General features: G+C 35.6%; 4 protein-coding genes across 4 annotated transcripts; 2 read left to right on the top strand and 2 right to left on the bottom strand.

Annotated features, from left to right (window-relative positions):
• Positions 1 to 2,250: 2,250 nt before the first annotated feature.
• On the top strand, positions 2,251 to 14,536 carry LOC123668154 (brain-specific homeobox protein homolog). The gene is made up of 5 exons (XM_045601946.1): positions 2,251 to 2,539; positions 8,492 to 8,599; positions 10,224 to 10,382; positions 14,086 to 14,147; positions 14,423 to 14,536. The coding sequence occupies exons 1-5, from the start codon at positions 2,251 to 2,253 to the stop codon at positions 14,534 to 14,536; spliced, it is 732 nt and encodes a 243-aa protein (XP_045457902.1).
• A 22,080-nt stretch (positions 14,537 to 36,616) lies between these two features.
• On the top strand, positions 36,617 to 45,324 carry LOC123668153 (leucine-rich repeat neuronal protein 1-like). Its single transcript, XM_045601945.1, has 9 exons — positions 36,617 to 36,680; positions 38,260 to 38,433; positions 39,483 to 39,700; positions 40,306 to 40,503; positions 40,964 to 41,163; positions 41,702 to 41,909; positions 42,309 to 42,490; positions 43,887 to 44,020; positions 45,117 to 45,324. Exons 1-9 carry the CDS (start codon positions 36,617 to 36,619, stop codon positions 45,257 to 45,259), a joined length of 1,521 nt encoding a protein of 506 aa, XP_045457901.1. The 3' UTR covers positions 45,260 to 45,324.
• Positions 45,325 to 47,517: 2,193 nt separating this feature from the next.
• LOC123668152 lies at positions 47,518 to 63,023 on the bottom strand. Its single transcript, XM_045601944.1, has 19 exons — positions 63,019 to 63,023; positions 62,334 to 62,428; positions 59,399 to 59,518; positions 59,175 to 59,298; positions 55,961 to 56,027; positions 55,697 to 55,730; positions 55,287 to 55,362; positions 55,045 to 55,100; positions 54,817 to 54,871; positions 54,040 to 54,092; positions 53,310 to 53,370; positions 52,052 to 52,107; positions 51,148 to 51,211; positions 50,325 to 50,360; positions 50,191 to 50,222; positions 48,761 to 48,981; positions 48,257 to 48,345; positions 47,922 to 47,992; positions 47,518 to 47,598 (listed from the first exon to the last, which is right to left on the bottom strand). The coding sequence occupies exons 1-19, from the start codon at positions 63,021 to 63,023 to the stop codon at positions 47,555 to 47,557; spliced, it is 1,359 nt and encodes a 452-aa protein (XP_045457900.1). The 3' UTR covers positions 47,518 to 47,554.
• Positions 63,024 to 66,966: 3,943 nt separating this feature from the next.
• Positions 66,967 to 70,498, bottom strand: LOC123668151 (Krueppel-like factor 5). Its single transcript, XM_045601943.1, has 5 exons — positions 70,474 to 70,498; positions 69,072 to 69,141; positions 68,766 to 68,837; positions 67,655 to 68,001; positions 66,967 to 67,298 (listed from the first exon to the last, which is right to left on the bottom strand). Exons 1-5 carry the CDS (start codon positions 70,496 to 70,498, stop codon positions 67,126 to 67,128), a joined length of 687 nt encoding a protein of 228 aa, XP_045457899.1. The 3' UTR covers positions 66,967 to 67,125.
• Between the last annotated feature and the right edge of the window lie 1,591 nt (positions 70,499 to 72,089).

Below are 72,089 nucleotides of genomic sequence, written 5' to 3'. Positions count from 1 at the left end.
ATACATACACTTCGTTACTAACTATTCTAAACCAAAGAAGTAATAAATAATGGCCGAATTCTTCTTCATGTGGCAAACGCATGTGGTGGCAAAACGGCTACGCTACGAGTTTTGATTGAGGTGTAGATTTTGTGAAGTTAGGGCTTTTAGAGTTCGAAGGTTGTCTTTTCATGATATCTGATAAGTTGTTGACAGTGCATTACATGAAAAAAATATTACTAGGATGCATTTATCCTCGTATGGAACAACCTAAATAGCCTTTAGGCACTCATATATTACGACACAACATACTAAAATTAGTTTAGAGTAGTTCCGGCCCAATACTTCAATCTGTCTTTCACAGTCGCCTGTTACTGTGAACGCAACAAGCATATACTGCTTTCAAGCAGTGTTGTGTTCCTGTGGTGTGTAAGATGACCAGAATTCTTAGAAGGAATTGGGGGTAGGATCGGTAACGCACTTGAAATGGTTCTGGTTTGCAGACGTCTATAAGCTACGGTAATCGCTTACTATCAGGTATCGCTTGTTTGCCGACCTAGTTGTATAAAAAAAAAGCAATTTTAGTTGTTGTTGTTTTAATATTTACCTCCAATAGGGAAAGGCAAAGGACTATAACCCATACAGCCTAGTTTGAATTTGTAAGTTTCGTACTGATATATCAAAAGGCCGGAGCCAAGTCTGAAGTAACTTTATTTTTCTTCTGATTCGATGACTGGTAAAGTCAAGCAATTTTAGTTTGAAAATGACATGCTGACATTGTTAAAATTAAAGAAGTGTTCAAGATTGACAATATTTTGATAGAAATTATTATAAATAGTAGGGTTTCTTCAAATAAATAATTAAAAAATAGGTTTACATCTTGTATCATAATTTTAGGTCACTGAATATCATTTCAGGATTTTTGGAACTGTATTGGACTTCAATGTCTAAATGTTTCTGTCCTTAAATTAGGTCTTAGGTAATTCAGGATAAGTAAAAATGTTCACGTATCAAGCTATGCACACCTAGCTTTAAATCATCGGAAAATGAAACATTAAGTCGCGACTTATTTCATTTTCAATTCGTATGATATACATAAGTTTAAATTATTTATATGTATGTAGGTTTGTATATTTCAATTTAATTTTGAGTATTTTATATAGTGTGTAAAGATATTTATTTCAATATAAGTAGTTTATACTTTTAGCCGACTTCAAAAAGAAAGGATCTTAAATTCGATTGTATTTTGTTGTATGTTTGTCACGTGATTATTCCGCCAATTTTGAATGGATTTTGATAATTCTTTTTTTGTAAAGTAGATCGTGTTACAGAGGTAATATGGGAATTGCTTCAGCGCTTTTCGAAAGAATCAACAAAAACATTAAACCGTATATTACCTACGTTGTTGATGAAAATTGAAGTCGGTTTTTTTTTTCGTTTGCCAGCAAACATAATTATATATAAATTGTTTTTATTTATCTATGTATATATTTATTTATTATCTTTATTTTGTTCTATTTATATAGTAATATTATAAACCGTTCAGATTTGATTTTTTGTTTGTTTGTAATGGAAAAACTCAAAAACAACTGCATGGACAGCATGGACCGCTTTTAAAAATTGTTCAATCACGTATTCTACTGGTATTAAATTTTATTTTTGTGTACATTGATTGATTGTTGATTTTAAGGTACCGAAACATACCGTAAGTATAAAAGTAAATTTAGATAATTAATTATACAAAATTTATGAACTTTTTTCTTTTATTAAAATAAAAATATTTTTTATCTTTTTCTCTTAAAAGCTAAATAAAATTAAAGTCAAATTATGATTTAAAATAAAAGTTAAATATATAGTAAATAATTTATTTTTCGATTGTTAAAAAAACATCAAAATAAAAAACCACTTAAACACCGCACAAAAAGTGCCGTACGGTCTAACGCCACCCCCTGTGGGCGTCCACGTACCACCCCGTCCCCATTCAACCCCTGTTACGACAGTTTATCTCAGTCCGCGGGCAAATCGTCTCGTTTCCACCAAACAACGAGAAAAACGACTATTACCGACTATTACCGCTGATAATCATCGATTATTAAAATTCATATTTTTACCAAAATTAAATAAATATTTTTGTAATTAAAATTTGTGCGTCAAAAAAGTTTTCATAACTGTCAGTGAAGTTAAAAAAATTAAAAAAAAGTAGAGTTCTTTTTTTTTGTTTAAATTATGTGATTTTTTTTTAATAATTTCGATTTTTAAATATCAATAATAATGGAAGAAACACGCAGTGACTCCCCCGGTGATACGAATCGTCAAGAACAGAATTCTAAAACTTCTTTTTTGATTGAGGACATTTTGTACCGAGGACAGAGACAGTTTAAACAGCCAGATCCCAGGAGATTCGATTATGAGAGAGAACCAAAATATTTTCCTGTGTCAAACGAAATAAGGCCTGTGCCGAGGGAGGGCTCTTATTTGCAAGTTATGGGGGCCCTAGGAGCTTATTTACACACTCCAAACACGTATAAGGCTGTTGAGACGCCGTACTTTCTTTCTCAAGGTAGGTTAATTTTTAACCGACTTCCAAAAAAGGAGGAGGTTCTCAATTCGACTGTATTTTTTTTAATATATGTTACATCAGAACTTTTGACCGGGTGGACTGATTTCGACCATTTTTCTTTTAATCGAAAGGTGGTGTGTGCCAATTGGTCCCATTTAAATTTATTTGAGATCTAACAACTACTTTTCGAGTTATATCTAATAATGCGTTTTTACTTGACGCTTTTTTCGTCGACCTACGTTGTATTATACCGCATAACTTTCTACTGGATGTACCGATTTTGATAATTCTTTTTTTGTTAGAAAGGAGATATCCCTAGCAGGCAGATTTTGAGAAGGCAGTTTTTAACTAAAAACTACGTTTAGTTTTATTATTTTAATTAATATTCTTATTGTTATCTTAATATATACAAATTACGTGTCACGTTGTTCGTCCGCGATGGACTCCTAGACTAAACACCGTGTGCAGTTTGATCCAACTTGAAAGATAGGCTATATTTTATTTTGATATATGTAATTATTATATTGAAAAATATATAGAATATGAATATTTATGTAAGAACTGTTTAGTTAATTATTAAATGTAGCTTATTTAAAATCTTTCGATTAAATAATTTATACATTGCGTCACTATATTTTTGATGAATAATAATTATACATTTTTTTAAATTATAATGGTTAAAAAATTAAATTTACGTTAAAAAAGTTACGTACGAAGTAAATATTCGAAAAACTCGTAAATACATAGAGTTATTAACAGAGTTGACAAAAAAAAAAAACAGAAGGAAAAATTTTACTACGAAAATTATTACTAAGCTAGATTTGTCAAATGCGATTTTTGATATCCACGTACAAATGTTATTACGTTAAAATACAAAAATTTTAGTCCATCTTAAAAAAAATGTTAAAAAATTAAATAGTTCAAAAGTAGTTTTTTCCATCCACATAAGGTTATTTTAGGTGAATAGTGAAAATATATTAGGAATATTTGTTTAAAGTGTAAACTTTACACGCTTCATTTTTCGATAATTAATTGTTTAGTACCCGGGTGACCGAGCTTAGCTCGGTATTTTTGGTAAATCGTGTTTTTTGGAAATCTTATTTAAATACAAATTACATATTTATAAAATATGGATAGTATTTTTTTACCGACAATGATAAAAAATATAAAAATACAAATATAAAAGAAAAATTAAAAAATAATGATAAAATATAAATAATATTTTTCGATCTTACATACATTAAAAACATTACACAAGAAAAATAACGAGTGCAATTAGAAAAAAAAAGAAAAAATAATAATAGTTGATCTATTATTATTTGAACCATGGTCTTTTCGGTCGTTTGCGACCGGCCGATTTCCCACCCGAGCTATTACAACTTTACAAAATGTTGCGAAAATTACCTTCGTATTCTAACGATATTTTTTCTTTGTTTAAAAACTGGGATAAAACGACATTTTCTAAAAATGAATCCTTGCTAGATTTTTTTAACTCCCCCAAAATTCCCTGCATACTAAATTTCATGGAAATCGTTGGTGCCGTTTCCGAGATTCAGATTATATACAAGAATTGCACATTTAATAGTATAAGATTATCCAACTGTATGGTATTATATGTACTTATTATATTTATATTTAATTACATAACGAACCTGATATCTATCAGAGACAATAACTTATTTCAAAAAAAGTATATTTGATAGTTTATTTGCAGTATATTGTTTATAATACAGGAAAGTCAGATATAATTTTTGGTAATTTATCACTTTTTTATGTAAATACGTATATAAATACGTACGGCTCACCTGGTGGTAAACGATTCATCATTACAGCCTAAACAGTCCACTGCTGGACATAGGCCTCCACAAGTTTACGCCAAAAATAACGTGAACTCATGTGTTTTGCTCATAGTCACCACGCTGGGCAGGCGGGTTGGTGACCGCAGTACTGGCTTTGTCGCACCAAAGACGCTGCTGCCCGTCTTCGGCCTGTGTATTTCAAAGCCAGCAGTTGGATGGTTATCCCGCCATCGGTCGGTTTTTTAAGTTCCAAGGTGGTTGTGGAACATTGTTATCCCTTAGTCGCCTCTTACGACACCAAACGATTACCGTAGCTTATAGACGTCTGCAACACCAGAAGCATCGCAAACGCGTTACCAACCCCATCCTCAATTGATCGGGACTTTATTGAACTACTTTGGAATTGCTTTTTAACGTGTTTTAATTATTATTGTTTGTTATAATAATCTTTATGTATACATACCTACGTGCTTAAATTAATAGAATGAGTGTAACACCTATAATTAAGATAACGCTTAGCTTTTAAGATATTTTGTTTATGATTATAACTGTATTGTCAGTGTCTATGTTGTTGGTGTAAAATAAATAAATAAATATTATTATAAATTAGCGATCCACCCTGTCTTTGAATCGGTGCAATGCTGATAATAAATATAAAATATTAAATGAATATTTGCAATGTAATCGCAAAAAAAGGTTTTTTTACGACATCACATTAGAAACCTCTAAAAGTATCAGTGTTCCTCTACTATATTATGCATTATACACATAAACCTTCCTCTAGAATCACTCTATTTACTAAAGGAAACCGCATCAAAATCTGTTGCGTAGTTCTAAAGATCTAAGTATACAGACAGCGGGAAGCGACTTTGTTTTATACTATGTAATAATAATGTACTCGCATTCAGCCTGTAACTTCCCACTACTGGGCATAGGCCACTTTCTCCATATAGGAGAAGGATTGGAGCTTAATCTACCACACCGCTTCACTCGGGTTGGCGGATATGTTGCCTACTATGAGTAACGATCGCTATCAGATATTTATGACAACAACCGGGACCGACGGCTCCGTCTAGGTCTAGGTCGGCAAACAAGCATATGGCTTACCTGGTGGTAAGCGATTACCGTAGCTTATAGACGCCTGCAACACCAGAAGCATCGCAAGCGCGTTGCCGACCCAATCCCCAATCCCCCCCAGGAGCTCTGGTCACATTAATCACCAACCGGAACACAAAACTGCTTGAAAACAGTATTAGCTGTGATCTTCTGTAAGATCGAGGTACTACCCCGGTCGGGCTGCTCCGTATTTTGAGCAGGAAATTCCTGCTGTGCCCTACCTCAGTCAAACTCAATTGTTAGTAATAACAATGTACAGTTAATTTAAAGTTATTCTACGTGACATTGGCGAAATCATCTGTGCTCAATTGGCACTATTGAAAGCCATTTTAAGAAGTAGAAGAAGAAGAAGTAATTTAATGTTACTGTCAATTCAGAATGTATATTCTGCTAAGAAGAATCGGCGAGAAACTAGTTTCGAAAACAATTGTCTACGGTTTAAAAAACTGTTGATACATTACTTAACAATATTCATTTGCTTGAGATAAAGACACACATCCATCTTTACACATCTTTGTCCTGCATATACTTAATATTACCGTAATCAAGTATAAAATAACCAGAAAATAAATTAACTAAAACTGTTGTTATGATTTATTTGTCGATTTTGCTGACGTATATAAGTATGTAACTTAAAAAATAATGAAAGTATATCTATGATATTTCTTTGGCTCCATCTAACTTATATCTCCCACTCAACTTCCGTTCGCTTCACCCGATCATACTTTTCGTAACGCTCTCGTCACGCGTTCACCAGCTCACTTCGCAAGTCAAGCGTGCGTTAAGAAGTATTACTTCAAAAATATGGCAGTATGAAAGCCGGGTCTATAGTACTAATTTTTACTTATCTATACAAATAAATAAAATTGGAGTGTCTGTTTGTAATATTAAAATAACCGCTTCTTACTAAATTCATATGTATGTATACACGGTATATATACCAAAATAACATTTTTTATAATTTTTGTGTCTGTCTGTCGGTTTGTTCCAGCTAATCTTTGAAACGGCCGATCCGATTGGCCGGACCGATTTTGACAAGACTTTCACTGGCAAATAGCTGATGTAATAAGGAGTAACTTATTTATTTTAAAATAAATTTATTTATTTTATAACTCTGCGAACTAAACAATAACTAAAATTCTACGCGGAAGGAGTCGCGGGCACAGCTAGTTTTTATACATATAATACCTTAACTCGCGACTTCGTTCACGATTACATATTTTTCAATATCACCCGTTTTTTTCTAGGGTACTCTCTCTCGTACTGAATTTAGGGATAAAAGGTATACACGTATACAGCATCATAGCTTATAGCAAAAATACAAATTATGTACATAGGTAATATTATTATTTTTTTTAAATCGTGATGTACGGCCAAGATACAGACAGATAAATAGACAAAAGGGCACAGTTTTGGCTTTAGTATCTCTTACAAAACATTATTTAAAAAAATGTCTGAAATATTGAACATGTTTAGTTTAATTGATCACTAATAGGTGGCGGTAGCTGTCTTTTTAATCGCTCTATCGTTTGGATTGTTTTAATCATTAAGTTAAATTGTTGCATTCATGTAAGTACCCCGATAGGAACGGTGACAAACCCGACATACTCGACATAGCGATCTTGAGGAGAGTAACTTTACAGTTACAAACCAAAGAGACACTATCCGAGTTGGACTCTAGACCACCGCCCTGTCTTAATCCAGCTAGGAACAGATACAGATCTTCCCCAAGCCACTAAAATCATAGTAGATTTTAAGAAACTCGACTTAAATAATATTGGTTCCAACGAGAATTTAACTAGGATACCTGACACAATTGACTCCGTAGATATCGCGAAAGTAGCCACGTTAAATCTCATTTTTTTTATTAAAGAAAAGATCGATTACTCTCAAGGGAAATTCAAAATCGCCCTGGAGAGCGATGGGATCTCCCGGGGGAGTTAAAAGATCTGATCAGGCGCAAGAACGCGCAGGCTAGAGCTCATGACACTTACCCGACTGATGACAACCGGAGGAGACTCCGTGCCCTACAGAGGGAGGTGAAAGCACGCTTCGCCGAACTCAGGGATGACCACTACAGTAGACGCCTCGGAGAGCTCACGCCCTCGCACACCGATCACTGGTTGCTAGCGCAAAATCTCCGAAGCGATACTGTTACCACTATGCCCCCGTTACTACGTCCGAATCTCCCTCCAGCCCTCGATGATCTGGATAAGGTCGAGTGTCTTGCTAGTATAGCCTGAAAAGCCAATGCTCGCCAAGCACTGAGCCGGTTGATCAAAGTCACCTTTTAAAGGTTAAATTTGAAGTAGAACGCAAGGCGGCTTCACCGCCTACGGACGAACCACTCCCTCCGACAACCATCGAGGAGGTTGAATCCTCCTCCTCCACCCCGCCTACATCCAACGTCTGCAAGCATTGCAGAATTGCTTCTTACTTACGGCCACAGCCTCACCGTGGTAAATAAGTAACATAGATCTCCACAAAGACTTCAGGATTGATTCAATCACCAAGCATCTCAAAAGACTTTTTAGAAAGTACTTCGAGAAATCAATTCGACACCCGACGTTGGCGCAGCGGTCACAGCCATGGATTATACCTGTTGCGCTGGCGGTTGCGGGTTCGATCCCTGCACATGGCAATATTTGTATTGGCCATACATGTGTTTGCCGTGGTCTGGGTATTTGTGCAGTCTTCATGGGTCTCCCCACCGTGCATCGGCGAGCACGTTAAGCCGTCGGTCCCGGTTTATATCATGTACACCTGATAGCGATCGTTACTCATAGTAGGGAATATATCCGCCAACCCGCATTGGAGCAGCGTGGTGGATTAAGCTCTGATCTTTCTCCTACATGGGGAAAGAGGCCTATGCCTAGTAGTGGGATATTACGGGCTAAAGCAAAAAAAAAGTTTTATTTCAAGTTTCAATTTCAAATCTCTACAAAACTAAACGAATGAATTATATCGCTACCTTTCGTTAATGTTAAGATAATAAAGTCACCAATTAAACGGTTATTAAGTGTTTTTTTCCTTTCAGGGGTCCCATACCACGCGCTGTTCACACCGTCGGAGCTTTCTCTTTCCGCGCTGAAACATTGCAGACGAAGAAAAGCAAGAACTGTCTTCTCAGATCCACAACTAACTGGTAAGAATGGTGTTCTTACTAACGTAGCCAATTATAACGAATCTATGAAGCTATGGTAGGGCACAGCAAAAATTTCCTGCTCAAAATATGGAGCAGCCCGACTGGGGTAGTACCTCGAACTAATAGAAAAGATCACAGCTAAATAATACTGCTTACAAGCAGTATTGTGTTCCTGTTGATGAATAAGGTGACCAGAGCTCCTGGGGGGGATTGGGGATTGGGTCGGCAACACGCTTGCGATGCTTCTGGTGTTGCAGGTGTCTATAAGCTACGGTAATCTCTTACCATCAGTTGAGCCGTACGCTTGTTTGCCGCTAGTGATATACAAAAAAAGCTACTTTATTTATCAGGTCAGGAACTTCCGTTCGCCACGCCCGATCACATTTTTCGAAACATTCTTTTCACGAATTCACCAGCTTACTCTCCAAGTCAAGCGTAGGTAAAGTTTTATTTCAAAAACTAGGTCGGCAAACACGCACACATCTCACCTGATGGTAAGCGGTTACCGTAGCTTATAGACCTGCAACGTTAAGCCTGTATCACAAGCACGTTGCCCCTACCCCTTGACCCTTACCAGTACCGATATGTAGCTATACCAGTCGGCTGTCACCTTTAACACAAGCATTAAGTTGCTTACTTTAGGAACAGACGACCGTGTGTGTATTGTGTAGATATTTATTTATTTAAGTCGGTGAAATGCGAGCGAGATGAAACTTTACCATTTATTTGCATTTACAAAAATAAATTCCTAACGAAGTGGGCACGGGTCGGCTAGTAGTTGATGTTTATACTGAAGATTTTGTATGTTTCTTTGTTTGAACGCGCTAATCGCAGGAACTAATTGGTTCGATTTGAAAAATTCTTTCAGTGTTAGATAGCCCATTTATCGATGAAGGCTATAGGCTATATATTATCACGTTGAGAGCAATAGGAGCGGAGCACCAATGAAGAATATTTCGAAATCGGGGAGTTTTTTCCTTTCGAGAGCTTCCGCTGCGTGCACTGCGTAAACAGTTAAAGTTTCGCATAATTCATGTATGGCAGAATTCTTCGCGGGCAGAAACTAGTCCGTGTAAATATTGTATTCTTTATTCAAGCAATGAGTTGTTTCTGTAGAATAAATCCTATACATCAAATTTAAAGACTTATAAAAACATTTTAGTTCTCAGAAAACATTGTCTTAACGCTGGCGGACGAGGGTTTGATTCTTGCTCGGATCAGATATTTGTTTTATAATATAAATATCCTTATTATACATTATGTAATTACAATATAAATATCCTTTTTTTGATCTTGGTGTATGGCCACAAGGTGTGGCTCTCCTCCTTTTCATCATGACTTGGAGAGCTTGTGAAACAGTCAATATCAGTTGTTATCTACACCCTGACTGACATTGCATATTTGTCCTGACAATAAGTGGTCGAAGTTTTTTTTCGTTCGGAAGCTACGCGCGTAGATATACATGCCATTCGGCTCAACTATTTATTAAATCATTATTTTCTTTACCTACCTACTTAACGAAAGTAAAATAAGATTCAAAATTCTGCCGTTAATTATGGTAAAAGTGTTACGTTTAACAAAATTCAATACCCATATTTTGTATTAATAATGATATTTTCTCCAGGTCTTGAAAAGCGGTTCGAAACCCAGCGTTACCTATCGACTCCTGAGAGAGTAGAACTGGCTGGTGCCCTCAACCTCTCAGAGACCCAGGTGAAGACCTGGTTCCAGAATAGAAGAATGAAGCACAAGAAACAGATGAGGAAACAGCAGCAGCAGAGAAGTAAGTTGGACTATTGTTCACTCCGACTATCAGTACTGTACTGTACTGCATCTGTCGTCCTACTGAGAGAAGTCGATCCCATGGCTGTACTGTGTGGCTAAGGTACTAAAGAATATAGCCAGCCTCCCTCTTCCCGTGGGTGTCGTAAGAGACGACTAAGGGATAACACAGTTCCGCTACCACCTTGGAACTTAAAAGGCCGACTGATGGCGGGATAACCGTCCAACTGCTGGCTTTGAAATACACAGGCCGAAGACGGGCAGCGTCTTCGGTGCGGCAAAGCCAGTACTGCGGTCACCAACCCGCCTGCCCAGCGTGGTGACTATGGGCAAAACACATGAGTTCACGTTACTTTTGGCGTAAACTTATGGAGGCCTATGTCCAGCAGTGGACTGTATAGGCTGTAATGATGATGATCCCATGGCACCTTCAACTCCGTGTCGATGTTGACACACGAGTAAAAAACCCATATTAACCGGTTCTACCCTAAGAGCTAGGCATCAAAAAAAGGTCATCCCTATGAACCCTAATCTGCGCTACTTTGAACATAGTGCAAATCCAAGGAGCTGTGGTTACCTTTTTTTTGAAGTTGATTGAAAATATATTAATCTCGCTGTAGCAAATCAGTCAGTTTATAAACTATGCTTATAACTATTATTAAAAGTCAAAGGAGCGAAACCACGGAGAACGTTTAGTATACAATAACAATATCTAAGATTTATTACTAATTAGTAAGGAACGCTCGCATAGTTCCCAACAAACAAGAAACTATGACTTTAAATTGCCTTAACAACTTCGATCGAAAGTTCTCGAACTAATAATTGTTTTAAGTTTTCAAATATTTAAAATAGATTTCTCAATAAAAGTTAATTTTTTAATTGGAAACCACGAAATATAGATATAGTGTTTAATAAATAATGGTATTTCAATATAATGCGAATACAATGACATAGGGTTACCTGCTAAAAGTCTGGTTTGAAAGGCGGTTACCTAATGTAATATAGCCTGGCCGAGAATTTTCCAGCCAACCCCTTTGCGATTTATCTTTATTATACTAAAGAAGATAATTAATTAGTTTTTATTAATTTAGCAGATGGGTAAAGATCACGTCTAGATCGGATCTTATACTGTGTATATCAAAAACCCAGTGTAGATAATAAATAATAATATTTTAATAAAAATAAAAATATTGTAAGTAAACAACTATAATTTATAAAATTTATCTTTTAAAACTTTCTTTAAAATTTATATTGTTACCTCTTAAGTGATTTTAAATCTTATTTTTTTAGTGATCTGTTAGATAAGTAATGCAATGCAATTTAAATTATCAATCAATTTTGGATTTTTTTTTTTTTTTTTTTTTTTTTTATTTATTTATTAAGAAAACCAACAGCGTTTCAGTTAATACATACTATAACTAAATTAAAAAAAAAATAAGGCCAATAACAGGTTTCCAATTATAAATAATAAAAGTAAATATGTTAATATCTCTTAAGTAATATTATTAACAGCAAAATATCATTTTGTAATGAATATTCAAACATAACCAATTTACAAAATTTAATATCACAAAATTGAGAAGACAGCAAATTAAATTAACAATCCAAATTAGTCGGTTAATACACTCATAATGAGACACAACAATTCCGTGTTGAACACAGTGATCATTTTAAGTTAATAATAAAGGACTTGACGAGCACAGAAACTCCAGTTGGAATACAACGATCCGAGAAGCCGACCTCAAAGATGGCTAAATTGAATTTCGAACTGTCGCTTTCGCGCCACAACTCAAGACGTTCTATAACTTAATTTAGAATACAAGATGGCGGACGTCTCAGTTGCCATAGCAACGGAGCGTCTTGAGCTTTTCGTACAAATGAAATTAAACCCTATTTCGTTTATTTATGGCTCGATATTGAATGGAGGTTGATTGCTTTAATGGCTAAATGGGAGTGTAGGGGGTTGTGTGGAGCGAAATAAACCTTATTTAAAAGCATTAGGGTTTATAATTTAATGATATGGTAGGTAATGTAGGTATTACGTTTTTTAAAATGGCTGTTAGGGTAGACGCGGGTATCATTCTATACAAAAATTGATAGATATTTTAGAGAGCTATATTTAATCTCCGAAGAGGACAAGGAACAACGTGATTAATTTTTTCACTAAAGTTTAATATTATTAGAAATTATTATTTCTTAATTTGTATTTTGAAATTAAATAATTGGTTTAGATATCACATTACTTTTTTACCGACTTCCAAAAAAGGAGGAGGTTCTCAATTCGACTGTATTTTTCTTTTTTATTTATTTTTTATTTTTTTTATGTATGTTACATCAGAACTTTTGACCGGGTGGACCGATTTCGCCAATTTTTTTTTAATCGAAAGGTGGTGTGTGTCAATTGGTCCCTTTTAAATTTATTTGAGATCTAACAACTATTTTTCGAGTTATATCTAATAATGCGTTTTTACTTGACGCTTTTTTCGTCGACCTACGTTGTATTTTACCACATAACTTTCTACTGGATGTACCGATTTTGATAATTCTTTTTTTTTTTGGAAAGAGGATATCCCTAGTTTGGTACCATGATAAGGAAACCATTATTTGATGATGGGATCTAACTTTTTATACTGGGTGTACCGAATTTGATAATATTTAATTTAATCGAAAGCTGATGTTTATCATGTGGTCACATATAAATTTTATCGAGATCTGATAATTACTTTTTGAGTAATTTTTGATAACGCGTAGCTACTTGACTATTTTTTCGTTGATCTACGTTGTATTACTCGTCGATGTAATTGAAGTCGGTTTTTTTTTTCGTTTACGAGCATCACAATTATTAAAAGTAGATTTTTTTAAAATAAATATATTGCTATGCCATAGCTGTTGGGCATAGTAGGAGTACCTTACAGAGGATCCCAACCAAATAACGCCGCTCTTAAGAAGTGGTCGGTTCCGCTTACGGTAGTGACTTAGGAACATGCGCTGTGTTGACAGACATTGGTGGTCCTGCTGTTACAGACGTATATTTATTATTGATAGACACAATCGGATTACAGACCATTGACTGTTTGCCATTTTTCTATCATTAAACTGAATCGAAACAACACAACAACAAGGTGATTTAACTGAGGTAGGGCTCAGCAGGATATTTCCTGCTCAAAATCTGGAGCAACTCGACTGGGGTAGTACCTCGGCCTTACAGAAGATCACAGCTAAATAATGCTTTCCAGCAGTGTTGTGTTCCTGTTGGTGGGTAAGGTGACCTAAGCTCCTGGGGGAATTGGGGATGGGTTCAGCAACAAGCTTGCGATGGTTCTAGCGTTACGTCTATAAGGTACGTTAATCGTTTACCACCAGTTGAGCTGTACGCTTGTTTGCCGACTTAGTTATATAAAAAAAATTGCATTGTAAGCATCCTAGCCCCGAACTTTCCGAGGAGCTTTCGCTGTCTTATTCAACACAGAAACACAACACTAGCTGTTATCTCCTGCGAGATTGAAGTACATCCCCAGTCAGGCTGCTCCCAATTTCGAGACAGTTTATATGGTTTTCCATGCCTCAGTAAAAGTTCTATAAAAAACATATTTCATAATTTAGATAACTTCGTCGGGTTTGCTCTGCGGACGTTCCCTTTACGGAATCTCTGTTAAATGTACTTTTAATTAGACAAAATTTTTAACCCAAACTTTTGTGCGCAGATTCCGTAGCTGTGGACTTCACGACAAAACATCCATCACAAGCAGCGGTAAGAAAGGTATTTGCTGTAATAAATGTATTTCTTTCAATCACTATTTATATTATTATTGATATTGTTAGGTTTTGAGACTATACTCTTTAAAAAACAATATCAACCCTACGGTATGAAAGACGTGGATTGAAATCGTGTGAAACAGTAGCGCTGATATATCTGAAAGAAATAAATATATTTTTCAAAATTACGGAAATCGTTCTTAAAAACTTCAGTCGCGTAATGGAGTTCACTCACACTTCTTAATAGATAGATATATCGGTAAAATTATAAGTTATTTTTTTCAGGAGGATTCACGTATATCGACAACACAGACATCGGAATCTGAAACGGAACATAGTGACAGCGACATCGATATAGTCGGCGAATCGAACTACGTACAACACTACACCGGCTCGTAAATATATTTGTAATAACATAAAAAAACTGGTCAAATTTGTAAAAAGTTCTAGATTTTAATGAAATGTATTAGAATAGATATGTTTTAACGTTAAACTTAAATCTAATTCATCTTTAAAAAAAAAGTTTTTATACGTTTCGGTATTTCGGCAGTCTTTATTTGTTTTTGAAGTTTACTCCGTTTTTTTTTTTTTTTTACATACCAAGCGTCTTGACGCTTGGTATAAAAAATATTTGAGGAGTGAAATGGTGAGAAACGGCGAAACATTTGTGATGTTGGGTTTCGCTGAGAGTAAACTCTCTAAGAGTGACTCTATGATGATTTAACTGTAGAAAGATTTATACTATGGGCAAAACACATGAGTTCATGCCCATTTTGGCGTGAATTTGTGGAGGTTTATGTCCAGTAGTGGACTACGAAAGGCTGCTATGATGATGATGATGATAGGTGTAATAATAAACCAGGATTTACTGTACCGATACAAATACCTAGTAAACGTCTATTTATGTTTTTTTAGAGTTTTATTATTTTAATTAATTATAATTTGATTAATTTAATAGAAAATTTTGATTTTTAAATATTATGGAAATTGCTAAGGAGTGAACTCCACTCGCATGTCGCAGCTGTCAAACTCACTTATATTTGAACATGTCTTTTTGGTTTAGGTCTTTTGGGACTAATAAATGGTTATTGTTATATTATTTCATATAAACAATAATAATATTAAATTAATAGTCAAATGTGGATAACTAATAAAATTAATAGTTTTTGAATACCTAATAGTGTTGTACGTTGCATTATCGATAGTTAAAATAATTTATTATAATAGTAATTGTACAGTACCTCGTCGATTAAATGTTTAAGTATTATTTTTCGTATAGACTGTTTCATCGATTGCTGATAACGCTGATTGATGGATGATAGTATCCAAGAGATAAAAGTTTTTGATATATTAGTGTTTTTTACCATCGAATTCGACTTTATTTATGAGCTATTTCTACTCGCAAATGTCAATCTGAAATTTGTAGTTTATTAACTGAGACGAAACAGATCTTAATGGCCTATTCTACCTCCAGTTAAAGTCTATTCGTATCTTATGTGCAAGATAAAATTAATTAATATCTACAACCGATGAAATAGGCCCTAAGTAAGTAAGTGTAGATTTGTATATGTATGATGTTTTTACTTGTTTTTACTTAAAATATTGATTAATATTTGTAAACTACCCTCTTATTTCCATCAAAACTTAAATGTGGAAATATATACATTTTTTATGTCACTAGGTCGGCTAACTAGCTTACGGCTCACCTGATGGTAAGCAATTACCGTAGCCTATAGACGTCTGCAACACCAGAAGCATCGCAAGCACTTTGCTGACCTTACTCCCAATCCTCCCAGGAACTCTGGCCACCTTACTCACCACAGGAACACAACAATACTTGTGACAAGTATTATTTAGCTGTGCTCTTCATCTGTCAAGGTATACCCTAGTTGGTGTTTTTTCTTTCTCTACCAATTCTAATCAAACCGGTATGATAATAACGGACTTTAAAAATAGGAAATCCTCAATATGACTGTACTTTTTTATGTGTTACCTCATAAATTTTTACTTCGTGTACCGATTTTGATGATCCTATTTTGTACTCGAAAGCGTATATGGTTTTATTTAAAATTGAGCCAGATCTCACGAGTAGATTTAGTGTTGTAAATAATACGTATTTAACTGACTTCGACTACGATGATTATGCTCTCATTTTATTACTTGTCGATGTAATTTGAAGTCGATTTTTTTGTTTTTTTTTTGCACAATTATTTAAACGATTGTCTTATCGATAAATTTTATAATCGCAAAAGTATTTTGAAATCAGAATGTCCTATTATTATGTTTAAACTAGCTGCCTGGACAGACTTCATTCTGTCAAAAGTTAATAGTTAAAATTAATTTTTTACATTTTTAAATTTGTTTTGTTATGGAACATACGAAGAAATAAATTTGTCGAGCCGTTCTCGAGTTATGCGTTTAGCAACATTCATTTTTATTTATTAGATATACAAAGTACAACGAGATATGATTTCGAAAACAATCTTTTAAATTAAACATTGCTGTAATCAAATTTAATTGGTTTTTTAAAAATGATCCGACGATGTAAAATTGACATAATATTTTATTTTGTATTCATAATTATTAATTAGTAATGATAAGATGTTGGTAGATATTTACTTCGCAATATAATCATCGGTTAGAGTTAAAAGGGATGTTCAATTATTACCTAGGCTGACTTAACATGACCTAAGGTTGTATTTCTGTCACCTTTAATTTTTATACTACAGATATTTCTCATCTGCTTTCGAAATCACAGGTTCAGGAGTTATCCGATTGATAAAGTTAAATGGTAAACAAAAGAAATATCATAACCGTCTATCTGTTAGATACCGTTATAGGTAAAATAGCTTTATCAGGAATCTGTGAAGCACGTCCTAAATATTACACATGCATCTTTTGTGTTAGAGCACTTTGAGGGTCGGTTGTTATGGAAGTATGATAGCCACCGTTACTCGTATTAGGGAATATATCAAACTCGCCGTGGAGAAGTGTAGTGGATTAAGTTCCGAGGCTCGGGCCTTTTCCTACAAAGGAAACGAGACCTATGCCCAGCAGTGGGTTGCTACGGATTGAATCAGTCAGACTGCCTGACACAGACACACACACAGACTCTTCTTAAAGTCAGCTTACGTAATTCTTGAAGATCTTTTAACTTAAAAGAGATGATCTAGTCATACACTAGTCGTTTAGAATTTCAGTAAGGAAATGATATTTAATTTTAAATACACATTTTATTGATTGTGTTTTGTATTATTTTGTTTTATTATTGCGTAGTTAATGTTAGTGTTGATATTAATAATAATAATGGTAGGATTTTGTAAATAATTTAATTTAATAATGCTCAATAAATAATATTATTATATTTGTGGTAATTATTTTTCCTTATTTATATCAGATGATATACAAAAATAATATTATAAAGAGGTATAGTAGCTTTGTTTGTATGTAGGGGGTAATCTTCGCAAATACTGATCGATCATGAAAATTCTTTCACTAACAGAAAGCTACACTATTCAGGAGTGATATAGGCTATATTTTATTGTTATTGAACAAAAAATTCAGTGAAAAAAAATTAGGATATGTAAACCAAGTCGGAGATGTGCGAGCGAGATGAAAACTTTATTATATATTTGCATCACAAAAATAATTAACGCCCAACGAAGTGGGCTCGGGTCGGCTAGTTATTAAAAAAGTATGCAGTGACGTAGCGAGCTTAACTCGCGCCTGGGGCACAATACCTTTGTGCGCCCCCCCCATTCGGAAACCATATAATATGTTTAGCAATTTTTGGTTTTGCGGATCATTTGGCACCCCTTTGTGAGTAGCGCCCGGGGCATGATGACCGCACTTGCCCCCCTCTCGCTACGCCACTTTAAGTATTGTAGTACATCATAAATGACTCACTTTTGATTTCTTAGATATATCTAACAAGATTTATGGTAGGAGCTCTGGCCAAATTACTCACCACAGGAACACAAAACTACTTAAGATCAATATTATTTAGCTGTGATCTTCTGTTAGACCGAGGTACTTCCCTTTTCGAGTTGCTCTAGATTTTGATCAAGATATAGCCCGCTGTGTCACACTCCAATAAATGTTTTCATATACCTCGTTCTCTCATACACATTTACAATTATTAAAAATTAGTAAGTTAGTTAGTAAATCACCACGAAACAACGGGTTATTATTATAAAAATTACGAAAATAATACTAAACTGCATGTAAAGCTGATACCGACACGTGTCTGCAACCCCTAATTAACTGCCACTATTAATTGTTGTATTACTAAACAATCATTTATCAGTCAGAGTCAAATAAACATTTATTTAATATATATTTTTTTTCAAATAACGCATAATAAATCTCTAGAACAAAAGTATAATTTCTTCAAGAAAGCACACACCGCGTTAGTTTGTGAGTGTGTCGTGTGCTTTTGCACCGGCAGACAGTTGCGGGTGACATCCTGTATATTTGTAAGTTATTTGTACAAATATTTCTTTCACTTTTCTCCCTTTAAATAATACTTACTTGACAGTTTACCCCATAATTACAATTTACTTGACAGCGATTAGCCCGTTGGCGCAGTTTGCAGTGGCCTTGCTGTCTGTTCCGCGGGTTGCGAGTTTGATTCAACTGACTCTGGGTGTAATACGTGTATTGATATAATATGTCTTTACCTATGAAATTTCCGTTTTTGATGAAATAAGTTAATGCACCATTTTTTTAATTTTTTTTTTATTTTCATTATTCAAAGCAAAATTACTCATGGAATCAATGTATTTTTGCCAACGTTGTGGTAACTTATTGATGCCTTTCTTGAAAAACTCTGCTGGACGGGAGGCAACAAACTCTTCAAAGGCATTTTGTACTGCCTCTCGGGTATTGAATTTTTTCCCGCCAAAAAGTTATCCATATTCTGGAAAAGTGGAAGTCAGTAGGGGCAAGAGCTGGTGAGTACGGTGGATGACGGAGAACTTCCAACCCCAGCTCTTGTGACTTGGAGGCCGTCTGCTGTGCAGTATGAGGTCGCGCGTTGTCGTGCAGGAGCAGTGGAGCTGAGCGATTGACCAAAGGTGTTGGAGACGTGCGAGCTTCCCCATTATTGTGTTTAGTTCTTCACAGTACACAGCAGTAACGCAGCAGTTCTGCAGCAGTACGCAGCAGTTCTGCAGTAATGCTCATGCCGTTTGATAAGAAGATGTGATAAATTACATCGGCGCTAGACCACCAAGCAGTTACCATTACTTTCTTAGGGGTCATTTTTCATTTAGGGCTTTGTTTAGGTACTGAACTAGGATCTAACCAACTAGCTGAGCGCTTGCGATTGTCGAATAGAATCCTTTTTTACGAAAAATGGGTTCTATGGACAAGTAACAATGCAATTCAATATGCCTTCGTTTGTGTGTCTGTTGAGCAGTGCAAGGCATGTCTCGACGCGTTATTCGCGCTGATGTTCATTCACTTCTTAAGGCACCCACTTGTCGAGCTTCTTTATCTTGCCAATTTGACGCAAATGGACCAATATTGTTTTAGTGTTAACTTCAAAAGCTGCTGCTAATTCAGCTGTAGTTTGAGGATCATCAGCCTCCACAATCGCCTTTAATTCGTCATTGTCGAACAACATTTTCGGCCGACCACGTGTTTCATTCTTAAGTCGAAATTTCCGGAAGGAAAGCGAGCAAACTAATAACGGGTGGTAACAATCTTTAATAGTGTTCGCACAGACAAAATAAAAAGTGTGTGCGCAATTCACATACTGTAGAAGTGAAACTTCTGAAAAGTCGTAGGAAGGTAGGCAGTTGCGATTTGTTCAATCGACGATGATCTTCTCGTGAAAAAGGTCTTAAGGGGCTACACTACCTCAGCTCGAATTCAGATTTCACCAGTACTAAATACACATGAGAATTGAGAGCGCTTGGTTGTTCATCGAGCGAATTATATGTATTTTCTCCCCACAAACATTATCAATAGATATTTTTTAAAAAACGCAACATATAAAATGTTCTTCATACTTATTTCAATTACCATGCTTAATCTCAAGTCCATAACTTCTATATTTACTGAGATATTAAGGTTTTAATACAAAAATAGAGGTAATTTTGCGATTTTTTTGTATCGAGAAAATTTTATGGAATCGTGTTTTCGAAACATATGAAAGATAGTTTATGTCCTGAACTTTACCATACATAAATTTCAAACTTAAATATTCAGTAGTTTGGAAGATATGGACATCCTGCCGAGTGGAAAATAAGCAATTTTAGGTAGTATACACTCTTAAGCGTCATACACAACGCGTTGCCTTGTAATGTATTCTATTTCATTCACTCCTGTACATTTATGTGTTTCTTTGTTTATCGTGACGCATTTTCGTTTCATCGCGATTCAAATCATAACGATTAAAATTTAACTTCAAAAATACAGTTTAAACTACAATTCTAGACTTCAATTCATGGTTTTATATCCTGCTTTAAAAAATTCAAATCTATACAAATAAATGAAATTGGAGTGTCTGTTTGTAATATTAAAATAACCTCTTTTTACTCAATGCATATGGATGTATACACGTTACATATACCAAAATAGCATCTTTTTTTGTTCAATTTTAGTCTGTTTGTCTGTCTGTCTGTCTGTTTGTTTCAACTAATCTCTGAAACGGCTGGACCGATTTTGACGGACAGCTGATGTAATAAGGAGTAACTTAGGCTACTTTTATTTTATGAGTAAATTTATTTTATTTTATATTTCTGCGAACTGAACAATAACTTTTTTGTTCAAATCGACGCGGATGAAGTCGCGGGCACAGATAGTTTTATTATATAATTTTGAATGCTCGTAAACGAAGAAAACCGACCAATCATATCGACAAGTAATACAAAGTAAGAAGACGAAAAAATTAAACAAACGCACTAGTCGTCACTACGATTTTCGAGTGTTTCCCTCGATTTCTCTGGGATTTCATCATCAGATCCTGGTTTCCTTAACATGGTACTATACTTAGGATATCTCCTCTTCAACAAAAAATATATATTAAAATCTGTTTATAAACGACGAAGTTATTCCCGAACATACATAAATATATAAAAAACTAGGAGGTTACTCAATTCGACTGTTATATATCATATATATATATATATATATATATATATATATATATATATATATATATTTTTTTTTTTTTTTTTTTTTTTTAAATACCTCCTCCTTTTTTTGAAGTCAGCTAAAAATTCATTCAGAATTACACGCCGCTTAAGATATAACTACCTCGAATGCATGTTTATTTTCACACCCCAATGTGCAATAAAAATCAATTATAATAGACTCTATAATGAAATGACACTCGCCCTCTGTGCTATGAAAGGGTCGCATCAAGAGATATGAGATTAGGGAACAATGGACTTATTGTAAGGTCTATTATTAAGATGTTTATGACTGCGTTTAAAATTGGAACAGGTTCAATTCTGAGCATTGAAAACATTAAAAATAATTCAAGGGCGCTTTATAAATAAATAAATAAATATCTACACAATACACACGAGGTCGTCTGTTCCTAAAGTAAGCAACTTAATGCTTGTGTTACAGGTGACAGCCGACTGGTATAGCTAAATATATTTTTTTCGATAAACATACATATAAATAATACATACTTCTTTACGCACTTGACTTGGGAGTAAGGTGATGAATGCTTGCCGAGAGCGATACGAAAAGTTTGATCGGGCAAGCGAACGGAATTTGAGTGGAACTAACTAACTAACTCAACTGGCTCAGTGACCCGAAGTGAGTCTTGGCCTCCGAAACAAGATTTCTCCACTTTGCACGATCTTGCGCGATTTCCCGCCAATTATTGGCTTGGATCTCACTCAAGTCTGCTTCAATCATGTCCCTCCAGCGGTACCTGGGGCGACCCACCGGTCTACGTCCAGTTGGTCGACCAAGATACGCTCTCTTAACTGCTCAATCCTCCCCCATGCGTTCGACATGACCGAGCCACCGCAACCGATGGGATTTGGTAACTCCAATGATGTTTGGCTCAGACACCAGGTTTGCAATTTCAATTTAAATGGAAGTTAGTGAAAATAGAAAGAGATGAAATTTTCTTAAATTACTGTAGAGGCAAGAGAGAGCGATGGGAGCACATGGAGCTACAGAACTTTTACTTCAGCCGTTTGGTCTGAAGCACCCTGTTTTTTTTTCATTTAATTTTTTATTAATAGAATCATCAACAAGATTACATTTATACATGAAAAAACACAATCGTTGAGTAAACAGTTTAAATTTAGCTTAATTGTTGGTGATTTATTTATTTATTTATTTATTTATATAGGAAGCCAACGTAGTATACAGTGGTTCTTATCATTCGTACATAGTTAAACAGAATATCTTACACTATACACCGCACCTAAAGGCTTACTCAGCACGCAATACACTTTAAACAGTTGTTTCGAAACTTATACTAAATATTTATCTTATGAAAAATTAACTCATCAATAAATAAAACCATAAAAAACAGTATAACAATTAAAATCCGTGCTAAAACAGTAAAAAATATTTAAAAGAAAAAAGTAAACGGCGTTATATATAAAACAGACACAAATAAATAAATATATAAAGAACGATATAAGTCATAACATTCACACGTATTTCCTATCGTAAACAATATTGTTATTGACGATACACATCTAAATACCATCAATCCGGTTATAACTGGATCAAAGCGGTGCATACCAGTAATAACTACAATTACACACGCAAATTTAATTTGCCCTTGTAAATGTTAATTTTCATCTTTATTTATATGGAAGTAAGGATTGGTTGGTTGGTTTTCGTATGTAAGGGGTGTTGGTCGTACTGTGCAGTTTTGGAAGGGGCGAACTCTTTTAATTTTGAGCTTCTCTCCTTGATTTGATTACGATGGACGGTGTTATGCGCTTTGTACTAATTTCTTAATATGGAATTGTTTTGTTATGACGATGAATTGATTTTTATGTAAAATTTTTTGTCTGTTGTTTTATTTCTTTAATTATAGTAGTTCATATGTTGTTTTAGCTTATCATCGAAACCGCTAAAGCAGTTTTTGCATTAAGATGAAGTATATATACATATCTACTTAAATAAAAACTAACATGTTATTGGCTAATGAAGAATATTGTTGGTTTTTAAATTGTAAGTTGCTGGGGTTGCACGTCTCATACATTTTTATATTTAATGAACGGTACTTAATTTACAGGTTGTGATTAATTAAATATAAGGATTTAAAAATAAAACAATTAAATACGCATTATTAAAGAAAACTCAAAAATTACGTTTTCGATCAAAAAAATAATAAACAAAATAACCCACTAAAATAATAAAAAATGCAGATGAATACAGAGTCTCCTCGTTATTTTAAAGTCGGCCAGAAAAATATAATTAACATCACTGTGCATTACGGTCATTTAAGTTATTTATTTTCAGTTAAAAACTGCTATTCTCACGATAAAAATAAGTTTTGTTATTCTCTTAACAGTAAAAAGAACAATGGCGAAAAAGTTGTTGATAGAATTCCCAAGCGTCTATAAATGTCTTAATGTTAAATGTAAATAAAATAATTTCTTACGTTTTTTCAATATATTTTCAAGATCTGTGTAAGTCTAGGAAAAATATTATTTTTAATGAAAAAACATTTGATTATTGTAAAAATGATTTGACATGTCATTGGAATATGAGGTACCTAGCGATAGTTCCGTTGAATGTTGCCATATGGTAATAAATCTTCTCTCAGTAACATACATGAACTTTTTGCCTTTAAATAAATAATACACTTTACACGTATTATATTGCATGCACAATGAGAGAATGATTTGACTTATCCTTCAATTTCATGCTTCCGACTGCATATTATCTACGACGTTGCATAAAGTTTCGAAGAAATACCGTATTAATATATTTTAAATGTACAGCACAAAATGTTTGATATTGTTTCTATTTATTTCGCTGACTTTGTGTGCATATTGAATTTTTATCTTGTTCCAGCTTTTTCAGTTGATTTTCTATTAGTTGTTCTTCACGCAGGCGGGTTTTTTTTTTTTTAATTATTATTTTATTTATGTCTTTTTAGTCAGACAAATTACGTAATCGGTTCAATTCATTAAAATAGTTTACATCATGTGGTTGATTAAGTAATTTTTTAGGGTCAAGAGAACTGATAGCAAGCCCGGAGAAAGATCTCACTCTGCTCAAAGCAACGTAAGCCTGACCTTTAGCAAATAGGTGACTGCTTAAGTCAACAACTATTAGTTTTAATATAATGAAATTATTATTAAAATTATTTGTTTGTATTTGGTATTATGTATTTGTTATTGATTTTATTAATGTAATTGTAAATTGGTGTGACATTTATTAATGTTTATTTGTAATTTTAATTGTATGTTTTTTTAACCATTGTATTTTATTAGAAAGGCTACACTACTACAACGGCTTCGCGCAGCCGCCATGTTTGATTTTTTTTAATGTCACCTATCTAAGAACACTTGGGCAGCTAAGACAAACCTAACGATACCTCAATTATGTAAATCCGTTCAGTGGTTCTGGAAATATGAGGTAGTAAAGAATATTACATACATACATACAAGATACGCGCGAAAAACATAACCCTTCCTTGGCAGTCGGGTAAAAAAAAGAAAATTAAAAAAAGGAGTGTGCTTTGGACCACACGACTGAAGTAAAACTTACGAAACGTAACTCTCTCTCTTTCTATCTTCTCTAACTTATATCTTCCTCTCAACTTCCGTTCGCCTTACCAGATCACAGTTTTCGTCACGCATTCACCAGCTTACTTCCCAAGTCAAGCGTGAGTGAAAAAATTTTACTTCAAAAATCTGGCTTTTTAAATACTTTCTTTATCTTCATCTCTCGCATAAACCCCTTCCAATATCAACTCTAATTCTACCTTTTTCGGTGATCTTTTGAAGGTGCGTCGCTAATCGCATGAGCCCTGCTATTACTCCGGCTGTTTTATTAAAAGCTTTTGTATCTGTCGAACTTTGGCGCCTTTTTTGCTATATTTAAAAATGTCAATGTCAATTTGATTATCTAACAAATTTAAATAATTTAATGAATTTAAATTACATATTAACAAAAAATAGGCCTATTTCTGTGCAACAGTGTTCTGATCTATTAAGTATAAACATTATAGCTTAATCTTTGACCTTACTCTGCGGATTAGCGAATAGGTACATATATGATAATTGATACCTTGAGCATATTTAAAAAAAAAAAAATCTCATAACTTTTAAAAAAAATAAATAAGTTTCTGTCACCAATAGAGGCTATAATACGTGGGATCGATTTTTTTTTTTATTGGAGAAGGTGGTAAACAAGCTTATGGCTCATCTGATGGTTAGCGATTACCGTAGGCTATAGACGCTTGAAACACCAGAAGCACGTAGACACAATTTGAACTAGTTTATTTTCGTTAATAGTTGTCTATATAGTAAAATAATTAAGTCATTAAAAGGTTAAAGATCGCCTTGGGAAATGACATTTGAAAAATGGTAAATGGCGAAACATTTCTGTCCGACTATGGAAGGAGGGTTGTTATATCTTTACAAATCTTTGACATTGACAAGGGTTGTTATGTTTAAATCGACGGTAAATAGTCCCAATGGTGCAGTATACTGTTTTATGGGATTTTTGATTGTTGACCGATTTAAAAAATTTTTTAAAGATTTTGACTTCCGTACCAGCGCCATCTAGTTAGTTTACAATGTAATAAATAATACGTATGCTGTGTGGTTACGGCATTAAAGAATATAGCCACCTCCTCTGTTCTCGTGGGTGTCGTAAGAGGCGACTAAGGGATAACATAGTTCCACTACTACCTTGGAACTTAAAAAGCCGGCCGATGACCGATAACCATCCAACTGCTGGCTTTGAAATACACAGGCCGATGCCGGGCAGCAGCGTCTTCAGTGCGACAAAGCCAGCGCTGCGGTCACCAACCCGCCTGCCCAGCGTGCTGATTATGGGCATAACACACGAGTTCACGACATTTTTGACGTGAACTTGTGGAGGCCTATGTCCAGTAGTGGACTATGAAAGGCTGATGTGATGATGTGATGTAATACTATCGATATTAATGTAACAACCTTTGTAGTTTCTATAGTACACGCTAGGTGGCTCTGTTGTTCGACAAAACGTTGCACATCTCCGTGACGCTAAAATTATTATTATTGCGTTTGATCCGTAAAAAAATTACCCTCATGAGCCTAAAGAAGTTTTACTTCAAAAAAAATGCTAGTGGCTGTATGTTCATGTGTTCTTTTAACTTTAAGATTATAGCTAAAGGTGAGATGTCCGATTGTTTACCGCCCTATATTTATATAAAATAATAACACTTTATTGTACACCAAAAACAGAAATAATACATAGCAAAGAAAGAAAAATATTAACAATATATTCATAAGGTACAAAGGGTGGTCTTATCGCTAAAAAGCGAACTCTTCCAGGCAACCTTAGGGCAAAGGAAATGGTCTAGCATCAGCATAGGTGTACAAGTTACAACAAATTTATTATAAATATTCAAATAATTAAACATATACATACACAAATACATACATACATACTGACATATATACACATATACCCCAATAAAAACTGACTTCAGAAAGTTTCTTATTTCGACTGTATTTTTTACTGTGGAACGATTTCGATAAAAAAATTTAATCGAAAAGTGGTGCTTATCATGTGATCGCATTTGGTCGTGGTCTGACAAGCACTTTTTGATTTGAACAGAGTATTATTATAAGTTTGCTCCAGTCCACTGCTGGACATAGGCCAAATATGAAAAAGTTGTCTCATTATAATGAGTGAAATTCATCTGCATTTACACATTTTGATTTTCATTCCCGCTTTCAAAGGAAGGATAGTAACTTAAAGATAAAAACTGTCCAAAATTCTTGCTGATCTCTGATGAAATCTTGCCAAATTTTATATAAATTTATTCAGTAGTTTCAGCCAATATACAGACAAATAGACAATTTATCAAAAGAATCTGATCTCGCATCAAACGTCTAGACTCCCCCCACCTCCAGAGTAAACTTAGCTGATAGTCTATAGACGTCAAAAGTCTAGATATCCGTAATGAGCCCGACACGTGTTTCTGAAGGCGGACCGCCGTAATTTGATATTTTCTGCGTCAGAAACAGGGGTGCTACGCGTCAAGTTATTTTACTGACGTTATGTTTAGGATTTTAGGATTATTGTTTTATAAAATCATAGTTAGAGTTTTCATTTTAATACCATCCGTGCGTTCATTTATTTTATTTTACCAACTGAATTCAAAAAAGGGGAGTTACTTAATTCAACTGAATTTTTTATGTGTCTCATAACTTTTACTGGGTGTACTGATTTTGAAGATTCTCTTTTAATCACAAGCTGGTTGGTGCTTGTCGTATGGTCTCATTTCAAATTAGATCAGGATTTGACAAGTACTTTTCAAATTAATCTTAATTATCCATATTTAATTGATTATTTTTCTAACTACCTACGTTTTATTACTTCTCGATTATGAAATCGGTTTTTTTTTGTTTACGAGCAATTATTGAAATAGAAAGCAGCAAAACCTTACTCAAAATCTAGAGCAGCCCGTCTGAGTAAGTGCCTCAACCTTACAAAATATCACAGCTACATAGCATTGCCCGCAAGTTACGTTGTTTCTGTGATGAGTAAGCTAAGTTCCTGGAGACCTGCTTTCTAACTGTGTTGATAGCGCGGTAGGTAACACGGGTAGGCTAGATAAACAAGCCTACTATAGTCATGTAAAAATTGCAGTAAAAAAACTAAGCACGTTATATTTTACATAATGGCGGATTTACGAATAGGCTGATTGGGCCTAGCGTGGCAAAGTTTAGAGGATGGCAATTTTGGTTCACATTTTTGAAGTAAAACTTCTTAACGTACGCTTGAGATGGGGAGTACGCTGGTGATATGCAGGACAAGAGCGTTACGAAAAGTGTGATCGGGTGAGGTGAACGGAGCAACAGAGAGAAGCGAATACACATTTTTTTCTCTCTTTCTCTCATAGCCGGTTACGTTTTGTATATCTAAGACACAGTGCAGGCCTACTGCTAAAGAAGTCTTACTTCAGTCGTGTGGTCTAAAGCACACGACCGATAAAATGATTGTTATGGATATGGTTGCGAAATAGAGTATCGAATTTCAGAGGTCAGTAGGAGCGGCAAAAATTAAACAGCCCACTGGCGGCGAATTTGTAAATCCACCGATGATTTCACATTAGTACCTATTCCTAATGACCAAAACGTAAATATGTATTCTTAAATAACTTAAATAACAAGCGACATCCCTGTTCCACCTTGTTAGTAAATGTCACCGCTAAAAAGCACTTAACTGTGGAACTTAACTCGCTTACCTAACACGGCATTTCGAACCTTATTAAATTAATTTAAGGTTCAAATTTACCCACTGTCACCATATTTAACAATGTGTACTGAGATTTTTTAAAGTCTTTTCGAAAAGGTCTCTTGAACTTTGACAGAGTGTTCTTTTCTCTTTGCGCGTGATTTCATTCATCGCTAACTAGCTGAAGTCTTTAATTTTGTCTGCGAAGAAATTTAACACTAATACAGAGTACTAGCGACCCGCCCCGGCTTCGCATGGTTGCAAAAACTATCAGTGTTCCTCTACTATATTATGCATGTATTATACATATAAACCTTCCTCTGGAATCACTCTATTTACTAAAGAAAACCGCATCAAAATCCGTTGCCTAGTTTTAAAGATTTATGCATACAGACAACGGGAAGCGAATTTGTTTTATAATATGTAATGATTTATATTTGCTTTGTTATGTAAAAATGTCGAAAGATTGAAGATAATTTCGCCAATGTCACGTAGAATGGAGAAAACACGTTCTTTATTCATATTTTAAATACGGACATTACAAAGAGCAGGTGTAGCCCTTCAACCACATGGAACAGAGTCTTATGCCCAATAGTGGGATGTTACAGCCTGTATTAATGAAAATAAAGATACTATGAAAGATGTATGTTCCTTTTTTATGTAATTATGTAATCAATTGTTTGCTTCAGCCGCTTTCCAAACATCCCGTTTCTTTACAATCCTCATCCAGCTTCAACCAGTAATCTCATGTAGATATCGGTCCAGCGGGCTGAAGGACGTCCTACACTGCGTTTGCCAACATGCGGCCACCACTCCAGGACACGTCCTACGACACACGTGACCAGCTCACAGCCACTTCAACATGCTGATTTGACTATATAATATTTTACTATATAAGTTAATTTGGGTCTATTTGCAACCTAATACTGTCAGTTTTAAGGAGTTTGCATGTAAAGCTAAAAGTACTAAACACAGAGCAAAAGGCTTAAAGGACAAAAAATCAACAAACATTAGTAATACTATTATTTATATTCCTATAAAACACTAGTATTTGCACTCCTAAAGGTAGCAAATAAGCGTACTGTCTGACTGGTATGGTATGGCGGTTACCGTAGACTTTGGACCTCACTAGCAAATATATTTATGAAACTGATATTAAAATATTTTAATAGATATATGAAAAACCAGTGGCGCCTACTAACATAAATTAAACCTAGAATCTTTTGTAAAAAAATAACGTGTACTGTCTATTAGGTTTCTCTTCCCCTACATGACGAATGGGATTTATTCCCAACAGTGGGACGTTACACGCTAAATCAGTCAATCCACTGGGTTAAAACCAATAAAGAAAAATAATTCATTTTAAAGCAGCAGAAATGCAAAATTAAATAATAACAAACGTTGCCATTTAAAAATGTAACTTTATACGCAATTTACGAACAATTAATTGACAGCTCGATCACAAAATGGCGGCGAGCGGGAGCAATTTCCCGCGTTTTGTCGTCAACATACGCTTAACGTCAATTAGCAAGTGATTATCCTACTCGTCGCTAGATGGCGCGCTTCGGATTACTGTCCCTAGGGCTTATTCGGAGTTTAAGACCGTTTTACAAAATAATACTCTCGTATTACGTTTAAAGGAAACTCAGCCATATTTTTTGAGCTTTACAAGCGATTTTTGTGTACATTTTTATAAATGTATATCAAAATGTATTTAAAAATGCTATAATTAATGTTATTCTAAGATAAGCAGGTCGGTATTTTAATTTACTACTTGTGAGGTTTTCTGGTTATTTTAAAATTTGTTTCGCTTATTAATTAATATTGTTTTCATGCTTTATTCGCAATTTTTTAGGGTTCCGTACTTCCATAGGAAAAAACGAACCCTTATAGGATCACTTTGTTTCGTCTATCTGTCAAAATCCTTTTTATCTGGAACGCGTGGAGGTACCAAGCTGAAATTCATATCAAACACTAAAATCTACTGTTGTCCTTTAGAGCTGCGAAAAAACCAAATGTCTAAGCCAACGCAATCAAAAGATACAGCCGTTTATGCTGCAAATTTTCGACACTCGCAAGGGAATCAAAACCTACAGGGTACTTCCCAAGAACAAAGAATCTTGAAATTTGGTATGAAGCAACGTCTTATAGCACAGATAAAGGAAAAATTGTGAAAAGCATAAATTTTTAGTTACATCATATAATAAAAATATTTTTAATAATTTTGTTTGTACGGAACACTCGGATCGCGAGTCCGACTCGCTCTTGGCCAGTTTTTTTAAATTATAAAGCGATTAACATTTGTTTTGTATATTTTAGTTTGTACACATTTTACGTACCTAAGTACGTTGTATTTGATTGCCTGAGATATTGATTTTTTTCCTATATTACTCATATAAATTTCATTATGACACTTTATAGCCTATATTCACCAATAATAATAGCTCTAAAACGATTTTATGGTACTAATAAAATTCAGGACCTGTTACAATTTTATTTGTAAAGTTATCTTACAGATAAAATCTTTCAATACTTTTCATTTTAAGCATCTAAATCCACTTTATTTGTCAGACATTTTTATTTGTAACCTTCAAAATTTATTAATTGAGGTGAACAAACAATAATAGTCTATTTTAATACCTGCAGATAAAGCTTATTAGTAATTTATTAACATTACAAGCGCGTTGCCAGCCCCACCCGCAATTCCCCCTAGGAGCTGGTCACCCTACTCACCAATAGAAACACAACACTGCTTGAAAGCAGTATTATATAGCTGTTATCTTCTGTAAGGTAGGTAGGAGGGGAGGTACTTTTCCAGTCGGACTGCTCCAGATTTTGAGCAGGATATTTCCTGCTCTACTTCAGTTGTTACTTGTTACTGTTAATTATGTACTTAATTTGAATTAAAATATTTATATAATTATACTAGCTGAAGTCGCAAACGTTGTTTTACCATATATATTATTAACCCCCTTAATCCGCCCCTTATAAATTAAGGGTATGAAAAATAGATGTTGGCCGATTCTCAGACTTACCCGATATGCACACAAAATTTCATAAAAATCAGTCCAGCCGTTTCGGAGGAGTATTGTAACTAACACTGTGACACGAGAATTTTATATATAAGACTAGCTGACCCCGCAAACGTTGTTTTTCCAGATATGTTATTAATCCCCTTAATTAATATAAGAATTATATAATTATATAAGATTTATCTTATTAACTAATTCATTATACCTAAATTAATTACTGCAAGGCACACATTTTAAGTAAAATTTAATTTATCTTATCTAACAGATACAGGATACTGACAATATTATATAATTTACACATATCTTTTCAGTAATATATCAAATAGATTATTTAAAAAATCAATTAGCATTTTATGTCGTCAGTAAAATATACAACCATTTGTCTTAAAATTACTAATATGATGATAAACAAGCGGTTTGCTGCGGTGCGGCTTGCCAAATAGGTACTGTTGCCTGAACTAGCAGCATTGCAAGCGCGTTGTCGTCCATTCCTCCGCACCCTAGGAGCTAACTATCATAATCACCACAGAAAAGAAACAACACTAGAGAGAAATATTATTTGGCTGTGATTTTCTATAAATTTGAGGTACTTCCCCAGTCTCGAAAGTTCTCCAAAAATATTTCCTGCAACGTGCCCCAATCAAATAGTAGCATATGCATGGCTTCGCACGGGTATTTAACAAAAATTTCAGAATATTTTTTTCCCCAATTTTTTAAAAATATATCTAATATAGCCTGTGTCGCCCGCGGACAGTGTAGCTTCCGAACAGTGAAAGAATTTTTTAAATCCGTTCAGTAGTTCGGAGTTTATTCAATGCAAAAAAAGCAAACAATAAAATATCCTCTCTATAATATTAGTATAGATATCTTGATCAAAATTCTGTCGAATCAAATGTTTTTCTAAAAAAAAATTTATATAATTTTACAAAGAAACAAAATAATCAAAGTGAAGCGTAAATCGATCATCTGAATCATCACTGATAAAAGTGGTTCTGAGTGCATGCATACGTAGCATTTATACTTACATTATAAACGATAATTTTATATATTGTTGTTTGTATGTTTCTATGAAAATGATAATCTGGTAAAATTTACATACATACATATAATCACGCCTCTTTCCCGTAGGGGTAGGCAGAGATCACTTCTTTCCACTTGCTACGATCCTTCATACTTCTTTCGCTTCGTCCACTTTCATTATTCCCTTCATACATGCTCTTCGGTTTAAGGTACTCTTGACCTGGCCTTTTTTCAAGACGTCCCTTATTTGGTCTCGGAACGTCCGGCTAGGTCTACCCCATTTAACCCTTCCATTCACACTTGCTTTATACCTTTCTTTGTCAATCGTTCTTCACCCATTCTTTCGACATGGCCAAACCATCTGAGCATACCTTTCTCTATTTTTGTCACTACATCTTCTTTCAGACCACAACGTTTCCTTATCTCACCATTTCTTATCCTGTTACTCAGTTTAACTCCTATCATATTTCTTAACGCTCTCATCTCAACTGCATTTATCTGCATTTATTGGTAAAAAGGGAAGTGCGATGTAACTTATTGGTACGTAGATAACAGGAGTCCAGGATTATGCATAGGCTACTTTTAATTGTCCAACACTATCCAAAATAATTAAGGTAAAACTGCGAGGTGAAGCTATCACTATTAATGAGAAAATTTGGATAAATATATCTATAGCTTTTTCAAGAAAATATTAATCAACAGTAATAAAACTTGGTGTTAAAATAACTGAAGATCTAGAAAACACATCGTTTTTTTTAATCGAATTCAAAAAAGCAGAAGGTTACTCAATTCGACCGTATATATTGTTATGTCTGTTCGGGGATCTTCGTCGTTTATGAACAGATTTTGATAATTCTTTTTGTTGAAAAGGAGATATTCTAAGGGTGGGACCATGATAAGGAAATCAGGATCTGATGATGGAATTCTAGAGAAATCGAGGGGAACCCTCGAAAATCGTAGTGTTGACTAGTGCGTTTGTTAATTTTTTTTCCTCTACTTACGTTGTTATTACTTGTCGATGTAATTAAAGGTGTAAGTTACCATTATACCTATAGTCATTGTGTCAAAAATAGTTTTTAATTGTAATTTCAGGCAATTTAGTGCGGATTCGCGTGAACTGCTTAGTGAATGTAGTGACATTAACAGTGTCGGGGTATCAGTGACAGCGATCAGTGACTTAGATTAGCGATTACGGGCTCATCCTTGACGGAGGGTGGACCTTCGGCCCACACTTCGCTGTGGTGGGACCGAAGGTCGTGAAGGTGGCGAGTGCACTGGGCAGACTCCTCCCGAACCTCGGAGGACCCAGCGCCGCCTGCAGGCAGCTATATCCCGGAGTCTGCCGGAGTAAGGCGACGTACGGTGCCCCGGTTTGGGCGGATCGCCTCACTGCGAGGAATAAGGCCGCGCTGCGGTCTGCGCAGAGGATCATCGCGATGAGGGTGATCCGGGGGTACCGTACGGTATTGTGGGCTGCAGCTACTGCTCTAGCCGGCGATCCCCCGTGGGAACTCGTGGCGGAGGTCCTTGCCGAGACCTACTCATACGTCTCGGGTAGGAGGGCTCTCGGTGAGAACCCCACGTTGGGCGGGATCCTACGGGTGTGCAGGATGGGGCAAGAAGCACTAATGCGGAGGTGGGGGGAGGACCTGGCACACGCGTAACGACTACCTTGCACCCGGTCCTTGAGCGGTGGATGCGCCGTAAGCGCAAACCCCTCACCTTCCGTCTGACACAGGTTCTCACCGGGCACGGCTGCTTTGGTGAATAATTGTGTCGGACGGCCCAAAGGAAGCCGACGACTGGATGTCACGATTGTGGCGCGGCGGTGGACTCTGCCTAGCACACCCTCGAGGTGTGCCCGAGATGGGCGGCGCTACGTCGCGATCTGACGACAGCCCTCGGAGGGGAATTGTCACTGCCGAGCGTTATCACCGCGATGCTCGGCGACGACGAGTCCTGGAAGGCGATGGTCTCCTTCTGCGAGACAGTAATGTCCCAGAAGGAGAACGACGAGCGGATGAGAGAGGGGGCCGCCGACGAGGCCTCCGTCCGCAGGCGACGAATGGAAGTGCGTAGGAGGCGCTACTTAATGCGTTTCCAGTAACGCCTGTGTGCCCATGTCGGGCCGGGATGGGAACCCGGTCCTGCTAGACATGGCGTCATCAGGATTGTTCTGAGGTGAGCCCGACAGTCCCATGGAGGAGAAGTCTGGTCTTTTCGCCGAGGTCAGCCTGTCGCTGGAGGGATCCTGTTGTCTGCAGATCCGGGGTTATTACCCTGCGATATAAAAAAAAAAAAAAAAAAAAATATATATATATATATATATATATATATATATATATTCCCTACTATGAGTAACGATCGCTATCAGGTGTACATGATAACAACCGGGACCGACGGCTTAACGAGCTCTCCGAGGCACGGTGGGGAGACCCAGTAGGACTGCACAAATACCTAGAGCAAGGCAAACACCTGTATGGCCAATACAAATGTTTGTCATGTGTGGGGATCGAACGCGCAACCGCCAGCGCAAGAGGTATAATCCATGGATGTAACCGTCGCGCCAACGCGGCGCCAGCGTTTATAAGAATTTACTAAAACTTTACTCTTATTATGAGAAGCAACACTATGTATAAATGTATGCACGTGATAAGATATACTTCATTGGCTAGCTAGCTTCAAGTTGCTAACTTCTTCTTTGTTCACCAGCTAGCTTCGGGGTGTCATCGTAAAAATTTACTTTCATCATTTTTTTCCAACGTGCTAAAAGAAGTATAAACTCAATAATATACAGGATCTGCATACATTCGCTGTAAGTGGCGCCACACCTTCTGATAACAGCGCACAGGTGATAACAGTAGATAAGATAGTGTGGTCATCCATTTTGTATTGAAATCCCTTTGCAAGAAGCCATTTTGTTTTACTAGTTCTATATAAGTAACGCTTCAAGTACTGTGTACCGTGTAGTTGCTTAAATAAATAAACATTTCTTTATATTAAGTTTAAAATACATATTAATAGCCTGTGATTAAAGATATAGGTTATATTTTAGTCTTCAATGTGTGATTGGTTGGTAATTTCATTACAAAAGTGAAGTGATTTATTCTGTAAGTTACGTTTCATTAGATATACCTATTTGTTATTTTTTTTTAAACGACTTCTAAAAAGGAGGAGGTTGGTCAATTGTATTTTTTTAATCAAAAGGTGGTGCTTGTCATGTGGTGAACTCGCCTGCCCAGCGTAGTGACTATGGGCAAAACACACGAGTTTACAGCATTTTTGGTGCGAACTTGTTGAGGCCTATATCTATGGCTGGTGTGTGTGTGTGTGTGTCATGTGGTCTGATTTAAATTTAATCGAGATTTGACAAGTACTTTTTAGTTATATCTAATAATGCGTAGTTCCTGACAATTTTCTCGTCTACCTACGTTGTATTACTGTCGATGTAATTGATGTCGGTTTTCTTTCGTTTGATAGCAAACACAATAGTATGTATTTATAAATATGGTTTATTTTAAAGTATATATATTGCTATATATAGCAAAGTCGTAACAGATACATCGTACATTGGGATATTTAGGAAAAACGATTTAGCGTAATAAAATTAATAAAGTACATGTTAATATCGACTGATTACTCAAAAAGTTCATGTTAGATCTCAACCAAATATTGACAGAACCCCACGTGGAACACCAGCTTTCCAATAAAAAAAGAATCATCGAAACCGGTACACCCAGTAAAAAGTTATGAAGCAACACACATTAAGAGCGATGAATTGTGAACATTCACCTTTTTTGAAGTGAATGTGTGAATGAAGATAGCATAACGTTTTACAAATATTTTAATTTAGTATAAATATTTAGCACAGATTAATTTAGCTTTATATTTTTTAAATTAATCAACGTAAAATATTATAAATCGTCGTTTTCGTACACAAATTTTAGTTACAGATAACACAGATAAGATACGATATCTACTCGTAACCCAGATTTCATATAAAAAGATTACTATTTTTTTTTCAGGAAAAATGGATAGACTCATATCCGTCTTCGTAATCACCGTTGTTTTATCTGTGGTGCACTGTCAGAATGGTATGTGACGTCATTTGTTATATTTAGTCATAGGGGAGAGGATATAATTATGAAAGGGACACTTTCGTTTATTTATTTAATTATTTATTTATTACTTCTTGCATAAATATAATCAAACACTTTTACGTAGTAAAAAAAAAATAAGAAAAAAAACAACAGAACAGAAATAAAATTAAACAAAAAGTAGTTACAATGACAGCATGCAAAGGCGGTCTTATTGCTTTAAGCAATCTCTTCCAGACAACCCCATTTCGTTTTACATACCCTGGAAAATAAGTACTACACTTTTATTATAAAGGACCTTATAATAAAATTTTATTTATATATTTCCTTTGTTATTGCTTACAAAAAACAATAATATCATTTAATTTTTTTATTTTGTATTTTAAGCGTATAAAAAATGTGCATTTTGTTCCTTTCATAAATATGCGGTATTGAAAGGTACTTTTTTAGCGATTTTTTGTCTCAACTTATTCTTGTGTGCATCGAAAAGAATTTTTAGGTAACATTTAAAATTGGTTTCTAAAATAAATTTTTTAGTCTAAATTATATAATATATCCCATTCATAACCGTTTCTTCCGTTGTCCCTTTCATAAATATTGTACCTAAATACAAAATCCGGCTATAAGCTTAATCTTGCCAACCTTTATTTCATTATGAGTATGATCGCAATAATGGGCAATTAAAAATACAGCACCTTACAAAATTATAAAGAACACTTTACATTGGTAAAAAAAACTTACTCCAAAGTACAAAAATCGTCTTTGTATTTATAAAAGCGTGAAGTTAGGAGTAAAAGGATGTGCATCAGTGCATCATATACAACAAATGTGGTGTTGATTATTTTTTTGTTTTTTTTTATACCCCTAGGTCGACAAACAAGCGTACGGCTCACCTGATGGTAAGCGATTACCGTAGCTTATAGACGCCTGCAACAGCAGAAGCATCGCAAACGCGTTGCCGACCTAATCCCCAATCTCCCCCAGGAGCTCTGGTCACCTTACTCACCAACAGGAACACAATACTGCTTGAAAACAGTATTATTTTGCTGTGATCTTCTGTAAGGTCGAGGTACCACCCCAGTCGGCCTGCTCCATATTTTGAGCAGGAAATTCCTGCTGTGCCCTACCTCAGTTATTGTTGATTTGAAATTGTTTTTATTTTGCGGTATAACTCGAATTGTTCCTTTCAATACGTGTCCCTTTAATGTGACTCCTCCCCTAACAATGCTTGAAGCTATTTCCAAAACCAGTCAGCGGCTTTTCAACAATATTTCAAAACAGCAACTGCGAAGTTTCTCTCCGATTCTTCTCCGCAGAATCTACGTTCTGAATCGATGCTCGCTTCACATTAACAAAAAATTACTTACTATTATATAATAAATATAATTTTTATTTGTAAAAATGACGATTCAAAATTGTGCTTCTAAAGCCTATTTTATTTTTGAATAACTTAATATTTGATTTCGATTTTTTCAATTATATCTACGATGACTGAAGTTACGCTCTATGAAATTTTTAACGTGTTCGCTAGCGCCATCTACTATTCAGTGGCATAATTATTTGAATTTTATTTCAGATACAACGCCAACTACTACAGCGCCATCAAATACAACGATAACTACTACACCGCCACCTAAAGTAGTTCCCTGGAATGAGACAGACATCTGCAGGAAGTGTAAATGCAAAAATGCAAAAGTTAATTGTTTTGACAAAAGTCTTGACAAGTTCTTTGCTAAGGAGGAATGGGCGAGTAAGTATTTTTATTACGGCACAGCAATAAATATCTTGGTAGGATTCCGGAGAAGTCTGACTAACGTCGACCATAAGATATCACATACAAATAATACTGCTTGCAATTCAAGTGTTGTGTTTCTGTGACGAGTAAGATAGCCAGAGCTTAGAATGAACTCTGTTGACATCGAAGGTAGGGTCCTAATTTTGATGGTAACCATTGACTATGATAAATCGATGACCATAAGGCTGACCACACGCTTAGCATACGCATCCCTAGAGATGTAAAATAAACCTTTTAACTAAGCGGTTATCTGTAGTGCTATTCTGTAAGAACATTTTCGTGTCTCGACAGCGGAATCCGCGGTGAAATATCAAATTGGTATTCATTAAAACTCGACAGTCCCGTAGCGCCAAACTTGTGAGTGCGGCGACGAGTCGAACCCTGTTGCGTGAGAACGTTGACATTAATAATATGAATTCGGTATTCTGTAAGGGGATTTACCGCTTCACTCATCACAATCCGACACTTGATTCAACACTTGACTTCATGCACACATTCTAAAATAGAGCGATAAGAAAAGAATATCGATAAAACAAACACAGCTCTAGATTGCCGCTCTTCGGCTCGACACTCACTTCACTTCACTTGTGCGTACGGAATGTTTACAGAATTCCAAACCAAGGTCAAGTGGGTTCGCTTTCGAAGTGAGCGCTGTCACTCAGGTGAAGCTCGATATCGAAATGGATATTTACAGAATAGCCCTGCTGCTCTGGGTCGTATCGTATTGTTTTGCAGGCTAATTTATGACAGCATATATGTATAAACTGTAATTATTCCAACCAATCCTTTTCTATATGGAGGAAGAGGCCTTTGCCTAGCAGTGGGATAATGCAGAGAGAAAAATAATATTGTTTTGGTTATTGTAGTAATGACAGAGTGAGGAGAGGGAACAGGGGTGATTTTATTTTATTATAGAAAAATTTGGGTGTGTGTGCGTGTGTGTGTGTGTGTGTATACGGTCGTGTAGTAGTAAGGGTGAGTAAAACTTTTAATATCTATTTCAGATTTAAAAGAATTCAAACCAACAATTCTGGACCTTAGTGAAAACCAATTCACTAAGGTGACACCACTCGCCGAGCTACCGGTCAAAGTGCTGAACCTATCACGATGCGCCATCGAGACAATTGAGAATTCAAGTTTCAAGGACCTCCAGAAAATGGAAGTTTTAGATCTGAGTCACAATAAATTAACGAGGGACAAACTCAGTCCGCACGCTTTTGAGGTAATTTACTTTGAGTTTGCACGAACCATTAATGATTGTTAAATACCATTTCTGTGTGGTGGTATTAAAGCTTCAGTAACACCAACAGTGGCGGTTCTTATTTCATTATTACATCATTACAGCCTATACAGTTCACTGCTGGACATAGGCCTCTACAGGTTTACGCCAAAAATAACGTGAACTCATGTGCTTTGCCCATAGTCACCACGCTAGGTTGGTGACCGCAGGGCTGGCTTTGTCGCACCGAAGACGCTGCTGCCCGTCTTCGGCCTGTGTATTTCAAAGCCAGCAGTTGGATGGTTTTCCCCCCACCGGTCCGCTTTTAAGTTCCAAGGTGGTAGCGGAACTGTGTTATCCCTTAGTCGCTTCTTACGACACCCATTTCTTCTTGGCGGTTCTTATTTGCGGGATATAAAATAAAACAAAAAAAAAAATGAAAAGCATATATAATATATGGTAAAAATTGGTCATAGAATAAAGTCAGATATAATATTTATTTAGTTTTAGAAAGTATCATCCATCAAAAAATTTACCCACTTTCAAAATTTAAATACATCTAGCTAAGAAAACCACGTTACAATGTCTATTGAATTATCGTCTTCCAGGGTCACTACGCGCCAGAAGAGTACAGACCCCTCGCAGCTATGAGGACCCTGAACCTGGCCTACAACAACCTTCATTCTCTCGACCAGAACGTCTTCGAACATCTACCGGAGCTCACTGAACTAAACCTCAGCGGCAATCCCCTGACGACAATAGATTATGTAACGCTTATTGCAGTTTCAAGTCTGCCAATGTTGAAGGTGAGTTTCCCTAAGAATGTTTATCGTTCCAGCATCTCTGCTTGTATCACCAATAACTTAAATAACTTCTAGGGATGTATCTTCATCCAGCCTGTAATATCTCACGGCTGAGCATAGGCCTCTTGCTCATGCATAAGGGTCGCAGCTTAGACCACCACGCTGCTGCATTGCGGGATGATGGATATATTTCCTACTTTGAGTAACGATCGCTAAGAGATGTATATGATACCAAACGGACCGACGGCTTAACGTGCTCTCCGAGGCACGGAGACATACAAGGAGAGATACAACTAATCTTATAAGTTACTGATTTATAGTAAAAAACCGATTTTTTACAATAATTTTTAGATTAGAAAGTTACATTATCTTGAAATTACATAGGCTATAATATCATAAAATGTCATAGGCAATAAAACATTACATAACACCATTTTGCTTTATAAATTTATCTTCATTTAAGGTTCTCAAAATGAGGTCCTGCGGTCTCACCGAGATACCAGAGAAGTTCCTCCACACCCCCCGGTTTCTGGAGCATCTGGACATCAGCGACAACAAGTTGACCTCCGTTCCCCAAGAACTTGAGGAGACCAAGAATCTGCTGTACTTGAACTTGAACCAGAACCCCATCGTCAAACTCGACATGGCCTCTGAGGACTACCCGTAAGTTTTTAAACTTACCATCTTAAAGAGATTTATATTTTTATTTTTCATACTTCGTCACCAAAAGTCCCACTTTTGGGAAAAATTTCTCTGAATTAGCTGATCCAAAATAGGTACACTTGTCCTATTATGTAGACTTTTAAATTTACAAACTTGAGAAAAAGTTTTTCTAAAATTTTCCAATTTTCCTTCCATAAAAGTATCAGGAAACCACGAAGTTGTTCTCAAGCCACTTAACCGAGGTCATAAGGATTTATGTATATAAATGTAGATGTACATAATTAAATTGTGTTAATTTTAACCGACGTCAAACACGGCGGAGTTTCTAAATTAGATTGATTTTTTTTTGCATATGTTACCCCATAACTTTTTACTGAGTGTACCGATTTTGACGATTTTTGTATTCAAAAGCTTGTAATTGTTGACCAGTAGTTTTTAAGTTAACCTTAATAATCTAGGTATTTGATGTCAGTCTTCTAGTTTTAGAACAAACACAATTATGAATTGTGTACAATACTCAATAAATTAACTTTTACAGTGGCTTTCCTCGTCTTCGCAAGCTTCAAGAACTTCACATGTGCAACATGAAAGCTCTGACCAGTATCGGAGAAAGCGCCCTTGCAGGCTTGGAGAACTTGAAGAAGCTCCACTTAAGCTTTAACCGAAAGCTCAGATACATCGACCCAAAAGCTCTAGCTAGACCTGATGATGTCGGCGAGACTTACGACTGGCCATTAATTAAGGAGGTAAGGAAACGTTTTGGCGTTTTTGTCTTTGGCACTGTTTCTACATAAATGTGTTTATTTCTGCTAAAATATACTTACAAGATAGATTTTATACACCTGGTTTATGTTTTGACACTAAATTAAAAGATGTTGGGTTTGTTTGTGGCAAAAATGATTAATAAATTAAAATTATGTAAGTTTTGTATTTGTTAAAATCAGCGTCAAGAGACGATTAAGTTTCTATACCGACCAACCTGTGCTATCTTGGCACTAATGAAAGCCATTAATGCTATGTTCATTCATTAAGTTACTAGGTTCTATAAATTGTTTAATGTTGATTCAAAATTGCTTTCGAAGTTTAATAACTATCTACTACTCTATTTTATTTTGCAAAACCCCAATCATTGTTGTCTCTGCCAGCTCTACCTCCAGTCCAACAACTTATCCGAAGTGGACTCCCGCCTTGTGTCCCGCTGGGACCTTCTGGACAAGGTGGACGTCTCCAACAACCCGTTCCTCTGCGACTGCTCCACTCAATGGATGGTTGATGTCCTGGTGCCCTTGGTGGAATCTAAGGCGGTTAACGGTTCTGAGCTGATGGTGTAAGTATTAACTTTCTTTGTATACACATTCCTTCATTGAGGGCATAGCAAGGAATGTTTTTGCTTAAAATTTGAAACTCAATTGGCCAAGTACCCGAATCTTACTTTATTCTTATCGACGCATTAGAGCAATGGTAGCTCTGGCTGTTGCGCTGGCGGTCGCAGGTTCAATTCCCGCTCACGACAGACATTTTTATCGATCGTGTAGATGTTAGTCGTGGTCTGGGCGTTGTGTTTGTGTATTTTATGTGTTTCCAGACCCCCGACACAGGAGAAAATCCTACTGGGGGATTCGTTGAGTGTGAAGCGTTTATTAATTAATAATTCTAACAGATCACAGCAAAATAACACTGCTTTCAACCAGTGTTGTGTTCCTGTGGTGAGTAAGGTGACCATGACTGCTGGAAGGATTGGGGGTAGGGTCGGCAACGCGTTTGCGATGCTGCTAGTGTTGTAGGCTTCTGCTGATGTAAATTGATGTCAATTTTTTTTCGTTTGTGAGCAATCAATTATCGGTTATTTAGATTTTATATTAAATAAATATGTATTAATTTATAAATAAATATAATAAAAAGGAGAGGCTTGTTTCATATATTATATAATTTAAGTTATCCATGACCGTCTGCAACATCGCTGAAATTTCGGCAGTTTCATATGACAAACGCAGTTTTTTATTATAAATGATAAAGTTATGTGAACTTAGTGATGCTGCAAGGTTTATTTTTTTAAAAGAACAACTGCGGAGTTCCTTGCCGATTCTTCTCTGCAAAATCTATATTCCAAATCGGTGGTAGCTTTACCTTTAACAATAATTAAGATTTTATTTTGTAAGATGGCGATTCGAAAGCGCTTTTGAAGCCTATGTGAATAAAGCTATTTTGATATAGTATATATTGTACCGGTCACCAACCCGCCTGCCCAGCGTGGTGACTATGGACAACACACATGAGTTCACGCATTTTTGGCGCGAACTTGTGGAGGCCTATGTCCAGCAGTGGACTGCAATAGGTTGGAATAAATGAATGAAAAAAAAAAAAATATATTGTACACAGTGTGCTGTGTGGCTACGGTACTAAAGAATATAGCCATCCCCTCACTTCCCGTGGGTGTCGTAAGAGGCGACTAAAGGATAACACAGGTGGTAACCTTGGAACTTAAAAAGCTGACCGGTGGCGGGATAACCATCTAACTGCTGGCTTTGAAATACACAGGCCGAAGACGGGCAGCAGCGTCTTTGGTGCAACAAAGCCAGGCCTGCGGTCACCAACCCGCCTGCCCAGCGTGGTGACTATGGGCAACACACATTAGTTCACGTTTTTGGCGTAAACTTGTGGAGGCCTATGTCCAGCAGTGGACTGTATAGGCTGTAATGATGATAGTATATATTTATTTCCAGGTGCAAGGAGCCGATTGAGATGAAGGACCTAACCATGAAGCACCTGCACAACATCCACCGCACCATGCGCTGCGTGGACAAGTACGGGAACCGGCCGGAGAGAGATGGGGCCATGCTGTTGGGAACACTTATTGGTACGTTACTCACCGTAACGTAATTTCTATTGTTTTTTGGACTGTGTCAGCTTGTAGCCTGTGTCCTTTTCCTACATGGAAAAAGAGGCCTTTGTCCAGCAGTGAGATGTTTTAGGCTAAATCGTGATCAGGTTTTAACGTCCAATACCTGGCCAAAGGTTTTATGCCCTACATTCTTGTAAAGAAGGTTGACGGATAATTTCCCTAGCACGAGTAACGATCGCTTTGAGGTGTCTATGATATCACCATGGATCAAGGTTGGATTGGTGTAAGAACATATACAGATTCCACACTACAGCGCTTATACAAATATTTGTATGTGGTGTGAGTTACGCTTCCGTGTCACGGAGAGCCGTTACTCGTAGAAGGGAACAAAGCCGCCTATAGTGGAGCAGCGTGGTGGTTTAAGCTTCGACCCTTTTTCAACATGTAGAAAGAGGCCTATGCCCAGCAGTGGGATGTTACAGGGTGAATTGACTTCGATTTTATTGTTGATGTCCTTATTTTATTACTTATCGAAGAAGAATAAATAGAAAAAAAACCGTATAAAATGGCCTAGACGAGTAGCGTTAAATTTTTAAGTCCCGTTTTTGAAAATCTAAACATATAAATATTATTGTTGTGTCTGTCTGTAATATCAAAGTGTTTGTTTTTAAAGTGCATATAGATAGATAGATACTAAAACACAAACAAATGATTTTCATTTTTTTTTCTGTCTATCTATCTTTCCGTTTGTCCGGACTAAGCTTTGGAACGGCTGAACCGATTTTTATGGGACTTTTACTAGAAGATAGAGGAGATTGTGGAGCAATATATAGTCTACTTTTTATTCCGGAATTCCCATGAATTCTAGTTTTTTATTAAATACGACCATTTTTACAAGCAAATCTATAGGTACATCTACACTGATATTGTAAAGTTGAACCGTTTGTTTGTTTCTTTAAGCGCGCTAATCTCAGGAACTACTGGTTAGAATTAAAAAAATATTTTTTTGTTGGATAGCCCTTTCACTGAGCAAGACTTATAGGCCATTTTCCCTCAAATCAACGTGCATGAAACCGTGGAGCTTATACTATACATTATTTGTTTGTTACAGGTGTGTTATTGGCCGTACCAATTATGTTCACCTTACTCCTCTTGTGGAGACGGGGTCTATGCGCGTGGATGGGGCTCCGGGGCCCTCAGGACGTCTCGAGGGCCTTCTACAAGAGAGCCCCCGCTGAGGACAACTATATATAAATTGATTATATTTGTATAATTGTAATGTTTAATTGTACCTATCTAATATATTTCGTTTTTTTTTATTTGGCTTTTTATTTTTTGTGATTTCTGAAACAATTCGATGCTTATCGTCTAGTCCCATCGAAATTTGGGCGATATTTGACGAGCAGATTTTGATAATCTCTTTCAATGCGTTGAATAGAAAAAATAAATAAAGAAAAAACATTAATTGGATCACACACAAGAAACAATAATAAGTACTTTAAATCGACTATAGAATGTAACGTTCACATAATACTTTTACAATCTTCAAACTATCGTATGCCTCAGGAATGTGCCAAATTAATTCGGTACGGCATAAGTCAGAAAAATGGTACTCGACACCGGTTTTCAAGTAAACCATAGGACGCAACTTGAAAACTTTTTACTGGGTGTATAGATTTTGATGATTCTCTTAGCGTTCGAAAACTGATGCTTGTTTAAATCAAACTATATTAGTTTGATTTAAATTTAATCGAAATCTGACGAGTAGCTTTCGAGGGCGTACAAAGCCCCTTCAACCAGCTTACCAACCGTGGGTCGGGCGTGCTAGGCCCCTTCACCCTCACTTTGTAGCGAGGCCCGGGCGTACAAGGCCCCTTCAACCAGCTATCAACCGTGGGTCGGGCGTGCTAGGCCCCTTCACCCTCACTCTGTAGCGTGGCCCGGGCGTACAAGGCCCCTTCAACCAGTTACCCCTGGCCCGGGCGTACAAGGCCCCTTCAACCAGCTTACTAACCGATAAGAATACAACAGAACGACCGAAAATAACTAAAATACCGATGTACCCACTAATAAAAGAAAATAAAACGATGATCGATGTACCCACTAATCACCACCAAATATTGCAACTAACTTGCACACTCGCTTAAAACAGATGTATCGTCAGGAGGTCGTAGGAGGGCCTATAGATTCAGCTATTTTCTGAAATAGCTTCCATACCGAAAGCGAAGAGAGACATTTTTTCGTTCAATGTAACTAACTAAATTAGTTAAATTTTGAAAGTGGGGGTGGATCTTATCCCGCTTCTGATGTAGTCTTTCGACTGTTGGAAGCTCCTTTTCTATATTTGCAAGGCACGGGCGTAGGTTATACTCGCACTCTTTACAATACTATGTAGGTAGTACTTAAAATGATTATAACAAAATTGTAATGCGATCTGATCCAATCTATCATGTGGCATAGGGAGTAACTCAGAGCAGTGCCTCGGACTTGCGACCCAGGTGTAGGTGTAAGGAGGCTTCCTTTGAGATGCGCATCAACGCTCACCTTCACTGCTCGAGGTATACGTCCCGCCTAGCCACATTAATCGTAATAGATAACAATTAATTCGTTTGCACAAATTAATTATTGAATGAGTCTAGGTTAAGCTACTAGCAGGATACAACAAGTGTATCGTGCCAAGCCAGAGCCAAGACTGCCTTAGCGGCGGTTGCACCGTTCGTTTCGTACACGTCAGAATAACTCGAGTAATATAATAAATGAGGGTAGATGACTTATCGAACAATGTGCTAGGTGGCGCGATCGTTGCATCTGTTGCTTATAAATTCCTTTCTAATTGCGTATGACGGCGCTAGTGTTGACAAATATATTTTGGTGATGGACATTAATTAATTTATTATATTAATCTTAAGAATTTGGAATTTAATTTCTTATTATCTTGATGTTTGCAATTTTCTTTTTTTTTTAAATAATTAACAATAGTCAGTCCAGGACTTTTTTAGGCAACCGATTTTTAATATATTATCTAATATACTAAATTAATTATAGTGTATGTTTCATTCTATCATCAGCTCGGTGAAGATCAACTTAGGTTCGGATCTTAGACCATCATTACAACTAGAAACGTAGTGGTACGCTGTATCGTACATTATTATTTACAACCTTTGTATCATAATCATCTTGAAATGAAATTAAAATATTTATTTCGCCATATAAGTCACACTGGACGAGCGTCAGAAAAAAAATGTCATTTACCAGAAAAGGTAGCAAAAATATCAAGCAATAAAATAAAAAATTATATCTTAACATTGGGTAGGTAGGTACATTACTAATTTAGGTAATGTATTGTTTCAAGCTAACGCGGTCACTTTTCCTATTTAAATTTATATTTGTTTGGGTGCTTACCACGTTTGTTGTTTGTTGTAATGTACCTTTACCTAAGTTTGTTATATACCCGTTGTTATTCAGCAACCTTAACTCTGAAATGAACTAAGAAGTAAAAAAGAAAAACAAACAAATTCGTATCTTTATATATTAACATTTTTTAATTGTTTATTTGCAAGCTTGTGACGTCATCATACATACAAACTGCTTGTCTGAAAAATAGAAATACATATTATAGTAACTAAAATAGTACAAATCATTACATAGTATAAAACAAAGTCGCTTCCTGCTGTCTGTATGCTTAGATCATTAAAAGTTGCAACGGATTTTGATGCGGTATTCTTTGGTAAATAGAGTGATTCCAGAGGAAGGCTTATACGTTTAATACATGCATAATAGAGGAACACTAATAGTTTTTGCAAACCGTGCGAAGCCGGGGCGGGTCGCTTGTACTTATTAAAAAAATCTTTAGAATTAGAATTTAGATTACTTTTTTTTATGAATTAAATACTTATAAAAATAATTTAAAACTTACTGAAATTCAGTATATTCCGTAGGAAATCGCAAAAAATAAAATTCTTTAGTTTCGTTCTTAGTACCGCCAACCTGAGAGAGTATTTTTTTATCTTATTAGGGAAACAAATGGTTAATATTGTATTAATCAATTGATTTTATGACATTTGGAATACAGCAGTTGTGTTCCCGTGTGAGTAAGGTGGAGAGCTGCTGGACAGCCTCGGTGGTAGGGTCGGCAACGCGCGATGCGTCTGGTGTTGCAGGCGTCTATAAGCTACGGTAACCGCTTACCATCAGGTGAGCCGTACGCTTGTTTGCTTGAAATACTGGCGTTTATTATTTTTAAGCACTAACTCGCTACTGGTAGGTCCGGCTGACTTCATGACTTGACTTCTCATACACCTGTAGCTGTGCGAGGTCCTGAAATGCTTACATCTGGAAAACAACATACACGAGAATTATAAAAATGATTTTTTTATTTCATTTTATTGTGACGTTTGAAATTTATAAATTGTAATGTTATATATAGGTCATCAGCTCAATAAAAAAATTTTCAAGTTGTGAGAAGTTTGTTTATTATAATGAAACAACTTTTACGGGTTTTATCGCTGTTTATTATGTTTTTAGATGCCCGATGTTTCTGATACTTTACAACAACCGTTGTCACGTGAGTACTGTTGTTTACTCAAATTTAGTGCGTTCAATTAGCCTCTCCTTGCGAAGGTTGGCAATCATTAGGGCGATTTCAGCTTTTGAGACCGCTGCTCTAAACAGTGATCTTGTACTCTTCCCGAACCACTGGCGCAAGTTCTTTAGTCACGATATCCTTCTGCGGCCAGGCCTCCTTCTGCCTGCTACTTTCCCCTGAATGTTAAGTTGAAGGAGTTCATATTTTTTGGTGTTGCGCATCACGTGTCCAAAATATTCCAATTTCCTCCTCTTTATGGTTGTAAGTATCTCTGTGGCCTTCCCCATTCTTTGTAGCACGGTGGTGTTTCGTACGCGGTCCCTCCAAGAAATTCTTAACATACGTCTGTACACCCACATCTCGAACGCTTCCAGTTTTTTACACATGGCTTCTGTTAGCGACCAATATTTAGAACAGATTACATTAAACCTAAAAAGTTTAAGTAAATAACTATTTGCAAACGAAAAAGAACTGACTTCACCTACATCGACCAATAATACAACGAAGGTAGACGAAAAATTTGTCGAATGAATACGCATTATTTAAGATAATTCAAAAAGTACTGACCTAGATCAAAATGAACACACATGACAAAAGCCACCTTTCGATTTAAAAAAAAACCATCAAAATCGGTCCACCTAGTCAAAAGTTCTGAGTATACACAAAAATACATTCGAATTAAGAACCTCCTTCTTACTTTTCGAAGTCAGTCAAAAATGCCGATTTTATTTACAGACACTATTTCAATATCATGTTTAATTGATTAAAAATTAAATTATGTGGAATTAAAATACAAACGTTTTCGATTAAACATCGTCTAACGGAAATATTGTTACGATCAAAATAAAAATTTATTTTGAGGTGGATCTTGAAGGACTCTTGAATCGTGGTATGGATAATGTTTAATGAACATTATAAAGCCGATCGGGAACATAGATAGATGAAAAGAAACGCCAGAAATCTAAGCATTATAAGGTCACTGTTAGTTATCCTGCTGTTTATTTGTTTTTTATATATTTTTTTCAATGTTATCGCTGTCCGTGCTGAACTTTTTGCTGTCTACATATACACGGTGCTCACTGAAAGTCAGTGTTGGGGCAACGATCTCTCAACGATACTGAGGGCATCCGATTGGTGACATCACAAATTCATTTTTATATAATTTATATTTTTGTGTAAAGCTTGGTAGATTAGGATTAGGATTGAATTTTGTTGAATTTTGTCTTACGTAAGCAGTGTTCTGTTACCAATAAAATTTATTTTATTTTTTAATCATCACATCATTATCAGTTCAGCCTAATATAGTCCACTGCTGGACATAGGCCTGCACAAGTTCATATAGTCACCACGCTGGGCGGCGGGTTGGTGACCGCAGGGCTGACTTTGTCGCACCGAAGACGCTGCTGCCCGTCTTCGGCCTGTGTATTTCTACCCAGCAGTTTAAGTTCCATGGTGGTAGTGGAACTGTGTTGTCCCTTAGTCGCCTCTTACGACACCCACGGGAAGAGAGGGGGTGGCTATATTCTTTACTGCCGTAACCACACAGTTTATTTTTTATTTATTTTATTAGTCCTAATATGCAAAGGTCATTTTGTGAAATTTCCTTTTTCTCTTGCCTGATATTCATTTGAGCTACAAATATAAAATTAGAATGTTACATCCATTCCTTTTTATATTATATAATACATACCTACACACGTATATATGTATGTATGAAAATTTTTATGTAATTACCCAGTACTCTCTGGTATTTTCGCCAATATTTCCAACCTATAAATATACAAATTATAAATTAAAAACAGATTTACAAAAAATTATCAATCGTAAAAATGATCAATAAAAATACAATCGAATTGACACCCTCCTCCCTTGGGAGTCGATTAAAATTTTCAAAAAGTTGCAATGTTAGAACCAGTTACCTTCTACATACCTGGCAACCCATTAAAATAATAGGCAACCAAATGGCTGCACTTTCTATACGTTTCATAGGATGAAATCAGTTTTTTTTAAAATATTTCAAAGTAGTCTAGGATCTTTAGGCAACCAATTTTTAATATATTATGTAAAGCACTAGTGGGTTTCTAAATTAAATAGTCAAGGCGATTATCACAATCTCTATATTTTTGAACAGCGTAACATTGTTAACAACTCGAATAATAATGAATGCTTAAAATGATTATCTACCCTTTTTATACAATTTTACAGATGTCTCGAATTAGAGCTAATTATTAATCTATTTGTAATATTTTTTTAAATTAAATATTTTTATTTCCGTATTTACACAACAATATTAAATGAATGTATTTATAAATAACAATATTAAATATAGATTTAAGACATTATTACTTGTATATACTAATCTATATCATAACAATTAATATAATCTACGTCATAACCGTTGGGCGACTATTGAATACTTGATAACACTTATCTAATATACTAAATTTATTACGAAGTTTGTTTCATTCTATCATCAGCTCGGTGAAGATCAACTTAAGTTCGGATCTTAGACAGTAATATACTGTTTGTCACAAGAGATTGTCAAAGTGACACTCACCAGCCCAACTTGTACGGAGTTTTCTTACGATTTATCGTCGAATACAATCTTTTAAGGCCGCGACCTGAAACATCGTTTATTGAAACACTGGAATTTTATAATACTTTAATTATTATACTTAATTACATAACTATATAGAAGATTTTTTTTATATAACTAGGTCGGTAAACAAGCGTACGGCTCACCTGATGGTAAGCGATTACCGTAGCTTATAGACGCCTGCAACACCAGAAGCATCGCAAGCGCGTTGCCGACCCAATCCCTAGTCCCCCACGAGCTCTGGTCACCTTACTCACCAACAGGAACACAATACTTCTTGAAAACAGTATTATTTTGCTGTGATCTTCTGTAAGGTCGAGGTACTACCCCAGTCGGGCTGCTCCATATTTTGAGCAGGAAATTCCTATGTTGCGTTTTTGATTCAATTAAAAAATATCAAAATCGGTACACCCCGTAAAAATTTATGCGGAATTTCGAGAGTTTTCCTCGATTTCTCTGGGATCCCATCATCAAATCCTGGTTTCCTTATCATGATACAAAACTAGGTATATCTCCTTTCCAACAAAAAAAAAAGTATCAAAATCTTCAAAATCTAAAGTTTTTCTTAGTCGCTTTATCAACGAATGCAGCGTCGCTTATAATTATTAATGAAACAAATGTCCATATATTATTGGATAATCTAGCAACCATTACATAAATAAATAAAAACGTGTGTTCTTTACACCACACGACTTAAGTAGAACTTACGAAACGTAACTCTCTTTCTATCTTCACTAACTTATATCTCCCTCTCAACTTCCGTTCGCCTCGCGCGATCACACATTTCGTAACGACCTCGTCACGCATTCACCAGCTTACTCCCCGAGTCGAGCGAGCGTAAAGAAGAATTAGGTTCCATACTCACGTTGATGTTCAGTGACGTCTTGGTAGAAGAGATTCTTAAATCTTCCGACAATACACCTGTGAACAAATTTTACAACAGTAAGTGGCGTTGAACATACTGATAAAGTATCCGATAGCCTGTCAGTCTGTACTGTGTGGCTACGGTACTAAAGAATACAGCCACCCCCTCTCTTCCCGTGGGTGTCGTAAAAGACGACTGAGGGATAACACAGTTCCACTACAATCTTGGAACTTAAAAAGCCGACCGGTTGCGGGATAACCATCCAACTGCTGGCTTTGAAATACACAGGCCGAGCAGCGTCTTCGGTGCGACGAAGCCAGCCCTGCGGTCACCAACCCGCCTGCCCAGCGTGGTGACTATGGGCAACACACATGAGTTCACGTTATTTTTGACGTAAACTTGTGGAGGCCTATGTCCAGCAGTGGACTGTATAGGCTATAATGATGAGTCTGTCAGTCACTTGTTTACGATATACAACTTCTCGTTTCACAGGCGAATAGGTAAAAGATTAACTTTAACTCCTTGCAGCTCCAACACGTGATAGGAGTTCACTCCTTTTAGACTAAGAATGATTACAGTGATATTGTAAAACATATTTATTTCGTTGCGTCTCAGGGTAAGTCAGCGTTACTGTTTCACACGATTTAAATTTCAATATTTATAACAATTATTTGTACACTACCTAACCGCTTTTGCCCTGTCCCATACCCAAAGGTTGTTTGGAAGAAATCGCTCTTTTAGCGATAAGACCGCCTTTGTACATCTTCCTCTAATTATACTACTTTTGTTTGTATATTTTAATGGTGTGCAATAAAGAATATTATTATTATTATATTTTTTTTTATATTACAAAGACGATTTTGTATAATTTCTTATCGAGTAAATTCCGATAAAAAAATATACGAGTCTGATAACTGTTTGTAACTTTAATAGGGCATGTTATAAATTATCATTAAACTGAGGTGGGGCACAGCACCCCCTGCTGGAAAATCCCTGCTCGCAGTCTGGAGCAGCCCGACTGGGGTAGTACAGAAGGTCACAGCTAAATAATACTGTTTTCTAGCAGTGTTGTGTTTCTGTTGATGAGTAAGGTAAAAGGCTCCTGAAGGATTGGGGCTGGAGTTGGCGACGCACTTGCGATGTTTGCGATGTGGTTGGTGTTGCAGACGTCTATAAGCTACGGTAATCGCTTACCATCAGGTGGGCCGTACGCTTGTTTGCCGACCTAGTTGTATAATAAAAAATGACATATTCTTACCCTTTTCCATTTTCGCTGCTCAGATCGACGAGAGAGCTGCGTGTCAAAATGTTCTTCTTAACTAAAACATGATATCATACGCCCATATACATAATATACATATAAAAAATCAACAAAAATACAATTATAATTAGGGCATCTTGTAGCAGATTGTTCGTTCCGAAATAAAATATTACAGTAACACTCGTAGTTCTGTGTGGTTACGGCAGTAAGAATACAGCCACTGCCTCTCTTCCCGTGGGTGTCGTAAGAGGCGACTAAGGGATAACTCAGTTCCACTACCACTTTCAAACTTAAAAAGCCGACCGATGGCGGGATAACCATCTAACTGCTGGCTTTGAAATACACAGGCCGAAGACGGACAGCAGCGTCGGTGCGACAAAACCAACCCTGCGGTCACCAACCCGCCTGCCCAGCGTGGTGACTGTGGGCAACACACGAGATCACGCCATTTTTGACGCGAACTTGTGGAGGCCTATGTCAAGTAGTGGACTGTATTAGGCTGAACTGATGATGATGATGATGATGACAGTTTATAAATGAGCGAGAAACGACATGTAAAGGAAAGTATATGAAGTAAACCGAATCCAATGAAAGTTGTGTATGCAGAAACAGTAATTTTACAAGTAACAATTTCTAGAGTGATATTGACATTAATATGATATAATGATGAGATAGGTTTTATATTAATTATAATTATTAAGTGAAATTGAGTTCAGTTAATACTAACAGCTTTGATACGGTAACTTCATTATACTTCTAAACCGTCTGTCCATCCAGTGCCTTTGAAAAAAATTATAGTATTTAAATGTTTTACTGTTCGCCAATAGATGGCGCTGCTACTAAGTAGTGCAAAATATACATAAGGTCTGCAGGGGAATAAACAATTGTATCAAATCGCAAGTTCTGCCCCCCTGTACCCATGCAGCGCTCCATAAAAGTCTCCAATGGGGCTACAAACTAATAACTTTATACTCGTCTTAATCACAAATCGATTATGACTTATAATACATTTAACTTCTTCTATAACTGGCCGGAGCGTAATACATTGTCTCACTATAATATTGTCTTTTTCTTTCTTTGATATTATTATTATTTGGTATTATTTCTGTTTTAGGTGTACAATAAAGTGTATTATTATTATTGTCTCATTTAACTAATTAACAATTAATTAATTATTTTATTTTTATTTCATTTTCACTCATTCCGAATAAAGAACCCTATTGTATCTCAACTTAATTTAATAAAAAAAAAATATACATAAAAGATTTTTTAACCAAACGATAAAAAAATCTGTATAATCTGTATTCAATATAATTTTATGTATGACGGCAATTGATTTATAACTTGTAATAAAAGGTGTAATAATAGTATAATTTGCCAAATTTACCACTAGATGTCGTGACCTCTTAACGAAGACCAAGATTTTAAGTAGCTGTTTGAGGTGTTTTAAAATGCGAAATATTGTCTGAGATTTTTTAAATACGTTTATTAATTTTAAACTTACATTTTAACCATTTCTTTTGAATAATCCGAATCTGTACAATGGTCTCCGGAAGTTTCTGAAATTAACAATTTACGTGATGTTTCCTACTGAACATGCACAAATTTGTACATCTGTATTTTTGGATTGGAGATGTAAAAAGTAATTAAAATATACTTGAAAGGATTTTAGAAGAATTTGAATATTTTTATTGTTTTCTTAAAAGGTAAAAATAATAAATTTAATATTTACCTGATTGTTGAGTTATATACGACATGCGCTTCGACGAGGCTTTCTGTAACGCGGATCTGAGAGATAAAAAATAATAATTAGTTTATTAATAATAACAAAGAGAACTTTACAAATAATACTTTGACTAGCCTGTTGGCCCAGTTTGTAGTGGCCTGCTTTCTGTTCCGTGGATTGCAGGTTCTATTCCCCACCCGAATACCAAATAAAAAATGTCGTGTTGTTGACAGGTAAAAAGAACTAACTCAGATTGTATGATTACTGGAACTTCTGATCGTCTCCTCAGAGCGACGTGAGCTATTTCCGTTGACGCTCCCAGCTCTGTAAACAGGAAAAACTCTGTTGCATAACGTCGACAGAATTATTATCAAATATAGAATTTATCTATAATATAAAAATGAGTCGCTGAATGTGTTGCTAAGCGCAAAACTCGAGAACGGTTGGACCGATTTCGCTAATTCTTTTTTTAAAATATTCCTTGAAGTACGAGGATGGTTCTTACGGAGAGAAAAATTCAAAAAAAAAATTAATAAAATTAAAGAATCGACTGTTAGGCGATACGAAGTTCGCCGGGTCAGCTAGTTTATTAAAAAAAAATCTAATGTCTTCTTTTTAAATTAAATAATAATATTAAATTTAACGGTTAAATTATTACCTGCCATCCTTAGATCACTGTAGATATTTTTTTTCTGAAATAATTTAAAAAATGTTAAAATAACGAATGCCTTGCTTTAGAATATTTTCAATATTAAAATAAACACAAATTAAGAGACAGAATAATTAGGATTATTTTTAAGTCGACAACTTTCAGTTAAGTTTATTAAAGTAACAGGCATCTATAGTCAGTAACCGTTTACCATCAACTGAATGCTAAGCTTGTTCTCCACCTCAGTAAAATAAAAAATACAGATAAACTCACATTTTCATTTCTTCTATGATTTTTGCTTTTTTTTCTTAGCTTAGTGGGCGACGCGAACATTTTGGCGCTATGAAAAGGATTTTAATTAACTTATTGATAAAATTTTATTACACTACTTTGAGAAGATACAATTGAACCATCACGATAGTTAAGAAATAAGTTTTACTACTCCACGCTAGATGGCACTCTAAATGAATTTATATTACTCAAAGTAATTTATCACATATAAGTACTTTTTGGTAAGTTATTCATATTTATGTATTTTGTATTCATACTCTGTGGCCTTAAGTTTAAAATACGTAGAACAAATCTGACGTTAATATAAAAATATTTTTCATTCAAATGAATTATAAGTTAAATGATTATTATAATCTGTGCAGAACTTACTTGTTTTCTGTTGCCGAATAAATATTTTTTAAAAGCTCCTGTGTTACGTCTGTGACCGTTGCTGTATCTGATAATGTATAAAAAATCCTATTATTAATAATAATAATGTATTTAAATAAAAAATAATCGCTGAAATGTATGTACGCGCATAACTCCGGAACGTTTCAGCCTGTAACATCCCACAGCTGGGCATAGGCCTCTTTCCCCATGTAGGAGAAGGATCAGAGCTTAATCCACCACGCTGCTCCAATACGGGTTGGCGGATAAATTCCCTACTATGAGTAACGATCGCTATCAGGTGTACATGATTAACAACGTTAGCTTAACGTGCTATCCGAGGTTCGGTGGGAGATCCACAAGGATTAACAACCAGACAGGAAATAAATATTTGTATAAACACAAATATCCACTCCGAGCAGGAATCGAACCTACGAACGTCGGTGTTTAGGCGCCGCCGACACGGCACACGCACCATTAAATACAACAGAGCGGTCGTCTGCATTGAATTGAAAAAAAAATTTTTTTGACAGTTAAAAAAAATCAACAAATTCACAACAAAAATGAATCGATACGGATTTCGCGAAGTCAGCTAGTGGGTAACTATTTTATGAATATATATGTAACTGAGGTGGGGGGGGGGGGAGAAAATTTCCTGCCCATAATATGAAGCAGCCCGACTGGGGTAGTATCTCGAACTAACAGAAAAGATCACAGCTAAATAATACGGTTTTCAAGTAGTTTTGTGTTGGCGAGTAAAGTGACCAGAGCTCCTGGGGGAATTGGGGATTGGGTCGGCAACGCGCTTGCAATGCTTCTGGTGTTGCAGGTGTCTATAAGCTACGGTAATCTCTTACCATCGGGTGAGACGTACGCTTGTTTGCCGACCTAGTTACATATACAAGAAAAAAAAATGTAGTTCTTTTATTTTTATGACTTACCAATGCTATTCTTTTTTAAGTTATCGCCTTTCACCTGAGAAAAATATGAATAATATGTTACGAATTCATTTTTTTTTGTAACGTTTATAAGGACGATTCAGAATGTAGTTTCTGCTGAGAATAATCGACAAAAAAACTGTGCAGTTACCCTTTAAAAAAACTGCATCCGTCTTATTGCAAAAAGCGGTTTCACTAAGAAACATGATTAAAACTTCTATAAACTACGGTCTAAATAAAAAAGGTATTACAAAAGGTTTTTTTTGCGATAAACCAGCATTCTAATAAAAAATAAGGTTGTGGAATGTAAAAAGTGGGGTTTTGCAGAGACCGCTGAAAATTGCTAATTTTCAACTCGCATTTGAGACCAAACGGTTGGTCTGAGAAAAAACTAAATAGTGATATTTGTAGAGAATCTTAAATAGTTAAAATTCTTTAAACAAACTATTTACTAAAATTTAATAGTTTTCGAGTTTTAGGCAAAAAAGTATATTATATGTTATCAGGGGGGCAGGGAGAATTAAGGGGGATTAATAACATATATAGCAAAACAACGTTTGCGGGGTCAGCTAGTTTGTAATAAGACAGTAAATCTTTATAAATTTAGTCATAAATCGCCACTGTACACTCGCAGATTTATCATTTATATAATCTTGAACTGTGTTTTGCCCATAGTCACCACGCTGGGCAGGCGGGTTGGTGACCGCAGGCTGGCTTTGTCGCGCCGAAGGCAACACATGAGTTCACGTCGTTTTTGGCGTGAACTTGTGGAGGCCTATGTCCAGTAGTGGACTGCGAAAGGGAAAAAATATAAAAAATTAACTGAATAATAATATAAGGTAGTAAATACAATTATACTTACCGCTTGAGGGTTATCCAGTACTTTCGTGGTGTCGCTTATATGGTTGCTAAAAAATTACCAACAAGAATTAAATGATTATTTCGATTCATTAAAACTACATTTTTTATTGTGAGATAAGGATGAAAACACCGGCACACAAAAAAAATGAAGTGGAATGTGCATTTGACCGGACCTACTTACGGGTACGTATTTTGGTCCGCTGAATCCGAATTTGAGGTCAGTTTGACCTGTACACCCTCAGAATTTCGAGAAAACTTAAAAAAACCGTAAAAATGATGAAAATCGACAGTTTTAATGATGTAAAATTTTTTTTAGAACTAAACTAAGAGTGATTTTTGTGTATTTCGATCCGCTGAATATGTGTCGAAACTTTATTGAGACCATGGGCCGCTTTAAATGCAAAAAAATCGCACAAAACCCTCGAAATAGAATAGTGGAAGTGATATAGCGTAACCGCGATCCCGCTATAAGCACGCCGGTGGAACACCCCAGAGGTTTCAGTCTGTGTGAGTTGGACATACCCTGCGGCTCCCCCGGGCTACGAGCACCCATAAGGGATTTGCTCTGGGTCAACAAAAAAAAGTAGTAGTTCGGCAACGCGCTTGCGATGCTTCTGGTGTTGTAGACGTCTATAGGCTACGGTAATCGCTCACCATCAGACGAACGGTAGACTTGCTTATCACCAGTGTCGAAAAAAATGAACTACGTTTTGTAAGTGGAGAGTAAAAGCCAGAAGTCAATATTTCTTCAATAATTTTTCTCTCAAATTCCCCCCTACTTTCCTTTGATTTTTTAGGATACATCTGCTCCTATTTCTGTTTCAAGTAGACACTAGAAAATAAACACTGATACCAGTTATTTCTAATTTAATTGTTTCGAGATTTAACAGACAAAACACGTTTGTTAAATCTTTAGTGAGAGACTTGATAGAGACGGGAAACGTAGAGAAAATTTTCATACTACTTGAAGCAGCTGAGAAGAATATATATAGACTCGTTAGTTAGTAGTATTAAATATGATTATTTCTTACCTCAATTTCGAATTTTCGGTATGGCTATCACTAGTAAGTGCGGAATTCAACCGAGCAAGTTCAATTACCCTGTCCGATAAACGTCTTGGCCGCCTTTTGCGTAGTCTGTTACTGTGCCTTTTCCCTGTTTAAATATAAACATTTACAAACAACCGATAACCACTAAAATAAATGTTAATTTCGTCCACAGATTCCATTGGTTCAAAAGAATATTAAAACTTTACCCTTTGTCTTCACTCGCCGCGCTGCGGAACAGCCTTTGAAAATACGCCGAGAACATCCGGAGCAAAATAATACACCTTTGAATACTTCTGCGTTGTGTAAGTTTGTTTCACTGCAGACGTCTGGATTTAACAAAATAAATAAATCATTATAATATACTATTTATTGATACTAAAACATTTATTTTCTTATGTACGATTTTATTTTTGTGTTACCCACACATTAGGAATTCGAAACATTTTTTGATTGAACACAATTTTTGATGTGATGATTTTATATTCGGTTTAAGCGAACCGTGGCGCCGTCTATAGTGAGTTCTTTACAGAGACCCGTAACTATTCAAAGTTTCATATTACAATGAAAATCTTTGACAGGAGATGACACCATGCTATTATTAATATGTACGATTTCACACACAGGTTCGATCCCCGCTGGAACGGTCAATATTTTATATGATATTCAAAAAATATTTATTTTCTTTACTTAATTTTCTCTTTTTAAATCGATCAAATTCAAAAATTACGTTATTTAAAAGTACTTTCGAATCGTCATTTTACAAAATATAAATAATTGTTTTGATAAATTAATTATAGGTTATAAACCAAGTAACCACCGATCCCGAATGATTCTGCTGAGAAGAATCAGCAAAAGAAAATATTGTGATCGAGGGATTTGAAAGAAGGGAAAGGGGGTGTTAACGTTGGTAATTTTTCTTTCACAGTTGTTTTACATTAAAAAAACGAGCGTGCTTTAGACTGCACGACTGAAGTAACACTTCTTTAGCAGTAGGCCTGCACAATAGGCTTACACTGTGTCTTAAATATAGGGAACGTATATGGTTATGAGAGAAAGAGAGAAAGAAAATGTGTGCTCGCACCTCTCTCTTGCTCCGTTCGCCTCGCCTGATCACACTTTTCGTAACGCTCTCGTCAAACATTCACCAGCTTACTCTCCAAGTCAAGCGTAAGTAAAGAAGTTTTACTTCAAAAAAAAAAAACTAGTCTGTAAAGTTGCTTTACGGACGATAATTTAACGTGACAATTTCATAACAAAACATTCCTATCAACCTCGGACACATAAGCCATTCGAGTGGAAGAGAGATAGATGCGGCGCACGCGTACAATGAGCGTAACGGTATAATGAGCGTAACGCTTCAAGGAGTCATCCTTTTTCGTGCATACCGCCGGCGTTTAACGATTTATTTGACGTTGTCACGTCAAAACAATATTACGTAGGCATCGTTTTACTCCTGTAATTCCCGCCCCTGTAACGCACATAAATGTTTAACCTGACACCCTTTTAGCCACTGGACATATCTTTTTTTAAGAATAAAGGCGGAGTTTCTCGCCAATTCTTCTCTGCAGAATCTACATTCCGAATCGGTGGTAACATCACTTTTAACTATAATTTCTGAAATGACGATTCAAAGGTGATTTTAAAACCTACTCGAATGAAGTAGTTGTTATTTTGATAATGATTTCGATGACTATTCTAGATTTAGTGACGCTATATTTCATACAACATGTTTCTAATTTTGTATTAAAACACAGTTTATATATTATTTTTCAAAAGAGTAACTGCGGAGTTTCCCGCCAATTCTTCTCTGCAGAATCTACATTCCGAATCGGTGGTAGCTTTACTTCTACAAATATAATAATTTATTTTAAAAGTTTTAATTTGTAAAATGACGATTCGAAAATGCTCTTGGAGCCTATTTGAATAAAGCTGTTTTTGATTTTGATTTTGATTTTACGTACGAAGTCCCGGCTTATAACTAGTTTTTTAAAAATAGGATATAACAAAAAAAATGCTTCATTTAATATTGTTATAGAGTAATTAACGTTTGATAGATCGATTTTAATTATAATTCTGGCACGCAATTATCTTTATAATTAGAAATACGATGATTAAAATGTTTTTAACACGAATCTTTTAAGTAATTAATTTCATTAACAATATGAATGCAAATTTATTTGGTTTAGTTTTAACGGTAACGTTCGCATATAGGGTGGGGGGGGGGGATGGTATATGCTTAGCATTATGAGTAATTGTGATAAGAAGAAGATTTTATTATATATGTTAAAAATGAAAAACCTAATTATTAATATGAACGTTGTTTTGAATGTGACATAGCGTGATATGAAAGGGGGAGAAGTCGTAAAACGATAAAATTTAGCCCGACCTATTTTACGGACGGGTCCTAAGATATTACGAGTATATAAATAATATCCGCGGATCCAGCAGAAGTAGTCCTGCCCAGAAAAGCAGCTACCAAATTTGATTGCTGGCATACCAACAGCAGAGCCATCTACCGATTCTAATTGAGTTTACAAACCATCCACGAACCCATCAAAATACACACGCGAAGTTTCAAGTAATTTAGTTCAACTGTTTAAGAGAAGTTAAGTGACACAGAATTATATGATATACTAGCTGACGTGGCGAACTTCGTATCATCTTATAGAAAACTTCCCCTGAAAGGCTAAGATAAAATTATTTATTGTACTAATGTTTCTCCATAGAACCCAAAAGATGGCGTTTAACAATAAATATTTAAATGAATAAACTTGATAATAAAAATGTAGATAATCATGGATAGAAGATGAGCATCTACTTAGAATTGGTAGACTTTGGACAAAAATATTCTTTTTATACAACTAGGCAGCAAACGAACTTCTGGTTCACCTGATGCTAAGCGGTTACCGTAGCCTTTAGTCGCTTGCAACACTGAAAGCATCGTAAGCGAATTGTCGACTACCCTCGATCCTTTTCAGGATCTTTTGTCACCTTAATCACCAAAGGAACATAACACTGCTTCAGAGCAGTTTTATTTAGCTGTGACTTCCTGCAAAGTTGAGGTTCTCCACCAGTCAGGGTACTCCAGATTTGAGCAGAGTATATCTTGCTGTCTGCTGTGCCCTACTCAAGAATACTTACAACATTTTTTGCAACGGTCGTGATAGCTATATCCATCGTGTATTGCACCTTCCCCCACTCGGATTGTTGAATCGCAGTGTTCGCATACCGCACAACTGTTACAAATATAGAAGAAGCATGTAGCCAATTTTTGTTTACATTATTATCACTCATCTGTCGTAGCACTAGCTTATGGCTGTTGCGAGTTCTCCCTGCACACGGCATACATTTCTATAGGCCATACAGATGTTTGCCATGATCTGGGCGTTTATATTATTTTTATGCTAGTCCTCTGCCCAAAGTTTTACAGGACGAGATCGCTATGAAAGCTATAAGACCACCTGTTACATCTAATGAATATTCATTATTTTAAATTTTATTTCTTCTATTTCGTATGACGTTTATATGGAGCAGCCCGACTGGGGCAGTACCTCGACCTTACAGAAGATTACAGCTAAATAATACTGTTTTCAAGCAGTATTGTGTTCCTATTGGTGAGTTAGGCGACCAGAGCTCCTGGGGGGATTGGAGATTGGGTCGGCAACGCGCTTGCGATGCTTCTGATGTTGCAGGTGTCTTTAAGCTACGGTAATCGCTTACCATCAGGTGAGCCGTACGCTTGTTTGCCGACCTAGTGAAGTAGTTTTCTTTATTTATTTATTTTTCGGAAATATTTGATAACAGTAATATTAAGGATTATACTTACGCCATTTTGTTAATTTTTTTTTTTGGTTTTTCGTTATTCCTACATTTTTAATCTGACTATAATTTCATGATGAATTTTGATTTTAGTGGAGAAATGAACTGTCAATGATTTTTTTTTCAGGCGTGTATAATGCCAGGTTTACACAATTCACACATCAGTAATTTCTTATTTGGTAATAATGCAAAGGATACACAAAGGGACTAGATGACTACTTTTGATTCTACGGAACTTAGCGCGATTGATATTTTGGAACTCTCGATGTTTCGACGACGCTATAGACGCCGTCGTGGATGAGTCAAATCCATATACTGATTACTAACTAGCCTTAATGATAAATATATAAAAAAACCAGCGTCCTTTAAACCACACGACTGAAGTACAATTTCTTTAGCTCCATCTAACTTATATCTCCTTCTCAACTTTCGATCGCTTCACCCGATCACAATTTTCGTAACGCTCTCGTCACGCCTTCACCACTTTACCCTCCTTCCTTTCTGACTTACAGTTGATGTATGGTCTTGAGACCAGGCAAGGTCTGACAAAATTCTAACTTTCTTGACCAAAATCATAGACAGATTATAAATACTGTTATTTATATTTTTCTAAAATTGTCTATATTCACACATCGTTTGTGTAATTTCTGTAAATGTAGTGACGTCATTGTACAGTAATCCTGTACGGTAAATCTATCTCACTTGCACACGTTTGTTCTAATGTGCGTAAGAAAGTGAGGTCGAATGAACAACTATCTATTAGTAAGATCGACACCAAACGTTGGATTATCATTTTTAATATTAATATAATTATAATAAAAATATCCTAACACCTTTAAATCAATATGAATGACATTTATTCACTAAAAATTCAAAATAAATAAAAAACATAAATCAATATAAAATAAAATTTTATTAATAATAAAATACATAATAGGAATCGATGAGAAATATAATTTTAACATCCTTACGTATTTATCACAATCGCATTATCAAAAAAAGTATAACAATTTAACAATTACAGTCAATAAAATACTATCGAAAAATTTCATAAGATCACAATTTATAGGAAATTACAAATTTTATTAAAGGCTCTGTTATGAAATATATTACTGCACATTCTAAATATCTCATATCAAATATTTTTAAAACATTTATCAATATTAAAACAGTAAATAGTAAATTTTTAGGATGCGCGCGCACTCCCTCACAAAATACCGACACCCTGTAGTTAGCTAGTCAACGAAGAAGAAGTTAGCAACGTGAAGTTAGCTAGCCAATGAAGCATAACTTCTTACGTGTGTACATAATTATTTTTCACACTTTTTTTTCGAAAAATAAAAATAAATATTCAAAAAACGTAATGTCACAATTGAAGAGTTGATGTCAGAAAATTTTAAACCAGGATGTACTTTTCAAAAGTACTCACCACAACCATTCCACACCACAATACAAACACATTTTAAAGTGAACTCGTTTGTAATAGATAATTTTTTGAAATATGGGAAAACTTGAACAATTCGGAGCTTAATCCAACACGCTGCGCCACTGCGGGTTTTCAGATATGAGTAACGATCGCTATCAGGTGTACATGATAACAAGCGGGAGCGACGGCTTAACGCTCTTCGAGGCACGATGGATGGACCCAAAGGGCAGACATCTAAAATACATGTATTCATCCCGAGCAGGAATTGAACCCGAAAACCTCCATTGTTCATGGCACATGGACCACTGCATCAGAGCGGTTGTTTTTGTGGATTAAGTTCCGAATCTTCTCCTACACAGAGAGGGGCCTATGCCTAGCAGTAGGATGTTACATACTTTATCGTGATTATTAAAAAAAATTAACTCTTAAATTATATAAAAGTCAAAATATACAAAAAATAAAATAAAATTGGAACTGTTTCACATTTTTTTCACTTTTTTTTTACTTTTTTCTTATATTTTCAATAAGCGTCCGATCGTAAATAGGAATCTATAAAATATAACTAAACTTTATAATTACTGGCCGAGCAAAATGCTGGATTTTAGTCTAAAAACTACAGGAATCATAACTTACTTACTATTTTTTTTAGATTATAAAGAATGATTTTTTGAAAGTAACATTGTCTTTAAAATCTATATAAACAAAAACGACGGCATCAAAACGACATCAAACGACGAATATTTTTTATTATTTTCGTTATTGTCATAACATGATTTGAATAACAGTAAATTTGAAAATAAAAAAAAAATCGAAAAATATGACGGTACAATGTTCGCCGTATCTGCTATATACACATATTTCAAATTTGAGATCCACATAGAGAGAAAAGTATAACCAATTTGAGATCACGTATACAATTTTTCAATAAAAATTTAATAATAATTATTAGGTACTTATTATACAAAAAATACTGGCCCCTATTTAACCCACTATATACAAATACATCTTATTTTAAATTAATCTATTTTCATATATTAATAATAATCTGTAAACTCTAAAAACATAACAATATTCAAAACGCTCTGAGCAAAAAAAGCTTAATAATAATAAAAGCTAAATAATAAGGGCCTGTGTCACCGTTTGTAGGTAGTTTATCCTGCAAATAACTTACGAATAGACTTTAACGGCAGGAGGTAGAACAGGCCTTAGGACCCGTTTCGCCTCAAAACAATAACTTTTCAATTCATATTTGCGTATAGAGATCTTTTAAATATATAAAATGATGTTAAAAAGAATAATATAAGGATATCGTTACACTTCAGATAGCTTTGACGGTACGAATCCTTCTCACCGTTAAATTCCAATTTATTTTTGGGATATATCTATTGCAAATGTGAATCAAAACATTGTTTAATAGTTTAGCTGTTTTTAAAGCTATCAGTAGCTTAACTGCAAGATAAACTTTATCAACAACTAGTCAAACAATCCTATGATATATCATTAGCTAAGAACACGATTTTTTAAATCTAGACACCTATTTCTCATATTTAAAAAAAAAATTCTACATAAAATTACAACTTTTTACTATATTTTTTTATTTCACCTATTATTGCCATCAATGCCCTGTATCGATTTCCGTGTATTTTTGAGCATATATTATTGTGACTTATAGTCAATAAATCTATATAAAAAAAAACTATATAAAACCTTATTTGTAAAAAAATGTAAAATTACTGGCCGTTAAGTGTCAAATAATGCCGCGAAAATCTTAAAATTATTTCGAAAGGTACAACTTACAGTATAAATTCTTATTTAATTACTTCCTACGCTATAAAGAATTGTATTTAATACGAAAAATCCGCTTTACCGACTTCAAAATATGATAATAGGTCGAAGTTCATAGTCTTAACAAAATGGCGGATTCTTTGCTTTTAATTTTTTTTTTTTGTTAATTTTCTATATATTTCAGGGACTGGTTCACCGGTTGTGGATAACGCTATTTGACGGATTACGGTATCCAAGAGATAAAAATGTTTGATATACTCATTTTTATTCACCATCGTATTGCACTATAGATATTATATTTGAGATTATTAGTTGAGGAAAAACTCGTAATTTATTTGCTGGATAAACTATATCCACAAGCGGTGAAACCGACCCTTAGAGAAATCCGTTTTATAAGATACTTGGACCCTTTGACTAAAGTAGCCAATAATTATGGCAAAAAATATATATATTTGCCATTAAATTTGTTTTAATCATTTTAGGAACTAGAGGACCTTCTGAGGCTCCTGAACACATAATCAGTGATTAATGTCTTATCATATTGTATATTAATATCTTGTATAACATATATTTACATATAAAATAATTAAATATGAAATATTGATTTCTTTATAAGTGACTAATTTTATTATTATTTTTTGATAGATTTTTTAATTGCATCTTATTTACTTTTGAATTATATAACATTTTTTTTTTCAGAATTTATCTTTCAATATATTACAAAAATATATAAATATGTCACTCTTTGTAACGGATCTTTATATAATACTTCTTGGTAGATATTTTTTGATACATTATATGTTAAACATTACTAATTTCTACATTTTCATAGTTACTAAAACTTTAGATTTTTTTTTTCAAAATGTATGACATGTAAACCAATCAAAACATTTTAAAACGCCCCTAATGTCTCCTCATGTGCAGTCCTAAATGGTCGGACCTGGCGAAGGCCCTGCGACAGAGGGGGCAAGTAAAGGGCCTGTGTCCGGTATGTTTGCGTGTATGTCTCGTCAGTTCGTCTGATCTCGCGAACCTCCAGCCACAACCCGCCCAACCACAGCTATAGGGTTTTTCACCTGAAAAATACGATTTTTTAATTGAATTTCCTTACCCTTTTGTATAAAGATTTTTTCTGTACCAATTAGTTTAGAGAATAGCTTTTACATGTTTCGTTTTATGTATGAAATATTTTATTTGATATAGGCTATAAAATATTACGAAATGACAAATGAAAACTAACTATGAGAGATATGCCTTGTATATTAATCAGTACTATAAAAGAAAAAATTTATAACAATAATAGGTTTTCTGAAATATATGTATACGAAATTTGACTATAGGTATTTTAATCTGCTACCGAAGTTTTTCAGTCCTTTTAGTATATATTAGATTTTTTATTTATATTTTAAGTAATAGAAAGAGTCCTACAAACCTGTGTGTGTCCGTTTATGAGCTTTCAGATGCGAACTTTTCGTGTAAACCTTATGACAGCCAGCCACATCGCACTTATGTAACCTCCTTCGCGTCTCGCATTCTTTATCTGTGGTTATTTTACTTTTATTATCTCTGACCACTTTACTTTCATTATCTGTCGTTATTTTCTTTCGAGCTATTTCGTGTAATGAATCGTTTAGTGCGTTCTGTAAAGCTGTGTTCAGTAAAAAGTTTTTAATCTCCATCTGAGGTTTCATTTGCGCGGGAATTGTGAAGGGTAAAATTGGCGGGAAAAAGTTTGACAGCTGGATTGACGTTTGCGGATGATTGGATGGTTGCTTAAATCTGGAAAAATAATTATTTAAGTTATATACTGTAGGTACAGTATATGATTGAGTGAGAGATGACATTTGATGGAAGGTTATGATGGTGCCTCGGAGAGCACGTTAAGCCGTCGGTCCCGGTTGTTATCATGTACACCTGATAGCGATCGTTACTCATAGTAGGGAATATATCTGCCAACCCGCATTGGAGCAGCGTGGTGGATTAAGCTCTGATCCTTCTCCTACATGGGGAAGAGGCCTATGCCCAGTAATGGGATATTACAGGCTGAAGCGTGTATGAGGGAAACCAAACCAAATGAAAGTCGATATAACACTATGTTTATTAAGATTATTTGGAGTAAATATAGGCAGAAGTACAGACGTCATCCGCATCAGACAAATAACAATTTCGTAATAAAAAAGCTAAATTAAGGAGGTTATTAATTTGCAAGACAATATTGCTCAACACTTCTTATGAAATTGTTCTGTGTCTCAGGAAAATTATAACTTGGGGATCTTTAAGTCGTGAACAGGTTACTTCTAGGTAAGCGTGCTCCATCTTAGACCGCATTTTCACTTATCATCAGGTGAATAGTGGTCAAACGCAAGCCTATCATTGTATTTAAAAAAAAACCAATGTGTGGTGTATATACAAAGATCAGAAAAGTAGAACTCGATAAAGCTCTTGTATTGTTGAAATTGTAATAATTGTTTAAAATAATAAAAACTCTAAAATCGATTTATAAACTAACCAACTTGTACGGAACCTCAAAGAGATAAACTCACCGGTTAACATTCTTCAGTTTCCTAGCGCTCCGGAGATCAGGACCGACCTTCACCGTTGGTTCTGCATGAGAGCTGAAACATTAAATGTTTTATGATAAATGTATATTTATATATAAAAATCTTGAACACACACACACACGGTCGGCTGTTATTAGGATAGGCAACTAAATGTTTTCGATAAAGGCGACAATCGAACCCATAACCAACGGAGCAGAAAGCAGGTTTACTACAAACTGCGCCAGAGGGACAGTCAAAATTTACAATTATGTGGGTAGTTTGAAAAAAAAATGTAATAACAATACTCACTCGAATGGTAGCTGAGTGGACGTCGATTCTTCTACTTTGACCACTTTTGACGATGTCGGGTAATTGTTACCTGTAATAGATGAAATGGGTTTAAATATGAATTTGACTGATTTTTGACTGATTAAAGTTTGGATACAGGTTCAGTCAGAATAACAGCGTTTTTCAAAAACAATACCGAGGCACTGATATATTTGGTCTTTTATTTTCTATTGCTCATATTATTTTTTGCTGTGTGGCTACGGCACTAAAGAATTTAGCCACCCTCTCTCTTCCCGTGGGTGTCGTAAGAGGCGACTAAGGGATAACAAGGTTCCACAACCACCTTGGAACCTAAGAAGCCGACCGATGGCGGGATAACCATCCAACTGCTGGCTTTGAAATACACAGGCCGAAGACGGGCAGCAGCGTCTTCGGTGCGACAAAGCCCGTACTGCGGTCACCAACCCGCCTGCCCAGCGTGGTGACACATGAGTTCACGTTATTTTTGGCGTAAACTTGTGGAGGCCTATGTCCAGCAGTGGACTGTATAGGCTGTAATGATGATATTATTTTTTTATGTTGTTAACTATCTGTGCCCGCGACCGCGACGCGTGCTTCGTCCGTGTGGACTTTAACAAAAAAGTTATTGTTCAGTTCGCTAAATTATAAAATAGATTTTCTAAAATGAAAGTAGCCTAAGTTACTCCTTACTACATCAGCTATCTGCCAGTAAAAGTCCCGTCAAAATCGATCCAACCGTTACAGAGATTAGCCGCAACAATTACACAGATAAAAATATCATCATTCATCATTACTGCCTATACAGTCCACTGCTGGACATAGGCCTCCACAAGTTTACGTCAAAAATAACGTGAACTCATGTGTTTTGCCCATAGTCACCACGCTGAGCAGGCGGGTTGGTGACCGCAGTACTGGCTTTGTCGCACCGAAGACGCTGCTGCCCGTCTTCGGCATGTGTATTTCAAAGCCAGCAGTTGGATGGTTATCCCGCCACCGGTCGGCTTTTTAAGTTCCAAGGTGGTAGCGGAACTGTGTTATCCCTTACTCGCCTCTTACGACACCCACGGGGAGAGAGGGGGTGGCTATATTCTTTAGTACCGTACCCACACAGTACAGATAAAAATATGTACCTTGTATATGCATCCATATGCATTTAGTAAAAGACGGTTATTTTAATATTACAAACAGATACTCCAATTTTATTTATTTGTAGAGATGATTAAACTAATAAGTACTTATACGTACGTATTTGATTATTCTTTTCAGCACTAAATCTCATACTTATAAATGTTATAGAATACAATTAGTTTATTTTTAAACTTAGTATTATGAAAATTAGCTTCATCTCCGTCTCATGACCCCTATAATATCGAAAAAACAATGCTTGAATGGCGTGACTTACCTCGCGTGTCGGACCGTTCATCCATAACTGAACAGAAATGCGTCAGAGTTTTTTTTTTTTTTTTTTGAATATTTCATCATCTCATTATACTATAAGACGATCTTTTATTGTAAGTTATTCGTTTGTTTATTTAGATATTATTTATTTTTTTATGCTGTGTGATTACGGCAGTAAGAATATAACCACACCCTGTATTAACGTGGGTGTCGTAAGAGGCGACTAAGGGATAACACAGTTCCACTTCGAACTTCAAAAACCGACTGATGGAGGGATAGCCGTCCAACTGCTGGCTTTGAAATACATGGGCAGCAGCGTCTTCGGTGTGACAAAGCCAGCCTGCGGTCACCAACCCGCCTGCCCAGCGTGGTGACTATGGGCAAAACACATGAGTTCACGCCATTTTTGGCGCGAACTTGTCGAAGCTTATGTCCATCAGACTGTATTAGGCTGAAGTGAGAGTGAGTAATTTTTTATTTTACAGCATACAATTATTGTTTCCGGTCTGTCCTAGTGGATCTCCCCACAGTACCTCGGCGAGCACGTTAAGCCGTCGGTCCCGGTTGTTGTCATGTACACCTGATAGCGATCGTTACTCATAGTAGGGAATATATCCGCCAACCCGCATTGGAGCAGCGTGGTGGATTAAGCTCTGATCCTTCTCCTACATGGAAAAAGGGGGGGTAGAGCCCTTTTAACCATTTAGAAGTTAGTAGTAGTTAGTAGTGGGGTGATTCGGGCTGAATTAAAAACCTCACTGCCGTTATGTACCTCTTGTATTTAAAGGACTTTATCATATATTGTATGTTTATCATATGTTGGTTATATGTTACCAATATTTCCTTTATAGACGAGTTTTCAGTAAGAAATCACTGTCAGTTATAAGACCGCCTTTGCACTTTATTTAGTATCTTTTTTTCTCTTCTTTTTAATGTTCTTATTGTAAGTGTGCAATAAAGTATAAATAAATAAATAAAATAAAATTGTATTGGTAAAAATTTCGAAATTTCAGGATCAAAAATCACAATCACACTATAAAATCAAACAGCACTCAGCAAAACAATTTACGATTATTTTCATTGGATTGCGTATCTTTCCAAGATTATTTATTTTCTCTTTCAATCTATACTAATATTATAAAGCTGAAGAGTTTGTTTGTTTGTTTGAACGCCCTAATCTCAGGAACCACTGGTCCGATTTGAATTCTTTCAGTGTTAGATAGCCCATTTATTGAGGAAGGCGCAAGTTATATATCATCACGCTAAGATCAATAGGAGCGGAGTACTAATGAAGAATGTTTCAAAATTGTTTTTTTTTCAAGTAACTATTCGAAACGGACGAAGTCGCGGGCAGTAGCTAGTTAATAATAATCCTCACTTGTGTAGCCGTAAACAACCCAAAACTCAATGTTAGTTTACAAAAGCTAACACTATTCACCGCTAGATGGCGACACTCCACAGTGTCGCAATACGAAATGTTCGGTCCCAACAATGGTTTACTATCATTTATATTACAAGCCTTGTTAGCGTTATATTCTGACGTATTTATAACTTAATCCCGTTCTGGTAGCTTTTGTGGTAAGGTCTTAGTGTAACGGGATAGCGATTGGAAGGTTTGGG

The sequence above is a fragment of the Melitaea cinxia genome, chromosome 30 (genome assembly GCF_905220565.1).
Source record: "Melitaea cinxia chromosome 30, ilMelCinx1.1, whole genome shotgun sequence".
Classification (NCBI taxonomy): Eukaryota; Metazoa; Arthropoda; class Insecta; order Lepidoptera; family Nymphalidae; genus Melitaea; species Melitaea cinxia.
This window is presented reverse-complemented; position numbering and strand designations above follow the sequence as displayed.

Coding starts and splice junctions, on each gene's coding strand:
- LOC123668153 (XM_045601945.1), top strand. CDS start 36,617: ATGGATAGACTCATATCCGTCTTCGTAATCACCGTTGTTTTATCTGTG. Junction 41,164..41,701: donor ATGGCCTCTGAGGACTACCC/GTAAGTTTTTAA, acceptor TAACTTTTACAG/TGGCTTTCCTCGTCTTCGCA. Junction 41,910..42,308: donor ACTGGCCATTAATTAAGGAG/GTAAGGAAACGT, acceptor TGTCTCTGCCAG/CTCTACCTCCAGTCCAACAA.
- LOC123668151 (XM_045601943.1), bottom strand. CDS start 70,498: ATGGATGAACGGTCCGACACGCGAG. Junction 68,838..69,071: donor TCCACTCAGCTACCATTCGA/GTGAGTATTGTT, acceptor TTAATGTTTCAG/CTCTCATGCAGAACCAACGG. Junction 68,002..68,765: donor AAACTGAAGAATGTTAACCG/GTGAGTTTATCT, acceptor TTATTTTTCCAG/ATTTAAGCAACCATCCAATC.
- LOC123668154 (XM_045601946.1), top strand. CDS start 2,251: ATGGAAGAAACACGCAGTGACTCCCCCGGTGATACGAATCGTCAAGAA. Junction 2,540..8,491: donor GCCGTACTTTCTTTCTCAAG/GTAGGTTAATTT, acceptor TTTTCCTTTCAG/GGGTCCCATACCACGCGCTG. Junction 8,600..10,223: donor CTCAGATCCACAACTAACTG/GTAAGAATGGTG, acceptor TATTTTCTCCAG/GTCTTGAAAAGCGGTTCGAA.
- LOC123668152 (XM_045601944.1), bottom strand. Junction 56,028..59,174: donor ACCGAAAATTCGAAATTGAG/GTAAGAAATAAT, acceptor TCCTTTTCATAG/CGCCAAAATGTTCGCGTCGC. Junction 48,346..48,760: donor AACTTAACATTCAGGGGAAA/GTAGCAGGCAGA, acceptor TCGTGTATGTTG/TTTTCCAGATGTAAGCATTT.